The sequence below is a fragment of the Chamaea fasciata genome, unplaced genomic scaffold (assembly GCF_029207755.1).
Source record: "Chamaea fasciata isolate MVZ Bird 193981 ecotype frontalis unplaced genomic scaffold, bChaFas1.0.hap1 SCAF_2, whole genome shotgun sequence".
Lineage (NCBI taxonomy): Eukaryota > Metazoa > Chordata > Aves > Passeriformes > Sylviidae > Chamaea > Chamaea fasciata.
Genome location: NW_027094087.1, coordinates 27,802,775 through 27,870,933, shown reverse-complemented (window position 1 = coordinate 27,870,933; position 68,159 = coordinate 27,802,775). Strand labels below are relative to the sequence as shown.

Below are 68,159 nucleotides of genomic sequence, written 5' to 3'. Positions count from 1 at the left end.
CTTCCAGGGTTGAAAACCTGGGAATAAGAAACCCTACAGAGCCAAATCCTGGATGGCTTTCACACACAGTTGTCTAAATTCCAGCCCTATGGAGCAGATAACATATGGAATGAGCTGAGGAGGGGTGAGCCCCAGCACTGACTGCCTCATGTGCACATGATGCTGAGGAGGGGACAGCCCATACATGGGGGTGCAAGCCTCAGACTGGAGACACTGCTGTGCATGGGTTCTGCTGCCTAGAGTGAAGAGGTGGTGATTCCCAATGCCCCCACCCCAAAGGTGGCTCCAGATGAGTGCAGGAATGATGCAAAGTCGGTTGGTCTCCATCAATACATTCTGTTTTGTTAATGAGATCGTGTCCAAAGAATGAGAGTGTGTCCGGCATGATTGTGGAGGAGCTGGGAGCAGGACAGGGGTGTCTCCCATGGCATGGAAGGTGTGGGAGCAAAGGAGGGTTTCAGGTGAAAATACCAGCCAGTGCAGGCTGGATTCCACCGTGCTTGGAGCGTTTATGTTTGAAATGGAGCATAGATGTTCCTGTGGATTATTAACTAAACAGCAGACAAAGCATGTCTGGGGCACTCTGTGGTCAGCCACCGATAGCGGGATTGCGTCCTGGGCACCCACCCTGCTGTGTTGGAGGGCAAGAGTACCACATGCCCTTCGTTCAGCTCTGGATGCAGCTTCCAGTGTGGATCCTGAATAAACTGGTAGACCTTCAGAGCAGAGGAGGGGATGCCAATGCTCTTACTACCTGGGAGTACAAATCTCACCTTACACCATTCAAGAAGCCTTTGTGTGCCAGAGCAGAGAGACTGGATTTCTGCACCAGTACCTCAAGGCAAGGCTCTTGCTTTCATATGTGTTTCCCAGATCTAATGGCAATAAAACTGGACAGGGCTACTCCCAGAGTCTGAACAAGAAACCTGTATCCTTTCACTCTAGGTACAGAGCCTTCATCTCAGCGTTCTGGTCCTGTGATGCACAGATGACAGAGTGTGAATGACAAAGCTATTTCCCCAGGGCACTTCATTGAGCTCAGTTTGTGACTCTTGGTGCCTGAAAGCAGCGAGTAAGAATTACACTGTTCTTTGCCACTGCATATGGACCCCACCACCGCTCCAGACAGGGGCTAATCTGTTAGGAACTGCTCTCATGCATTTGCAGGATGGAAGCATGAATCCCGCTGCTGTTCCCCACACCCATCTGTGCTTCCTCCCTCTTTGTAAGTCTCCTGCAGTATGGACCTGCCACTGCTGGGACATGAGAGAGCAGATCTCATAGCCATGCCCCAAAGCATACATAGCAGCTCACCAAGGGGGACTGGGAATTTACATCCTACTTAATGGCTAGCAGCAGAGCCTGCTGCACTCCTGCTCAGAGCAGGGAGCTCTGACTAAACCCTGAATGTGACACCCTGAGCTCTGGAGTTCAGATACTACTGTGCCCAAGGAAAACCCTAGGATTTGCTTACGATAACTCCTTCTCCGTGTTCAGGATTCTTGTATACCTTAAAGCCATAGATAAACCCTATCCAAATAAAAAAGGCATCACAGAAATAAAAGAACCAAGGTGCCAGCCTTGTACAGCCGTGTGCTGTAGCTCTCTCGCATCAAGTGCAATCTGTAACCTTCTGTTACAAAATGCTGAAGTTTGACAAATTCAAATGAGGAACAATACTATTAATAAAGAGGGTCACACACCAGCACAATTCACCTAGGCAGGTGGTGTGTTCCCTACTGCCTGCAGCCTTTGCCTGGCTATATTCCTAAAAGAGATGCTACAGTTCAATCAGAAGTTATGGGCTTGGCGCAGGAAATTAAATTGGTGAAATTCTCTGGCCTGTGCTCTGCCGTAGGTCAGTCTCGATGATCAAAATGGTCCCTCTGGCCTTAAAATCTGAGAATCTCACAGCTTTCTCAATGCCTAGCTGAGATCAGCTCTGACTGGAGAGCAGTTGGATGAAGCCAAGCGCACACAAGCCGTGTTAGTGAGGAGCGGGTAGAGGCTCCTTCCATCCGGGGATGGGAAAAGAGTTGCACCCGATTCTGTCTGGCTCAGCTGGCAGATGATGATCTATCTGTATTTTTGTAACATCTAGAGCTTGACTGCTGTGATACTGTGCCTCTAGGAATGAAGCTGTCTGCTCTCAGAGCGCTTCAGCTAGTTCAGAATGCAGCAGTCTGTTTGCTCGGCGACTCAAGCTGCCGGGAATGCATCACCGTGCCCCTCTGCACCCCACATGGCCTCGCCTTTGAGCACAGAGTCCGGTTCAAGGTCTCCAAACCAGCATTCAAAGCCCAGCATGGGACAGGCCCCAGTGACCTAAGCAATCAATCACCTCTCCTTATGCAGCGATGACCTCACATGACGGATATATTCCACTGGAACAATGAAATTGCCAACCAGTTTGGGGAGAGGGGGGAGGGATGGAAGAAGGGTAAAGAGGCTCATGACCCTGAAAAATGGAACATTCACAAGAGCTGGGCCAAGATTATGAAACTTACTGCTGGCTGAAATAAAGCTCACCATTAGCAACCCCGCAGCACTGAGAGCTTCATGCAAATCCTTGCTTCACCCAGCTCCCCCACTGCAACGATTCCACTCAAAACAGTGATGAAAAAATCAAAACAAACCTGAGGAGGACCCAGCCCTCCTTACAGAGAAGGAATGCTAGGTTGGCTGTCATTTTTTAATCTCCCAGCCAGCACTAAGGGCTATGGTGACAGCTACTGATACAAGACTGATTTGGGACCACAGAACCTAGAAGCTATCTCCAAGCACTGAGCAGAGCAAGTTCAGGTACTGGCAGTGAGACCCTCCCCACTCCGCGTGACGCCCTGGGTACACCACACCTGTATTTTTCTCAGTGGCCATGAACACCCCGAAGCTCATGGTCCAAGAGGCAGAGATGCAGTCGTTCCTGGTTTGGCAGCAGGAAGCATGAGCCCCGGTGTTGGTGAAAAGGGGTTATGTATATGCCCTGCTGTATTTGGCTGGGTGGGGACAGGGAAAGGGAGGCATCCCAGAGCAGATGACCCAGGGAGACAATTCTGCTGCACTCGGAGGAGTTTTGGCAGCTGGGACTGTGAATCTGAATGCTGGTACCCTGGGGTGCAGATGCCAAGCCCAGCCAGGGGAAGAGTTCCTGCTATGCGTGGGGCTGGGGGCAGCACCTCCCAGAGCTACCTGAATTTGGGGGCTGGCAGTTGGAATGCAGTGGCTCACGTCAGGCTGCTCTACCTGATGTCTGAGGCTGAGAGTGTTGGTGGCAGCACCCAGGAGGATCCAGCAGGATCCCGGTGGGACTGACACTGCTCGCCCTGAGTCAGTGCAGGTCCTGCAGCGTTCAGTGACTTGCCGGTAGGAATTCCCGTGCCAGGCTGCCAGGGCGAGCACTTACGGGCTGGCTATGGCAATCCTAGGCTGGGGCAGAATGCAGGGCTGGAAGGGTGATGCTGCATTTGGACGTTTTCATAGCGAGGGAATGGGCGTGTGAAGCCCATCAGTGGTCCTCTGAGCTTAAGTCTCCCTGCATTTGGGAACTGTGAGTGTGGCCCCATTCCAAGCAGCACTCTAGGATGCCGGTCCCCTGCCATCTAGTGCCTGCCTGCAATACATGTCATGAGTCTGACAATCTTCTGCCTCCCAGTTTCCTACTGTTCCCGGGCATCCAAGTGCTTCAAGTGCTGAGTCTCTACATCTGAATTTCTCTGTCTTGCATGGGGCACCCTTGGCCAGGCAGGAGGTGGGACTGACCCCTCTGTTTCCTTTCTCCAGCTGCGCCAATTTGGCTGAAGTCGCCTTCCTCAGCGCAGGCTCCAGCGCTTCAGCACAACAGGTCTGTGATGGAGCCCGGAGCTGGAGGGTAAGAGGCAGCGATCCCTCGGCTGTGCCCCCTCCCTCCCGGCCCCTCGGACATCTCCTGCCCTCGACTAAAAGAGGAGGAAAAGGAGAGGGGAGGAAGGAGACAGCCGGCTAGAAGGAGACAGAGCACCTAGATCGGGAAAGGGAAAAGAAAAAGGGGGAGGAAGGACACAGGGAAGGAGACAGGGAGAGATGACTTGGAGACGGGCATGCAACCCCCCTCCCCCCCGTCCCTGCAGCCCCGTCCCCACTCTGTCCCCCAAGCCCGGGCCGAGAGGATGAACTTACCTTGCGGGGAGACGAGTGGGGCGCAGCCGGAGCGGCGGAGCAGAGGGCTGGGGGAGCACAGCTGCTGCTGCCCGTGCCTCTCATGGCCAGGACGAAGGAAGGAGAGGAGGAGGAGGAAGAGGAGGAGGAGGAGGAGGAAGGTTTGCTGAGGCTGAGCCTTGGCTGAGGGAGAGGGAGCGAGAGATGCCTTGAAATAAACAGCTGCCGAGGACTGGTCCAGCCCCTCTTTCTCTCTCTCTCTGTCTCTGTCTCTCTCGCTCGCTGCCTCCCGTTAACCCCATGGCTGCTGGCACGGGCGCGCCCGGCACCGTGGCCCCCGCTGCAGCCCGCGGGGGGCGCCGGGGCGGCCGGGCCGGGGCAGCGGCCGGGCGGGGGCAGCGCGTCCCCCCGGCCCGGAGCCCCCTGCCCCGGCGGCCGGGCGCGAAGGCTCCTCCCGCTCCCTGCCCGCCCGCGCCGCGCTCCCGCAGCCCCGCGCCCGCCGCCCGCCGGACCTGCCCCCCGCCGCCTCCCCGCCGCTGCCCGCACGGCCCGGCTCCGCTCGGCTCCGCTCCGCTCGGCTCCGCTCCCCCGTCTCGTCGGTTATTTCGGGATCTTCACAGGAAGCGATTAGGTTGCCATGGAGAGAGGTGTCTCCAAGGGACCCGTCGCTCCAGCTCGCTCCGGCGAATGCCACCCCCGGACCGGTCCGTCCTTGGGGGCGGAGGCCCCCCGGGATCCCCCTCCCTCGGGCCGCCCCCCGGGGTTCATCCCCGCCGCCCCTCGCCTTTCCGCCCCGCAGCAGTGCCCTCGGGGAGATGCCACCCCTCGGTCCCGCCCCCCGTCCCCCGTCCCCGCATCCATAATCCCCGGGTTTCGGGCCCCCGGGACCCCGTGGCCGCCGCGGTACCGGGCGGGGGGGCGGCAGACGGGCGGCCCCGGAGAGGCGCAACCCCGGCGGGGCAGGCGGCGGGGTTCGGTCGAACCTCACGGGCAGAACCCTTGGGACACATGGGTGAGGTAGGAGCGATGGGGAAGGGGGGGGGGGGGGTGGGAGGAAGGGGATCCGTCCAAGGTGTGTTTTATCCTTCCAGGGATCACTCAGGTCTTTTGAGCGTGTCCCCAAGCGCGTTTCTGCCAGGGATCGATGGGATGCGTCTGGAAATGGTAGGGATGTGACAGCAAAATTAAAGAAAGAAGCTGATGTGCCTTTGAGGGGCTGAGTGTTTCACAGGGAACATCTCCCTCCACCATCGAGAACCAAACAGAAAGCACAGACCAAATCAGAAGGGAGCAGCTGAGCAACCAACGGGCGAGAGAAGAAAGTCAATGACAGAGAGACAGTTTCCACTCCAGGGCCTGAAATATGAGGAAGCAAGAAAGTAATTTCCTCAGATCCTCAAAAACAATCAAACTTTTCATCATAAAGCGATGAGGAAAGACTGTGACTGACCCTGGGAAAAAAAAATACCAGAAAGAAATAGTTGAGACAGCACTGAGCCGTAAAGCAACCTGCCACTGCATCAGGGATGGACGCAGGTGACAAATGGACACACAGTACCGAGCCTGAGCACGGCAGGATGGCCAGAACAGGTCGTGCCAACTTTGGACAGATATCTGAAGGGTCTGAGTCTGCTCTTCACTAGGCCTCCTGCGAGCACCTGTGCTAATGAACCAGGCTACTCAGAGCTTTCCCATGCCAGGATATTTGAGTCTTGTGTGTGTATTTGTGAGCAGGTTTAGGAGAGTCAACAGGTTTTTCACGTGTTTGGGAGTGATGTCGGTGTGTGTCTGGAGGACCAGCATGGGGATGGGGTTGTGTTGAGGTTTACTGTCACTGGGAGGTCGTGGTGTGGGAGGAGGGCACTGCCTCAGGATGTCACGGCCGAGGTGTGTGTGAGATGCTGCACCACCGTGTGTCACCAGGCCAAATCCCCGGCTTTTGTCCCTTTCATGTACATGGGACTTTATGTCAGAGATTATCCAGGCTCCTGTCACACTCCAGCCTTCTCATCTCTAGCTCTCACAGGACTTGTACAAATCATCTGTGCAAACCTTGCTCAGTGATCCCTCACGCTCTCATCCCAAGAAACCCCCTCCTGTACTGGCATGGTGGAGCAGCACAAGTCAGCGTTCAGCTTGTCTCACTCTCTGCACTTCTTTTCCTGCTTTCTTACCTGGGAGCAGCAGAGGGTAGAAAGCTCTGGAAGGGGCTACATCAGGCACACAGGCTCTCTCTGACCTTTTCAAATCCTGACGAATGTGTTTAGTATAATTGGGAAGCACAAAACAGAGGAGAAATTTCAACCAGAGAAAGGTCAGCTAAAGGGTGAAAATCCAAATGACGCAAACACTGAAAATCCCCCTGAAGAGTAAAACTATAGAAGGCAGCAAAAGGAGTCAGAAATATGAGAGAGGACAAGGAGCAGAATTTTGTAGGGACCAAGGAAACCTTGGTAGATGTGCTGGGGGGAGTCAGGAAAGCCGTCAAGATGATGGGAACAGAGAGCTCAAGGGCTGATGTCACTTGTACCTCACTCTTACGTGATATAAATGGAATGGATTGTCTGGTTTCCTTTTCAAAGGAAAGCTAATGTAGAATTACATGGAAATTTGAGGGGAGAGATGGAACCAGGTGTTACTGGCTGTTATTTCTGTCTGGCAGTGATCACATACAGATCATTTGCACCCAGGAGTCCTGAGCCCAGGCAGGCCACTGTTGCTGGTTTTACTGTTGTTTCCTAAGGGAAGAGAGACCCATGTTGTTGTCTTGCTACCTGCAGAATCCTTTCTGTCTGTCTGTTAGTTGCCATGGATTTGACAAAATGGCCAGATTCTAAAAAGTAAATAAGCTCCAACAAATTGTATGAAAAACAGCATCCTGACAGAGGAAAGAGATTCTTCCAATGCCTGTGCTAGAACAGAGCCTGTAGCCATGCTGCTGGGCAAAGCCGCACAGGTGAGAGCAGTCCATCCAGCAGGCCAAAAGAATTAAGCAGAAAGTGTTAGGAAATCCGTGGTATTTTAGAAACATAACAAAAAGCCATGAGCTATGTAATGTCAGAGAGTGGTGGGGGAGCCCTGTGATGTAGACTGTAGAAGAAATTGCCCCTCACAGATGTGGCAAGCTGTGGAAAGGCCACAAGAGACCATCAAGAGACTCCCGGCTGAAGGTATGGTAGTGGAAAATACAGCGCATATAGGAAAAAAGTCCACAGAGAGCCCAGTTTCCTCTGCCCTGGTGCTTACCAAACAAGGGGTTAATAAGCTTTGGAATATCAGAGACATCCCAGAAGACTGGAAGAGAACTGTGCCCTGTGAATATTTGTAAAGAGCAAACAGAAGACCTGAAAAATTCTAGGCAAAGGAACAGAGCTGATATGAGATTCTCCAGTTAATGCCAATCAGCCTGGTTTGGAGGAAACTGATCTTGCTGCATAAACTTGTTTTGTTCTTGTCAGTCTTTGATGTGACTACAGGTTTGTTTGGGAAAGGTGATGGCTTAGATCTATCCAGGCTTCTGGAAGTGTTAATTTCCCAAAGCACGCTGATAAGAAAAAAAAGTGTTATGCAACATTAACAGAGCAGGAGGTTAAGTGAGCTGGTTAACTCCATTTAACGCCCTGTAAACACAAAGGAGGTCATCCCTGGAAGCCCACCATTGAGTGGCAGTGTTTCTTACGTGGATGCCCAGGAATGAGTCCCGGGTCAGGTATGACTCACCATTTTATTCAGTGCTTGGTGAGCAGATATAGTTCATTCTGACACAATTTACCGAGGGCACAAATATTGTTATAGTGTTAAAAATAATGAGGATAGGACCAGGACAGAGTGACCTGCCCCTTTCAATAAGGTGGTCATTCTCATAAAACTTATAAGACTGTTGAGTGCAAAATGTACAGCCACGAACAGGAAAAAAGTGCCCATGTCCCAAAAAGAAGTGCTCTGAAAAAGATGTGGGGATAGTAACAGGCAGAAAACTGAACACAGAATCAGTGGTCCAGGCTGCAGCAATGAATCTGAAGTGATCCCTGTCTGTGGAAAGACAGAAGTGAGGATGGGACGCAAGGAGACAATTAAACCTCTCTCTGTGTCTGAGTGAGTCTCATGCTGGAAAACTGTACAGTGCTTTATGCTCCATATTTTAAAAATAACTTTGAATCAAAAGTGATCTGAAGGCTGGAGATCTCAGTAATTTAAAGAGGTCAACCTGTTTAATATATCAAAAAGCAGAATGAGACATGACTTGCTTGCAGTATCACTCCTTTCCTGGAGAAAAGTCTACCAAATATTCTGGCAGAGAATAACAAGAGCCAGTCACTGGAGAGTGATTAATCACAGAAACAAACTACCTAGTGAAGTGCAAGATCCTCTCTCTTCTGGAGTCTTTGAATCACAACTGGAGGCCTGTCTGGAAGACAGTTCCTGGTCTGCAAAATCCTGAGGGCTGTGAGGGCAGATCAGAAGAAGAATTATCATACAGTTACCCTCAAGCAGCTGATACTGGGCTGACTTTAGGTGTAACCCCTGTGTGCATTAGCCCAGTACAGACTAAAGGGTTAAAAGCCTTCTGTATCATACTGGTATCCAAGAGAGTCATGCCAGCCCCCTTTGTCCTTACAGTGTTTTTGTCTCAGAGTCCGTGTTACACACAGTTGTGAAAAATCGTCTCATGAGATGTGACTCTGCTATGTTTGGAGAAGGACTGGTGAAAAAAAAAGTCTTCAGCGTTTTGACAAGTTATTTGGATTCTGTGGTGGTGAAGAAAGGAACAACCTAGAATGAGCCCGTACAGCTCTACAGCTTTAAAGTGGGACAGTGAGCACAGAGGAAAGAAGGTGGATCTATAGCACAAAGAGAATGGAGGTTTCTTTCTGTAAAGATCAGAGCAAGATCAGAAGAGAGGGATGATGCTAGGGGGTGGTTACAGCTAGGATCAGAAATCCCAAACATTCAGAAATAACAACACAGAACGTCTCCATGTCACAAGATTTATCTTAAAATTATGAAATGTCGTACAGACTTGCTTTCATCTGCACTCTTCGCCTCCTACTTTCGGCTCTTTTGGTTACATGAAAATCACATTTCACAGTTTCCCTGTGACCATAAAGATAGGTGTTTGCTTTGTGAGGAAAGCAAAAGCATGGAAGTTACTGACTCCAGGAGGCTGGAATTTAATTTCAACACCCAGCACTCCAATCTAGGGATGAGGCCAAAGTTTTGTAAGTTGTGGGGATGTTACCCATAACTTTTGCAGTCGTGAAGGCAATGACCTTCTCATTAGAAGAATGCAGGATCTGAGTAATTCAAAGGACTTTCTGGTCTTTGCCCTTGGTGCAGGATAAAAAAGGAGCAGACAAAAAACACGGGGGCCCAGCACACAGGACATAGGAACTGGGGCTGAAGTGGAGAAGGAGACAGAGAGAGCATCATGTAGCTAGGATGCTCGGGCTTCCAGGCTTTATCTAACTAATAATGAAAGGCAGCAAGCGTGTCAGAGAGTGTGAGAGAAACAGATCGATAGAGAGATAAAACTGAGATGGAAGGAGCTGGCAAGGGGGTGGGGAAGAGAGTAATAAAACACTACAAATCAGCAGGGTTACGTTTGAACCTGATTTGAATGCACCCTGCACTGGTGTAAGTGAAGACGGCAGGTGTGAGGCTATGGTGAATGACGTCTAAATACAGAAACAGAGAGGGGAAAGCAGGGAGGACATGGTGCCCTTGTCAATATTGCCCTGTAACCTGCCTTCACAGCTCTCAGCCAACCTTACCTGCCCTGCCTCTCCTTTCATCCTGCTGTATAGAGAAGCCCAAATATTGCTGGCTCTGAGAATACAGACATCATGATAGACCTTCCTGCTTCCCTGGGTCATCATGATCTTCCTGAAGAAATGCCTGTAGGGTAAAATGCGTCTTGGTCCCATTTTACCTGACTTGAGCATAGGAAATGCTCCTTACTGCTTTGCTCATTGAGGACCCAGGGTAGCTTCCAACAATGCCCTGAGCCACTGGGATTGAGGCACTTTCCTAGCGGAGCTCAGTGACTGTGCCCATGCTCAGTTATGAATGGAAGATGATCACAGAAGTTTCTTTGCTCAGCTTCACATTTTTGAGTCAAAGGAGACGGTGACATTTCAAAGCTAAGATCATCATAGCACATAAATGAAAATGTGCCCTACAAGAGCAGGACTGAGGGTTTGGGTGCCTTCCCCTCTCAGGGCACGTTTGCTTCTCTGGCCCAGCACTCAGAGCTGTCTTGCTCCTTATGCCTGGAATTAGTTTTAAGTGATGTTCACCTAATCTTCGTGGCATGATCATTCATGTTAGAAGTTCAGTTTTTCACACTGACCATCGCTGTCCACACTGTTCCCTCCTTCTGTCAGTAGCCCCAGTGAGGAGACCAAACACTAAAGGAGACTTAGGGACTGAAGAGGATTACCCTGAGAAGGAGTAGTGACAATCCATACAGTTGTACAAGTCAGCTTGGGAGACAACGATCCAACTCCCCAAGGCAGCCACGGGTTGTATTTTCTAGCTCTGAAATTGTGTTTGGAGCAGAATTGTACCCCAAAGGAGCCTTCTCCATGACTCAGCCACAGCAGCTGTGTGACAGGAACTAGAGTCAAAGCAAGAGCAGAGAGTTGTTGATACTGGCAAGTAAAACCTTAACAAACGTAGACTACCCAGATGAAGATTTCAAGATGTTACACTTATTTCAAGATGTTATGCTTACAGAAGTCTGGCTAAGCACAAGTCAGCTGCCTTTAATATGTGCTAAACTGATCCAGCTGAAGACCAAATCTCTTGCTGGCAATCACGTGCTGAAGTGCAAACTTGCCCTGATAGCTCTACCATTTTACCATGCTAAACCCCTGCTACCTGCATAGACTGTATCAGGCTCCCATCAATTTGTTGCCTCTTTTTCCTTCATGGAAAATCACTGTGGATTTCTGAAGGAGCCAGCCATGAGGAAATTGGTGATGCACTGGAAACTCTTGGCCAAACAGCTTAATATTGCTTACTGAAGTGCACATTCACTGCACTCCTCCCAGTCCCCCTCACAACTCACCTCTGCCTACCATGTGATTTATACAAGATGACAAGAGCTCTGAATGTTTGGAGGTTTTTTTCCCCAAATGACCCCCACTTTTTATTCTCTCTCACCTGGCAGAGGGAACTGTGCCCTCAACAATGACCGCATTGCTGTAACTCATACACCCACGAAGAGATACTTAAGGTGCACTAAAAACATTTCTATCCTTGTGGAGCATTTAAACTATCTTTTTATGGCCATACCCTGCCTGCATCAGGGATGCATTTCTTGACAAGTGCGATGGTTAATGATTCAGCAGATAGTAAAGTCATTTTTTTTGGTAAAAATTAATGCAGTTGAGGAGGGGAGGCATGCAGGGATTTAAGAAATGCACAGCTTAAATACATAAGTACAGTGCTTTGCAACATAAGATTTTTTACATTTACATATCCCCAAAACACTGCTCAAAATAGTGAGATCTTAATGGTGTGAAAGCAAAAATGAGAGCGATGTGTGGGCACACACAAGGTATTCCATGCACCTCTTTTAATTCTGGTGTGGTGCTTATAGAATAGACCATTGAGATGTGAAAAATACCATGCCATATAGTAGCGCATCTGTTTTCTCACCAGTTACTTCAACATTAATCATAGAATCACAGAATGGTTTGGGTTGGAAGGGACCTTAAAAATCATTTTGTTCCAACACCCCTGCCGGAGGCAGGGAGGTGCGCTATTAGACCACGTTGCTCAGAGGTCCATCAATCCTGGCCTTGAACATTTCCAGGTGTACGGATGAAGAGTAGATATTCACCAGACTGGCAAGACCCATAAATACGTGGATATTCATCTGGCATTGATTGCCTTGTGGAAAACACATCTCACTATGGCTGAACAGCTTGGGGGAGTTTTGACAGGGGATGGGTCATGAAAAATACGAGCGCAGTGAGCAGACGCTGCTGTTGAGTAGGGCGGGGCATAAAAAAAGTGCAGAATGGAGTTGAGGGCTGGCTGGCGCCTGTGACCACCAGCAGGGGCAAGGCTGGGGACCGGCCGGCGGCCGCTCTCTGCTTGGGCGGAGGCTGCCCCCCAGGCAGACCGCCGCCTGGGCTGGCCCGGAGACATGAACGCTGCCGTGGCAGGGTGACACGGGCGGCCGGGGGCGGCCGGGAATGGCCGGGGATGGCCGCAGGACGCGGCGGATGGAGCGATGCCCGCGGGACAGAGGAGGCGCCGCCGCGGCCGGCAACGCTCAGCCCTGCCAGCGGGGGGCGCCCTGGCGGCGGGACTGCGCCGCCGCGCGGCGCCCGGCCTGGCCAATGGGGAAGCGGCGGAGGCGGGACGAGCCGCCGGCTCCGCCAATAGGCGGCGGGTGCGCGTCACACGCGGAAGCGGCCGCTGTGCGCCGGCGGTGTCGGGCGGTGCGCGGGGCCGGGGCCGCGGGGGGCGAGCGAGCGCGGCCGGGCCGGGCCGGGCCCCGCCATGGCGGCCGAGGGGAAGGTGACGGGGCAGAGCCAGGAGCAGTTCCTGCTGCTGGCCAAGGCGGCCCGCGGCGCCGCGCTCGCCAGCCTGATCCACCAGGTGCTGGAGGCCCCGGGCATCTACGTGTTCGGGGAGCTGCTGGACATGCCCGCCGTCCGCGAGGTGAGACCCGCCCGGCCCCGCGGCCCCGCCGGGCCCTGCCCGCGGCCCGGCGGCGCCGCCTGACCCTGTGTCCCCGCAGCTGGCCGACAGCGAGTTCTCCCCCGTGTTCCGCCTCCTCACCATCTTCGCCTACGGCACCTACGCGGACTACCTGGGTGAGGCCGGGCGGTGGGGATCCCGCGGGGCGGGAAAGGCGCCGGAGAGCCGGGGCGCAGAGCGCCTCCCTGCCCCGACAGCCCCCCCGGGCGGGCAGGGCCGAGCCGCCGGCCCCACACACGCCCGGCTGTGCTGTGCGCCCCAGACTAGCGGGGTGCCTGGCTGTAATTAACGCTGCTCTTTGCCACCTGCCAAAGAGCATCCTGGAAAGACGTTTTTGAGGGGCCAGGGGAAGGGCTTAGGTGTCCATTGGGATGTGCAGACCCGCGTAAATAACGCATGGGACAGCTAGAAAGGCTGAGCTGAGCGTGGCGGGAAGAAAGGCTGCTCAGAAAAGGTCTTTTGAGCTGAGAATGGATGGGGGTGGCTTGGCAAGACGAAGCACCACTTGGGGGATTGGTGTGCAGACGTTTTAAGAGACGGGTGTGGTACAGATGCTTCTGTGCAGAACTGGGAAATGAGGCATAAATTCTAATATCCCATTCTTTCCCCTGACAACAGCTGAAGCAGCAAACCTTCCTCCTTTGACAGAGGCCCAGAAGAACAAATTGAGGCACCTGTCAGTCGTCACTCTGGCTGCCAAGATCAAGGTAGTGGCCCTGTTTTTCCTGAGTTCTCCTCCCACTGGGATTACCTCGTGCTAGTTACCATCATATTTCCACAGTGCATCCCGTACTCAGTGCTGTTGGAGCAGTTACAGCTGAAGAATGTCCGGCAGCTGGAGGACCTGGTGATTGAGGCTGTGTATGCAGATGTGCTGCGAGGGAGCTTGGATCAACGGAACCAGCGCCTGGAGGTGGATTACAGCATTGGGAGGGACATCCGGAGGGAGGAGCTTAGCACCATCACCCGCACATTGCAGGAGTGGTGAGGAGGAAGCCCCCAGTACTAACGCCCAGAAAAGGTTACAGGAGTGGCCGGTGGCTTCCCTGGATCCTTTGTGTGTCACTAAGGGTGGGTGGTGTTGGGAGGTGACCTCGAGCTCCTTTCCCATTCTCCAATGGAAAGTAATTTTCCAAAAATAATTTTCCAAATTCCCCTGTTTGTGTCTAGAGGGGTGATGGGGATGCAGCAGGCTCTCCACAGCACTGGCTGCTGGCAGGAGACTTCTTGAGTGTTTATCTGTAGATCTTAACCCAGCATGGCTTTGTTACCTGTCCTCCTCTCAAATAATAACATAATTCCCTGTGTTATTACAGCAGATTCCTGCCCCTGTATCTTCCCCGCCTGTCACCTCCCAATGGGTTTTTTTTTGGCTCTGTAGTTGAAATCTGCTGTCTTTCACGTTTCTCTCTATGCTGTGCCAATTCCCTGGCCTGTTGAGTTGTGTGTCTTCTCTCCAGGTGCCAGGGCTGTGAGGTTGTCCTGTCGGGCATCGAGGAGCAGGTCAGCCGGGCCAACCAGCACAAGGAGCAGCAGCTGGCCCTGAAGCAGCAGATTGAGAGTGAGGTGAGTGGGTGCAGCAGGGAGCAGCCAGTGCCCCTCGCCTTAGAACAACTAGAACCAGTACCCTGTGGTTATTAGAATTCTTGCTGAAGTGAGGCATTGCCTTTTCCCTAGGCCAGACCCCCCAGGGACTTGTGCCTGAAGAAGAGTCCTAAATCAGCTTAATACTCCTCTGCAGTGCAGGGGCCTGGACAGATGTTGGCTCTTTTCCTTGCAGCTCTTAGCTCCAGGGCTTCCTTTAGAAACAAATTAAAAAAAAAAAAAAAAAAAAAAAAGGGAAACTAGAAAACCCATAGCCAAAAAAGCCCCAGCTTTGGGAAGCCCATTAGTTCTTGCTTTGCTGCCGTTGCAGGTGGCAAACCTGAAGAAGACCATTAAAGTGACAACAGCAGCTGCTGCAGCAGCCACATCCCAAGACCCAGAGCAGCACCTCACGGAGCTCAGGGAGCCGGCCCCTGGCACCAACCAGCGCCAGGCGAGCAAGAAAACCTCCAAAGCCAAAGGGTGAGCAGTGTGGGCAGACACAGCATATGTGTGTGTGGGAACATCAGTGCACTTCTCTCTGTGCACTTAGGAAGGAAGTGAGATATGAGCCTGAGTGTCTTCTTTGAACTTCTGTTTTTCTTTCTTTTTCCCCCTGTGCCCACAGGCTCCGGGGCAGCGCGAAGATTTGGTCTAAATCAAACTAGCTGGATCTCCCTTCACGACTGGGAGGGTGAGAGGGAGAGATTTGGGGGATGGCGGGGTAGCAGGGGTCCCAAGTGTGATGCTTCTGAGCTCTTCTCTGAGATCCATCTTGCCAACTAACTCTCCTGCATGTTTGTTCTCTTTCCCTTCTTCTTTACCGGCGTTCCAGGCAGCGTCTCCCTCCTTTTCATCACAGCATTTCACACTCTGAGCTTCAGGTTGTACGCGTTGCTGTCTCCCCAACCGCTCAAGTCCCCGTCACCACGGCCACGTGTTCCTCTCTTTCTCTCTCCCTGTCTTTTGACAGGTCAGTTTCAGGAGCCATAAAGGTGTGAGTCACCTTGGCACCCCCGGGGCATCAGAGAAGCTTGAAAAGAGGGTGCTGGTGCTCAGCAGTTGTTTTGGCTCTATGAGACCCCTGGTGTACTTTGCTCCAGGACACCATCTTTGATTGATTGTTTAATCTTTGTTTTGCTAGGTGGGAGGGTAGTTTTTGAAGGGATTCTTTTAAAAAATATATAAATATATTATAAATATATATAAAACAATAAAAAATATAGATCTATGGACATATCTGTACAAACCTGTGCTCGTGTGGGTGGCGTCTCTTTGCCTCCTATGCTGATTCTGGAGGTTCCAAAATAAGCTGTGATATTAAGAGCTTCTGTCCCATTTTGGGGTGGAATATCCTTAAAATACTAGGTTCCCTTTTCAGAGGTAGTGCCACAGTATCTCTATTGGGATGAGAGAGCATAAACCAGAAATTAATCATAAATCTTACTTAAAGTGTTTCTTGCGTGGTTGATTTGCCTCTAGACCCTTCAAAAGGTGATTTTCAGATAGTCTCAGAGGAAGGTGCAGAGTCTGAGGTTAACGTCCTTATCTGTGTCAATACTTTGTGTTCTGTGATCCTGGACAGAATGGAAAGTGATGTGGGGACTTGCCTGACAGGTGAAGGTAGCAGAGTCAATGCCCACATGTGTGAGTTCTCACAGGATACATGCTGCACAAGCTGTTCTTGGGTGGTGATGGTGTCTGGTTGGAAAGAAAAATCCAAATCACTCAAAGTGACTCCTGTGAGATGCCCAGGAAAAAACGAACTCGGATTCTTCAAAGGATGCCTCCTCAAGGCTGGCTTGGAGCCGAGTCAGATGGATGTCAGTGTCACACTGCCTCTCCACGACGTGTAGCTGATGTAAATGTAAATTGACACCGTGACTCCCACCCCCGCTTGGTTCCTCGCCTTGTGCCAAGACTAAAATTTGATTCCCTGAACCTGTGTTTCTGCGTGTGAGCAAACCATGGAAAAAATAATCCAGTGAAGGAAAGCTGGGAGCTTTGTCTCTGGGGCCTTGTGGGGGTTCACTGGCTAGGGTGGGTTTTCTCCTGGGTCAGCTCCCTGTGCAGACAGGTCAGGTGAGAGTTGGAGCTGAGGCAATGTGGGTGTGAGCAAGTCTTGTGAAGGGGGTGGCGAGGGGGGGTGAGTCTGTGCCCGTTTTGCTGGTAGCAAGGTGCCATCTCAGATCTCAAACCCCACAAAATGCAGGTTTAATGCCATATCGCTGCTTTGCTAACTCTAGACTGCTGTAATACAGCACTGACTGTCAGTGGGAAAGCGCCGTCACCCGAACCCATGAACTCCTAAAACTTCCAAGCAGCTTTGTTTGTTCCTCTGTGTGTGGTCACAGGGCTGCCCATACCAGCTGGCTCTGCTGGGGACAGGGATATGCCAGCTGTTCCGGGGTGACGGCTGTCACTGGCTGGGGTCTCCCAAGGGCTCAGGCAGCCCCACACCTTCCCCCCTTCTGTTGCAAGAGGCATCAAGCACCTTGGCTGCAGTTGCCTGGCACAGAAGTGCCAAGTAGGAGAGTTTCGGTATGAAGTCGCCCAGTTGGGAGACGCAAATCTGGCTGCTGGGGCACGTGAGGGGGATAGCTGGGCCAGGGTTGTGTACACCCACCTAGAGAGATGTGAGGAATTTGCAGCCATAGGGAGCCTACCTGATGAACCCTATTCTCTCTAAGTTGTTGGGAGGGATTGTGACAAAGCTTCCAGCTTTCGTTTAAATCGCCTGAACCTTCCTCCTCCTGTGTCACATCCCCTTCATCTGTCTCTGTCAGGGAGGAGAGGCACTGCGCTCGCTGCGTTTGCGATTGTCTGCAAGAAACAATGACGTCCATGTGTATCAGATCCTCAGCTCCCTGGGAAGGGCTAGCCTGGGACCGAGGTGCCAACAGGGGAGGAGATACCTGTCAAGAACCTGCCAGATGTCTGGCACCTCACACCCTTTGAAAGATTTGCTGCTTGCAAAGCCATTGGGATGTGATGAGAAAGACTGAGGAGAATGGGCTCGGGATGGAGCTGAGCAGCCGGACAAAGCACGTGTCCTAACAGCCACTGGCTGACGTCCAGCGGGAGCTGGGCTGGAGCAGTGTCACCTCCAGGGAGAGCTGAAGTTACCAGTAATGGAGGAGGAGGATATTTGTGTCCCATAAGAACCTGCTACTGCTTAGGAAGAGCAGCTGTAACAGCTCTTTGCCCCGAGTGTCTTAGCTCCTCTCTGGTCTGTTGGGCTTTGCACTCTAACCTAACCGTGGCTATTAGACACAAAGGGTCTGTTTAAATGCCCTGAATCCACAGTTTAAATTCCGGCTGCAGATCCCAGGAGTGGAATTGGAAGCCAGCACTGAGAGTTCCAGGCAGGTTGTGTGTGATAGTGCTCCTGTGCAGTGAAGACTGGGCAGGACAGAGCAGTGCCTGAGCTCTGTGCCACGCACTGCTGTCAGCCTTGGGAGTACAAACCCTTCCCACAGGTGCCAGGAGCCAGCATGTGGACCAGCGTGCATCTGGGGGGGGGGCGGCTTGCCACTTCACCCCCAGGCTGTGCTGGGGCCCCAGACTCGGATCCTTACGGCTCAGTCACAGCTGGCACAAGTCCGGCAGTGTCCTTCTGCCGTTATTCTGTTATGTGACATCTGGCTCATCCCCATCTCCCTGGGTCAGCTCATCCCTCTGGGAGCAACATTTGCCAAGCACAGCTAGAGACAGGCCTTGCTACCCCTTCCCATTTGCTGGCTGTGTTACGGATTTTAGGAGAGTTTGGGATTAAACAGAGCTCTGAAAGTCTTCCATTTTGTTTACTTTTCAAAGGGAGCACCTTTTAAGACCTCCATTAAGAAAAGGAAAGCTGGAGGTAGCACATAAAATTACTTCAGACCTTTGGTAGGACTGAAAAATAAATGAGAGGGTTGCAGTGCAGAATGAAAGTATTGCTGCAAATTGCCTTGCTGGATGGCAAACAGAGGGCAGGAGCATAGGTTTGCCTTTGCCCTTCACCTGAAAACCACACGTTTATTTTTCACGGCTCACTTCAGCCGTGACTCTGAATTTCAGTTAGAGAAGATGTGAAGATTAATTAATTAGTTAACATTTATAAATCACTTTGAAGATGGCAAGAGTGAGGTAAGTACTGAGCATTATTATAAGTTTTCATTTTTAAATGTCTTCATGTTTAAACCCATTTTTTTTTTCTGAAGAAAAGACCCAGAAAACAGACCCTGAGTAGAGGAGAACAGAAATACCTGGACACATTAAGCCCTGCAAAGGAATCAGGTTTAGGGGGCTGTAGGAGAGAGGGTACAGAGAAATGTCCATCCCAAAATGAGGAGCAGGAGATCTGCTATCTCCAGCACAGAAAATTTAACAGCTTCTGTGTAGTGATTCATTGCAACCCCTCTTTGGGTATCTGCATGGGGCTTTCACATGTGATCAGAAAAGGGAGGAGGTAGGAGAGGACCTCAACTGCTCAACCGCTGATGTCCAACTTTTGCCAGCCGCCTCCAGCTGCCCCATGCCAAGAGGTAACCAGGGATTTGGGTTAATGATGGTAATTATTGCATTCTTGGGGCACAATTTCTTCTGGGGACCTTGCTGTTCCCCTTCTTGAAGGTTGTGAAGGTGCTGGGCAGCTGCTGCCAGCAGCTCGGCCGCTGCTGCAGTGCCCATTCATACCTGGAGAGTGGGGAGAAGTGTCACAGCCGGGCAGATGCCCTGCAGGACTTCTCCAAGGTTCTCCCCATCCGCCACTGCTCTGTACCAACGTACCTCTGGAGTCAGAGATGGTCTTTGTGTGCTCAAAAGGAGTCAACATTTTATTTACTGGGCTTGCTGAGGCTGCCCTTGCCTCTGCTCTCCAAAGGAGACCTCTGTCAGGGTGGTTTGCTTCCTGATGAATGGATGGGCTGGTGTGTAGCCAAGTGCTGTTACAGGTTACCAGGTCTCCTTTGTGCCAGTGACACAGGGTGGGGGGCCCACCTCTGGACAGCAGGTTTCCTCAGGCCTGTCTGGGGGGAGCAGGGAGGATGGCAACCCTGCCCCTGCCCAGCAGCAGAACATGGAGCCCATCACCTCCATCCTCTTATGAGCTCCTGATGCCAACTGAGGAGTGGTGCTGCAGAGGCCCTGGCTCTGCAGGATTCTGATGCAGAGCAAGGTAGAGTAGTCAGAAGAATCTCACAGTTCATGACAGCTGCTGCAAATGCATCTCTCAGATCTCTGACATACTTCTTGTCTCCTTTGTATGCCCTGGAATAGCTGCTCATTTTCCTTCTGTGACCCCTTTCCCTTTTTGTCACCCTCTCCATGGAAGCCTGTCTGTGTTCCCACCTGCAGGGCTCTTCTTTCCTCATCCCTTTTCCTAGTGTTAGTCACTGCTTAGCTGAAATACTCATAAAAACCACTTGTTTTCTCCACTGGTTCCACAGGCACCCCATCTTTTGGGTGTTCTTCTCTCATCTTCTGCGGTTTTCCAAGAGCGTCCTTCTTGGTCCAGTATGGAACTAGGCTGCACTATTGTCAGCCTCCTTTGCTGGTGGCAGGCTCTTCCACTGCCAAGGAAAGGAGTTCACTTGCAAAAATTCTTTGTGCAATGTGCAATTATATTCCTGTTGTGATGAATTCAATAGGCAGCAAAATGTCAGCTGGATTTGAGAGCTGTGACCCCTTTACAGTAACAGAAATGTTCAGAATTCCTGTAGCACTTGTGCACGTGTTAAAAACTACCCTGCACCCTCCAGTTCTGAGGACAAGTAAAGGCCCAGCCCCTTCAGATCGGGAGAAAATGTTTCTGGGGAGGCTTTGCCCGCATCTGCCTCTGAAGCATTTAGCACTGGTTTCAGGCAGTGGGAAGATGGATGATCTCTTTGGTGGGAACAAAAGCAAGGAGGTTCCTGGTGACCAAGTGTGATCTCTTACCACTGTGGTCTCACAATGCCTTGCAAAAGGTTCTCAGGTGCCAACCCCAAACTGGTTAATTTTATTGTCCCCACTAGTCCCCTTGGCAGGCTGCCCCAGAACCCAGCTCCTGTAGTGGTTAAAGTTTTTTTTAATTTCCAGCTCAAATGAATGCACAGCTAGTTTATATTCTCTTGTGCCTGTGCCAGCGTGGCTCCAACTGAAGCTGTACTTCCTCCCTGGTGTTTATTTCCCTTGAGTACAGACTTCACTTTGCTTAACTAACTAAATCAGCCCCCTCGTGCACCGTGAGCTCTCCATACTCTCTTACTTGCTCTTCAAATAGAGTGCAAAAGTGCTCTCTTACCTGCACTTCAAATTAAGCTTTCTTGGCTAGAAATGAGCACAGTTCTCTTCCACAGGTGAAGTCTGATCAGCATCTCTCACAGGCACAGTAGCACACACCTATAGCTACCAGAAATGCCTCCTGGATTGCATGTCTTCTCCTCTGGTGATCCGGAGTATTTCTTCTTTTCTGACGGTTATAATCAAAGAAGCTCCAGTTTATAGCTGAAGTCTTGATTTTAGGTTATATGCTCCCTTTCCCTTTCATTTTGTGCTACAAACTTTAGCCCTTTTGCTGCTACTGACACCTTCAAGGTCACCTACGTCCTCCTGTGTGACACCCTCATCCAATTTGGCAAAGTTGCTGGGTTTTATTTATTTACTCGAGCATTTATTCTTTTGCAATCTTTGTTCTCCTTTTCTGTCTCTAGTAAGGGATGGAAATTGTGAGGCTAGTGTCTAATCTTCCAGCTTACCTCTGGACATTACATCACCAGCAGTTGGAGACAGGTAGTGTCTGTTCTATTTTCCTTCCTTTTATTACCTTTTCCCCCCACACTAAGTTTATATTAAGTGCCCTCAGGATTTAAAAAGCCATCCAAATGTGAGGAGATAGTGGAAGTAATAATAACCAAAGTGAAGTTCCCCTATGGGAGCAGTTTTTGAAGTGTTGTCTTTAAAAAGGAAAATTCCCAGGAGGGGAAAAAAAATCCCAGTTACATTTAAGACAGGGCTGAAAAATAAAATCAAGTCCATTTTTTAGAGCGTTATGAAAAGTAAAAAAATATTGCAAATCAACCAATTTTAAGTTATACACTGGATTGAGGTCTATTTTAAATGCTTTTGTTCTTCAGCACTGGAGCCAGTGCCTGTAGGATTTTACACTCCAGCCCCATGGCAGTGCCTGTTTGTTTCCCAAACAAACCATTGTGCCCAGAGAGAGCTCTGTTTCCTGCAGCTCTTTGTGGTTCAACCCGCTTTGAAGCCCTTGTCAAGTCAAAAGGTCTCTTCCTGCCCTTCCCACCTTTCCCTTCAGTCTAGCCCTGTGCCAGTCTGTTTCCCTCTCCTATTCAGAGATTTTTGAAGCCCAAAGGTACTGGGATAATCACATCACTTGGCTTCTCGAGTGGCCAAGACCTACCTCGCCCCGTTCCTGTGCCCACTCCCCAAATTCTCTTTGGGACACCCCATGGGGTTTGGAGTGGGGAGAACTGGGAAACAGAGGTGTGCTCTACTGCTCTCAGACAAGGTCTGCATTCGTTCCCAGTTCCATCGTGAGGTCGCTGCGGGTTTTCTGCTGAGCTGAAGAGCCCTCTACTGTCAGAAGCCTCCTTCCCGTTTAGGCAACGCCAGTCTGTGCTCCAGTGAACTCAGACACAGGGGTCTTGAGTTCATGTTAACCTGTAGTGCTAGGCAGTACTTCCAGGCTTCAAGTCATCCTTGTTTCACCCTTCTTGAGTCTTTGACTTCCTTTTTAGTGTCCAGTACCCATATTTCCCACAACTGGTTCGCTAGTCTGATACACCAAATTTGATCAGAGGGATGGGCCACCTCTCCTACAAAGAAAGACTGAGAAAACTAAAGAGAATTTGGATTGTTCAGTCTGGAGAAGAAAAGGTTTTGGGGTGACCTGATTGCAGTGTTCCTGAAGGGAGCCTACAAGAAAGATGGAGAAAGACTATTTACAAGAGCATGTGGTGACAGGAGAAGGGGGATGGCTTCGAAGTGAAAGAGAGTGGTTTATGCTGGATATTGGGATGAAATTCTTTACTGTGACGATGGTGAGGCACTGGCATAGGTTGCCCAGAGAAGCTGTGGGTGCCCCATCCCTGGCAGTGTTCAAGGCCAGGTTGGATGGAGCTCTGAGCCACCTGCTCCGTGGGAGGTGTCCCTGTTCATGGCAGGGGAGCTGGAACTGGATGATCTTTAAGGTCCCCTCCAATCCAAACCATTCTGTGATCCTTCAAAGGGGTGAATTTTTACGTTTGCTTTTGGTGAACACAGGCTAATGCATCCCAGTGAAACCCATCTGCACAGAGGAAGAATTATGCAAGTACCATTCATTTCCTTGGTTGTCTTCCAATCCCAATTCCTTTTGGAGTTCTCCATCTTGAAAGAGCACAGACTACATTAATGTCCCTAGGTGAATGTCTTTCCTGCATTCAGTGCAGCCAAAAATACCTACTCTTTATAAATAAACACACCAATAGTTACTGACTGTTCAGTACATCTCATCTTTTCCCAGCATTTATTACTTTCATTGTTCTTTGGATCCTCTGAAAGCTTCATCGGCACTGCTTTAATACCTTCTTTCAGATCATTAATCAAGTTACTAATGAGCATTAGTTTCAGAACAACATCCTACTGGAAATAATTTCATATTCTACAGACTCTTTTCCCCCTCATTACTTGAAATCTATCAGTGAACTAAAATTTATATTATTGGCCCTTTTGTTGTTTTAATAATTACTGACTTATTTTACATCGGAACATAGTCTTGTGTGGCCAGATAAAATGCCTCATGCTGTTGTAACCTCCGACTCTGGGTTGCTGTAGTGCCCCTGTTAACCCAATCCACAATTTAATCAGAAATTATCGCAACTGTTGGACAGGAATGATTTCGAGAAGTGAGATCACATATTATAAACACTGGGATACATTTAGTTATTTTTAAATTTAACGCATTTTGCAGCTCTTATCTTGATGTAATGTCAGTTTACCTCGTTTACAGGTGTGGATATAATCTAATTTTTTATTTACAAGTATTGGCCCCAGGTTAACTTTCCCAGACTTCTTTCTCCTCAGTATTCTACAATTCCCCCAGTATTTTACAATACTTCAAAAAGTACAGTGAAAGATGCACAGACCTTCAGGGCTACCCACAAAAACATGTAAGGACAAAGTTCCTACTAGCCCAAATGGGTTTTATTTTCATGATATATTTTCAATTATGGAAAACTGAATATACAACAAACAAAACCACCTAAGTTTCTGGTTTATTCATGTGTAGCTGGAGCATTCTCAACTGAGGTTATATTATCTGTCTTCCTACTAGTGTTTCCAGCCTCTCTCCATCTCATTCTACCCTTCCGTCTGTCTCTGTAAAGAGTGTCAGGCCCCTCTGCCCCACTTCAGGTGCCTTACTTGCTCCTTAGGAAGATCCAGTAGTACCACTGAACTGCTCTGATTTGGTGCTTCAATTCATCCAATTTGAAGGTGACAGCTATGGGAGAAGGAGCAAGAAGGGATTTTGTCTCCCTTGGATGGATAAGGATGACTTGGAACCATGCCCTGCCCATCTGAAATAAATACTGTCTGATTTTCACGTTAAGAACATCCAACCTTCTCTTCCTCCATCTTGCTGGCACAGCTATCAGAGACATTTCAGAAATGGAAGGGTCTCATCCCAGCCTTTCGCCGGGCCCTGACACAGGAGGTAGATTGCTTTTAAGGGGAAACCATTTCACTTGAAACTGTAACTAATTGAAAACAATCAACCCCAGGTAGGTGTGTTCCTCTCTTTGGAAAAAACCCTCCTGCTTTCTGAAGTCAGAAGTTCATGTACTAAGTCAGCCTGGGACAAGCAAAGGGGTCACCCTCTCAATATACTTCCCCTACTTCCTGGTTTGGGATCTCCAAAACTCTTCCCTGGGCTCCAGTCTTAACACAAGGTTCTCCTCTCACTGAACTTCTTTTCCATATTCCTAGACCACCAGTGCCTTGCTGCCCCTGGAGAAGGCTGCACAGCAGTTAGCAAGGCTCAGGCAGGCAGGTAAATCAGCCTCCCACTGCGGAGTGGAACAGCACACAAGGGTCCTACCTAAATCCGTAAGCAGGACAGCATCCAACAGGGAGCAAAGGCTGAATCCAGATAAAAGGATTTGGGATTAGATCAAGATTAGGAAATCCATGCCCAAAGAGGAATGGATCCTCACGATCAAAGCTCAGTGTTAAACCCCACCCACCACCATGGCCACTTTCCTGTTCTCCATCTCAGACATCACCTAAAACCTGACCAGGGCCTGGCAGCTGGTTACTGCCACTATCTCCATGCTGTGAGCACCTTTCTGAGCTCAGCTGGTTCTTCACTGGATGTAAACTCCAGGTGCCACACCTTGCACTGGCTCAAGACTGCCAGAGATGAGGGCTGCTGTTGTTGCAGTCCCTTCTTTCACAGTTTGGCAACCCCAAGATGACTTCCACAAAGTCTCTCCCAGGCCCCGCTTTTTTCTGTGTAGCTCCACCTTCAGCCTTGCTCTCTTCAGGGCTTGCCATGACTATGACACCTCCAGAAAGTCACTCCACTGCCAGGGACAGCAGGCTGCTGTCTTTGAAGTCCCTTCCAAACAAAACTATTCTATGACTCCTACTGGGGTTTGCCATTGGACGAAACAGCACGGGGAAGTGGTGACAGAGCTTGCCATGAACCACGGCTCTGTTCTGCACTTCCTTGAAGGGTGGAACACATGCAAACTCTGCCCTGAGCTTCCAGAGGGTGGATGCTGCATCCTTTTTTCAGGGCAGGACAGTCAGTCGCCAGCAAGGTGTGTCTCTCTGTTAGTGCCCACATGTACAACAGAGGGATACACCGCAAGATCCCAGCACACCACTTCCAAGTGTAAGTCATGAAATGATTTCCTGCCTTCTGTTCCAAATAAAACTGATGAAAAGGTTTGTGTAAGGGTGTGTGCCAGAGCACAAAACTGGCCAAGAACTCAGGAGTTCTTTTCCCTGGTCCTATATTCCTAATGCCTCTCAATTTTCACCTAATACTGAAGAAGTTAAGAAAAGGTCATTTGTAGCGTCAGCCGTGGTTGCAGTGACACAATAAGAAAATAATGGAAGTATTCCCTGTCTGTGCAGGAATCCCAGAGGCCCAATTCAGGGCTGCACAGCTGACCAGGCAGCAAGAAAGACCAACCAATTTCCCTTGAGTGCACAGCAAAACTACAGCAATTAGAGGGCATTTTTTGCAGATGGTGAGTTCTTGGTCTTCTTTCACAATTTCCATGTTGAGCATCATCTCACTCTGTGACTACACGGGAAGGCGATTAGGCGGTTTTCGGTAAGAAAACAAAGCCATAGCATTTAACACCAAGTTTCTCCTCAGCAATTTTCCAAGGATGTGAAAGAGGTTACTTTATTCCACAGCAGGCACGATTAGGTCAGCTGAAGGTAAAGACTGATCCACCAATTCTTTACAGCTTGTTTCTTTATTCAGTAAACATCTAGTTACAAGTTTCACAAATTAAAAAAGTGGGGGAGCTGATTGAAGAGGGGTCGGGGGGCCCATAGGCTGATCCAGCTTTAGTTCTGCTCCTCCCTTCTCCAACGCACACATCCTTCTGCTTCTCCACAGATGCACCAAGGAGCAGCAGGGGAATTGAAGCCTCTGTCCCGCTGAGGGGACTGACAGGGGGTTCTAGCAGAATTCCCTCATATTCCTTTCATAGGGGACTAAACACAACTTCAGAACCAGCCCAACCCAGCACAGAAAGAGTGTAAAGGATGGAAGAGGCAAGGTGGCAGCTCCTCATGCCCAGCACTACTGGCAGAAAGAACAGAGCCAAGGGACAGCAGAGAGGGAACGGGCCATTAATGTGTTCCTTGCACATCAGTGAGATTCCCCATGCCCCACTGCAGCACCCACATGGGGTGAAAAAGAGCAATGCAGAAGATTAGTTGCTTTGTTTCAATTCTTAAGTGGGAGGGAGGTTAATACTAAATTTGAGGAGGGTCCAAGTGGTGCTTTGAAGGGGCTTCAGAGTTTCACTGTCTGTACCTGGGAGGAAAGGAAACAGAAGACATAAAAAGAGTAAGTGGTGACTAGAAAGCAAAAGACAGATAAAGACATGTTTAAACCTGATGTCTAGACATCAAAAAAAAGGGGAAAATGTCCCCTTTCAAGCAGTAGATCACATCCTAGTGAGCCCTATCCAAAGCACAGGAGAGCAGACACCAGCTCTTACTTATATTTCAAACTGGACAGACAGCAAATGGTTTCTAAGTTCTATACAATGACAATATAAACACTCCACAGATTGCAATCCTACATCTTGTCATACTATTTCAGCCATCAGTTCAAGCTGACACCACAGCTCTTTTGCTCATGACAAAGTTGACTTAAACAGCTTCCATCTTCCCATTCAGCACAACATCTTCTCAAAAGTCGCACCTTCCCCTGCTCTCCCAAAGTGGGGAAACCCCTTTGCAACTGAAGCTTCAAAATAATGTAAGATTAATGCGAAGAAAAAAAAATAACCCTGTGTCTAAGAGGCAGCCAGGCAGCGGAAGACAAGGAAGGAACTTGTTAAGACTTACAAGGGCGTGTAGGTAGATTTGGGGGTGGCCATGCTGCACCCCCCACAAGGTCTGCTCCGAGTTCACCAGTCGTACCGGCGGGACTGTCTGGAGGGAGAGTCCTCAGGGCCCTGGATGGCGAGACGAGTCCCTTCAGCCCGCCGGGCGCCGCTGCCTTCGTGACGCCGGTACTCCAGGCCCCGCTGCGGCCGGAACCGCGATGTCTCCCGCCGCCACTCGTCATCAAACGCGGCTGCGTCACCTGCAGGGAGACAGCAAGCTCGGGTGGGGATGAGCAGGTGGGGAAGCGGCGCCTGGCTTTGCTGGGAGGAGGACACGGGCACTACTCACTTTCATCCATGTTGATGTAGTCCTGCCTCTCCTCCTGGTCGCCTGTGCGATGATTCCGGGACCGCTGCATGATGTGGGCCCTCTCCCTGATGTGGTGTCCGATCGACATCTGCTCCAAGCCGCTGTCCGAGTCCCTTACGGTTCGTCTTGTCTCACGGATCTGGGGGCAGATTCCCACGTGGGATCAACATTTTCATTCCTTCTCCCAGCCCCCTAAGGCACTCTGATTCCTGCCTCCAGTATTCCAGCCAATTTGCACTGCCACCACTCCCAGGATGTCAGAGGCAATGTTATGAGGAGGGAAGAATGGATTCCCCACTGCCAGCACTTCCCATTTCCTCCCAGGGGCCCTTGGCACGGTTCAGTGAGTCACAAGAGCACAATGTGCTCCTCCAACTGCAGCTGCCTGCAAAGCCAAAGTGCTGCGGGTGGCCACCCACAAAGCCACCAAACGACGCCCACCCTGCCACAGCAAAGGCAGCAGCCTCCTCCTTACCCCGCCAGGTGCTGAACGCATCTCTGAGGTCTCCTGATAGACTTTGGGCCCATCACCCAGGTTGGAATAAGAGATGACGGTTGAGGAGGTAAACGTCTGGCAGTTAGCACCACTTGTCATATGCTCCTGCACGAAGGGATGGGGAATGGTGGAAAGAAGGGATGGGAGGGAAGAAGAGATGGCATTTAATTCTCTCTATACAGTGAAGTACAAAGAAGTTACTATAGGAAGAAAAGAATCCCCATGGATCCATTTTTCTGGAGAATACATCTTCCTGTTAAATTAATACTTATTTCTTGCTAAACAAGTCCACCCCCACACTTCCTTCCTCACCCCTCTCCTCTCCCTGCACTCAAGAAGAAGCTCTGTCACTGACTCCAGGCAATAAAGCAAAGCTTACAGCCTCTGCCACCTTGGCAGGCGTGGCTCAGTCCATCCCAAGCTGCAGAGTAAGATGAGAGGCATTAGGGGGATGGCAGAAGCACCCTCAGCACTCTCCCCAATACAGAAGGGTTCATGGAGGGTTCTTACCATGTTTCCAATCATGTCGTTCATCATCCCAAACATATCTATAAAGCCACCTGCCTGATTAAAAGGAAAACAGAACACAGGTGTAGTCAGTCTGGGAAGAGACATGAGGAAAGAACAACAAACTGTCTGCAAAAAACCTGCTGCCCAAAAAGAAAAACCTTGATTTTTTTTCACGTTCTTTCAGTAGCACAGAAAAACAAAACAAAACAAAAAAAACCACCAGAATTTGGGGTTGCTCTTCTCTCCATTCTCTCAGGTTGTATTGCCCAATGTTCTGGTAAAGGTTTTTTTTTAGTTTGCATCCAACTGCCAATGCACTGTGGTTTGTGAGCCTGGGGACTCAGCAAAGTTAGGAGAAGAAATCTCAGCATATGTACTAACAGTGATCTTAAGAAAGTTTCCACTGATTGTTTTCTTTCTGGCATAACAACAAATTTGCTTATTTTCCCCTACAAACACCTGCCTTTTCCATCCTGTAAACTTGAATGCTGCAGTAACACCCTGGGCCAGCAGGTCTCACAGGTTAATTGTGCAATATGTAAACAAAATTACAATGTCAGTTCAAACTTGCTGATTTCTCTTTTTTTTGTTTCCTCGAGTAGCCTGTTCTCGTTTCCAGCAGAGCAGTACTCACACAAAATGTTATTATACTTTGAAGTCTATGTGTTTGTAGTCTTATTAATCCTCCTCTGAGCTACAAAAATTCTGGGACGCAAAAGTCTCTTTCATTGAGGCAATTCTGCAGAGTAAGACAGCTCAAGTTGCTGGATCTGGAATAACCTATTTCCACTGTATTATTTTGGTGGAAGACCGAGATCAGCATGCCCTGAGCGTGGTGTTCTCACGTACACACAGCCATTCTCATTCCAGCCCTGCTCACCTGAAGTATTCTGCTGGCTTCTCCAGCCACTGCCACCACTGGCAAAGGAGGTGCAATAATCCCCTCTGCCTACTGATGGCCAAGTCCTTTCCTTGCAGCCTCACAGCTCCTCCATTACTGCAGCTTCTTTTCAGACATATGAGGTTATTAAGGGACTACCTGCTCTTCCCAGATATTAACTGTCCCAATTCCCATGAAATATTGTGCTATAACAGCTTTATGGCTTTTCTCTGGTCAAGGTGCAAATACAACTTCCCAATATATACAGAGACTCTCTGTTCAAAAACAGCTCACGGACAGGATTAAAACATTAGAGGGGAAACAAGGTAAAGGCCTGAAGTCATAAAGCAACTCAATGAGAGGTCCAAGAGAAACCAGATGCTTCCAGTTTCAGTTCAATTCCCTCTTCCCTATTCCATTTGCTATAAATCTAAAGCTCATCCTGGTCTCCTCAGACATTCCCATCCTCCCTACCTGGTAGGATAGCTGGCCATGCTCACAGATGGCTACATTTTAGCACTGGTTGCACACAGTGCTGATGAATCTCAGTATGGAGCCACTACTTGGAAAGCCTCTAATCTGACCCAGAAAAACAGAGAACTTACCATGCCGAGCATCCCAAAGGGTGAAACAGCTCCTGCCTGCCAGGAGAACAGAAAAACAGAACAGAGAATGACTTTGCAACGGCCAAACACTAGATCCTCATCAGAACACACTAATCCTTCACAGAAACAAAACTGGGAACACTCAGGCTCTACAAACAGATCAAGAAAGCGCCCCATGGATTCCTGGGGGTTCAACCATATCACCCCTAACAAGCCAGACATGAGGTGATGCTCCTAAATTTCTCCCCACTGTATGAATTCACATCCTTGAGACACAACACACATTCATCCCTTTCCTCCCATCCAACCTAGAAGACAGTTGCATTCAACACATTAATGTAATAGAGGTGAGGGTAGAGAGAAGGACCAGAACACCACTGCCTAAGAGGTTTATTCTGCACCCACCACCTGTGTGGAGGAGACGGGGGTGCCCAACCCAGGAAAGGTGGGAGACAGAAACTGACAGATCAGTTTGAGCAATTCCAGCCTGTGCTCAGCCCCTCTGTTACCTGCATCCTGCGGCCAGGCTGGCGAGCCCCAGGCGTGGTGCCATCCGTGATGCCGAGGAGCGGCCCGAAGCCGAAACTCCCGGACAGCATGCGGTTCATGTGCTGCCGGTGGATGGCAAAGGGATCCCTTGGGGAGAGGTGGAGAACAATGCTGAGGACAAAGGCCCATATAACCCACTCCTCCCAGCCCTGAGTTTTTCTTACACAACTGGACATCCCTTCCCAAGCTGAAAATTCAGAATCCTGAGAAGTCTGTGTTGTCTATGGTGATTCCTGGGCCTGGAAGGGACCTCTGGATCCCATCACATTTCTTGTGATAGAAGGTTTCATACCACAGAAGCCCTCTCAGGTACTAATTTCTGTCTGCTCAGAAGCAGGTTAGTGTTCTGCTTCCAGTACTGCTCTGGAGCCAAGTATGGCCAAGGCCACTCCAGAACCCCACTGGTCTAATGTCTTTTGTAGGGAGGTGCACAAAGACCTTCCTTGCTGCAAAGTGAGAGCTACACTTAATGGCATCAGGGAGTGGGAGATCCTACATACCATCCTCTCACCCCTCCATGCACATGAACACAAAACAGTGAAATGCAAGACTGCAACCTCCAGAATGGACTGCATGGCCTGACACCCCTCTGCCCCCCAGGTGTTGAGACCACATACAGCTTTTCCAGATTTGAGGGAGAAAGGGAACAATCACTGGGGTTCCTAACTGGTTTTCCCCTTTTTTGCAGCCTCCACTTTGAAGGCTGCATGCATTCACACACATTGGTGAAGCAAGAGGAGGAAAAGGAAGGTAAGGATAAACAGTCTTAGAATACAGTGGCCACAATTAAAAACTTCTGGGAAATACCATAGCTTTTTTCCTGCACATCCTTTAGTCTGCAATTATCCCTCTTGAGCATTAATGACCTCTGCAGCACAGACTATTCCAGAGATCACAGAAGTACCCACTACAAACCAATACTTTTCTGTCTCTACTGGAAATGCTTCCCATAATAAAAGCTAGACTCATACCTGCCACATTAATGAGAACACACCGTCATTCGATGACTAACTGGGACATCAAGGTCTCCTCTCCTGCTAATTTGCTCACAGCTGATAAAATTCTTGCTTACTACTGATTTCATAAGCAAAAAATGCACTATTCTCCTACATGCATAAGTTTCACCGCATTTCTAGTAGCGTCTCATTTAACATAATCAAATTCTTCCTGTATTACAGTCTATTCCTTATCCACTTTGGCAAGGGCTGCCAACTTAGTGTCACTGCCAAAATTTATCAATAGCATCCAATTTCTGTACTGAGGACGGAAACAAAAATATTCAGTGAAAGGAATCCCAGGAAGAGTTCTTGGGACCTTTGTTAGATTTCAATACTCGTGTTTCAAAACTACTCGTTGTCTTCTCTTCACTTTGTTCCTCACAACTTGTCAACTGCTTCAGCAGCCTTGTCCAGCTCCATTAATGACTTCCTGCGCAGTACAGCAACAAACACTGGACAGAGCAGCAGATTTTATCTATCTCAACTGCAACCCTATTTTGCATAAAAAAAAAAGAAAAAAAAAATCCCTGCGCAAAGAAAAAGATTAGTTATTCCAGTCCTCTCTTCCTCTCAGACAGCTGCGATGCCTTTTGGCCTACTTTATTACGCTTTCCTCCAAGACCACGCTCCAATATCGCAGGAACGAGACCGACGCGATCGCTGTTCTTGGCCGCGCTGCCCCTCCGGAGGATGTTTGTGTTTGTCCCCAGACAGCTGCGCTGCAGCGGCGCTCTCCGGGCCCGGCCGGCCTCTGCCCGCCCGGTGGGACGCGGGGGCAGCGCGCACCTCCCCGGGCACGATCCGTGCCGCAGCCCTCCCTCCTTCCCTCGCCCCCTGCCGCCGATCGCCCCGCAGGATGCCCACCCCGACTCACATGGCGAACATGGGGTCCTCCGGCTCGCCATCCCTCATCAGCCGGAACATGCTTCCCTCGCTCGGGGGCGGCCTCTGCGGAGGGGAGAGGGCGGTGAGCGCAGCCGGGGCTGAGGGCGGGGAGGGGCGGAGCGGCGGAACCCGCCCCCCCGCCAGCCCGGGCAGGTGATGGCAGCGCTCCCCCCGCCCCCGATCCCGGTCCCGGCCCGCCCGCCGCCCCCCTGCCCAGCCGCGCCCCAGCCCAGCCGCGCCTGCCGGTGTCGGCGGTCCCGGTTCGGCGCAGCCCGAGCCCCCGGGCCGCTCACGCCTCCGCGCCCATCGCGCCCCGGACCGCGCTGCCTCCGCCCCGCCCGCGCCGCGCATGCGCGCCCGCCCCGGGGGAGGACGGGCGAGGCGGGGCCGCGCGGCACAGCGCCCCCTGGCGCCCCCGCGGGCGGCGCCCCCCGCCCGCTCCTCCCGCCGGGCAGCCCGGGAGTGGGAATGGCGGGATGCGGTGATAACAGAGGGACCGCCGGGCGGGCCCCATCGCCCCGCACAGCTTCCTCACCGCGAGCAGCACGGGGGCAGGCACTGACCCCTTCTCTCTGTGGACCAGTGACAGGACTCGTGGGAATGGCATGAATCTGTGTCAGGGGAGGTCTGGGCCGGATATCAGGAATAGGTTTTTCACTTAGAGGGTAGCCGGGCACTGGGACAGTCTCCCCAGGAAAGCAGCCACAGCACCAAGCCTGACAGAGTTCAAGATGTGTTTGGACAACACTCTCAGGCACACGGTGTGACCCTTGGTAAACACTCCTGTGCAGGGCCAGGAGCTGGACTCGATGATCCTGATGGGTCCCTTCTAACTCAGAATATTCTGCGATTCTGTAGTAACCCCTGTGGCTCATGGCCAGTTGGCTCCTGGCCAGAGTCCACAGCGATGCCTGGCCACTGCAGAGGCAGCACTTATCCCAGGCTTCCTGCACGGCATGGGCACGTAGGAGGTACCTACAGAGCTGCGTGGCTGCGCTGAGCACATGGACAGCGTGTGCACGCAGTGCTCCGCCGGCAGAAGCAGAGAGGATACTTTGTAAGCCAGCTGTGGGTCATCACTGATCCAGGACAGCCAATGGCAATCACAGGCGACGTGTAGGTACTTGTGTGCACCTACAGCGGTGGGGGGGAATCTCCAAAAAGCAGGGGGATGACACCTTTGTCACCATCTCTGGGGAATGGTGGTTGCCTTCAGCTACCGCCAGCTCCGCTGGATTACAGGGAAGAGAACAGACTGACTCATCCCAGCTCTAGCTCAGGGCACGCTTCCTCAGTGGTGCTTCTGTTGACTCTTGCATCCGGCCCACCATGAGCAGGAGCCAGAGTGGACCCGTGCCAGAGGACTGGAAATAGCAGGTTGCAGGCAGTGGTTGAGAAATCAAGCTCCTGAGTTGTGGCAGGAGCAATGTCCTTGGATTTCGGAGTCTGACAGATGAAAATGACCCACTAGCATGCTTTACATGTGGAATGCATAGAGGACTTGGCAATACTTCTAGCTACAGCAGGTCTCAAAACTGCTTGGTATTGAGAAAGAAAACCTCTCACGGGAGGCCCGTGCCTGTGCACATGCAGAAGGACTCTTCAGAAGTCCCTTCTGTACACAGTAATTGCATTCTGTAACATAGTAATTGCATTCTGCAGAGGCTGAAACCAAAATGTCCAACAATAGGGGAACTGTCGACAGCACAATGGTGCAGGATCATGAGGTGGACACAAGTCCTATGGGCAGGGCACGAGCTAAGCAGGGCCAAACCTCTCAGAGGGAGGTTGTTCATAAGTGAGCTTCTGAAACAGCCTCCTGTCACCAGCTCAGAGCTCATCTGTGAGTGCTGAAGTTCACACAAAGCCCTTGTTGGCGCTGCCTCAGCCTCTCTGATGCTGCTTCTTGCAAACCTGAATCATCCTTCAGAGACCTCCAGTCTGGAAAGCTTTTCCTGTCTGGTGTGTTTTCCTTTCGCTCTGAGGCTCTCTTGGTGTTTGATTGGAGTGTGGAGTTGACCTCAGGTGTCAGGATGCAAAGGGAGGTAAAGAGCTTCTAGGGCAGAAATGTAAACATCTCTTTGGGTTTTTTTCTTTTTTTCTTTCTTCTTTTCCCCAGATCTGGGATGAAATAAATTGCTGTCCTCTTGATACCAGTGATCCTCCCACTCCTGCAATGTCCCAGAGATGGTAGGGCTCTCTCAGTTTTTCCAAATTATAAGTCAGGCATTGCTGCCTTCAAACACAGAGGGGAAAGAAACAGAAAAGAGTCTGGAACAAACACTGCTTTGCAGATCCTTTTTCTGTCCCTAATGCTGCTCCTCTGCAAGTGCAAACCAAGGGCTGAGTTTGTGAGACTGGGGGCTGACGCAGGGGCTCTCCCTGGGTATTTCTGCAGCCTTACACCTGATGGACACCTTACCAAAGGCTGCATGTCCAGGGCCATTGCCAGTCCAGCAAACCTTGAGGGAGCCTTGCTTGCAGAGAGTCATGCTGGTAGCAAACGCTGTGTGAAACCCTGGAAGGAGGAATTGGAACGGCAACCTTTCTGTGGAATGTGGACGAGGCTGCAGTTCTGAGGCATGCAGGATCTGATGCTGCAGTATTCCTAGGAGAGGTTTCTGCACAGCACTCACCACGTTATGCCCGATGTGCTCCAAGGGGATGGCCATTTGCTGGGTCACAATAACGAGCGACGTGGGGGTGTGAATGAAAAGCAAGGCTCCCATCTTGCTCTTCTCACACTCTCCATTCAGGCCGCTTCTCTTTTCACCATGAATAAAAACCATTATGTCTCTCCATTTCTTTTTTTTTTTTTTTTTTCCCTTTGAGCTGCCCAGGTTGTGCTGCGGGGAAGGCGGGGGGAGGGAGAAGAGGAGGGAGAAGGCGCTCGGCAGGCGGCCCGGAGGAGGTGAGCGAGGGCAGAGCGGAGAGCGATGAATGGCGCCGCTGCCCCGGGGCTCCATCTCGTCGCTGCCGCCGCCCGCGGCCCCCCGGCATCGCCGGCGCCCTCACGGCACAGCCGGCCCGGGACAGCAAACGGCATCACGTGGTGAAGGCAAACAAAGGGCACGGTGAGAAACCGGGCCCTGGTACCTGCTGCCGGCACCGACCGGGCATTCGGGCCAGAAAGGCAGGAACAGCTTCGTGACGCGCCCGAACGTTCAAGGGGCCCCGTGGACGCCTGGAAGACAAAGAAATCCTCGTTACCAGAAGTCAGAGCGACCCACAGCCATTTCCTCATTGGTTCCCTTCATCTGTGCCTCTTACGTAATCCTCACCCAACAACTAACTCTGACCTCAGATGAAGGGCACCCTGAGTAAAGGACAGCTCTGATTTGATCCTCAAATGTGACAATTCATATCTGGGATGCTACAGTCAGCTTGTGGTGGCTGCAGCTTGAGTTGTGTGGCAGCGATTACTTTCAGAATATTTTGCTCGTGTTAAGAGTGTGTCTGTCACACTGAGTGAGAACCACGACCTCCATCTGTGCTACGTTAGCAAAGAGAGGCTCACAAAAAATCACGATTGAAAACATCCCTCCCCTTTGCAGTCTTCTGACAGGCTGTGTCACCCCTCGTCATTCCCTTCTACTCCTCTTGCTTCCTTCTCCCTGTGTTACCTACCCTGCTCCCCAGCCCTCCTGCAGGGCTTATTTAAATACGCTGCCTCTCAGGAAGCCATTTCCCAATGCAAAGTTGGCCGGTGGTTGAATTCTTGGGTATTTCCTCTTAACTACGGTATACGGCATCGTGAAAGAAGAACAAAGCCGATTATCTGCCGGGATTTTTAATGGACACAGAACAGAAAGATGAACAGCGTGGGTTAAATATATAAATGCATTCAAACACATTCCCTCTGCACATTGAGATTTTGCTAGTTTTGCTGTAAGTGAAAGGACAGATGTTCTCCGTTTCTGGATTTATGTAAATCTAAGAAAATTTAATGCAAATACACATCCTTCTGCTCTTTTGTTATTCAGCAAACAGTTTGGAAGAGGTTTGGAACCACTTAGGAGTTAGCTGAGTAAATATAATTCTTAAAATATCCAGTTATTGTGTTTTGCTTTTGCTCAGAAAATGGCTCATAGTTACTTAGTTCAGCCTTCAAAATAAACACAGAAGTCACCATCCCCTCTGCCCCCATTAGAACACAGTGACATGACTAGCAAGGTAATAGACCAAAATGCATAAATAATTGCTTCAAGGTGCATTCACCCCACATTTTCTGGGAGCAGAAAAACAGATACCATGCATGAAAGCCCAATGGCATCTCAACCACGTGCTCACGTATGATGGCACACGCCTGCAAGCTCAATGCACGCCTCAATAGAAAGGTACCATACTTTCTACACTCACCAAAGTGAACGAATGTAACAGAAGGAAAATATCCCCTCTGTACACAAACAAGCATGTACTGCACCTAACCACACGCACACATCTACATAAACACCAACCGCAAACAGGGTATGACACCAAAATTGTGACACTGTATGGAGAAAACGACATTCCCATTGTTGTCTGGGCTACAGGCAGACACAGACAGTGTCTGTTCCGCACAATGATCTGTTATGCAACTTCTGCACCCCCCTCATTTTGTCTAAGGACATAAGTCCCCGAAAAGGATGGAATATATTCTGCTGAGTTGGCAAAGCAACTACAGACAAAGACTACAGAACATACTGAACAGGGACTGGCATCTGCAGAGCGCACAATGAGTGTACTTGCGTTTGCAACAAAGGGGAAAGCACAGATGGGAGAGAGGAGCAGAGAAAAGCTGCAGATCGATCTGGCAGGCGAAATGCAGAGTGGCACAGATTAGGTGGAGGAGCAGAAGTCACAGGGAAGAGCTAGGTGAGACAGTCAGTGGATACCCTCAGGGCTTGAGGGAAGCAGCTGCACACTAGAAGCCCATGGAATCTCACCAAAAGGAGCCAAAGGGCAAGAAGAGTCAGGATGCAGAAACAGGCAGGTCACAAGGAATGAAGAAGAGTTTCACGTTGGATTTAAGGGGAAAAGCACAGTTGATACAATCATGCAGGGCAAAATGGGACGTGAAAAACACAGGAGGGGATGTGAGATGAATTTTGTATGTAAGATACAGGATGTCATAAAGAGAAGCCAGGGAGAGAGCAATGGGAAGAGTGCTGCCAAGAACACAGCTAGGAGACAAATGCCAAGAAGCAGCAGATGAGGTAAAAATTGCAAAGGGGATGTGGTGGGGAGCGGGGAAGGGTCACTGTGAGGTTGTACACTGCAAGTGCTGGGGAGGGAAGGAGAGGTCGCTGCTGCCATGCCAGTTTGTAGTGCTGACCAAACAGCTCCATCCCACAGGTTGTTGGAAACAAGTTCTCCTTGCACAAACAGGTGTTTGTCTATTTACATCCATGGGTGCGCAGTCTGTGTCAACACAGAGCTTTGGGCACGGGAACATCTCTGAACATAATCCTTTGCTTTCTCCCCTCTAGGATGTTGTGTCAAGGCCTGTTTGTGCATTAATATGAAGATGTCTTTGCCAAGGGATATATGTCAACGTAATTTCGTGTTTTCAGTAGCTGAGTGTATAAAGGAAAAGGATAAAATCCTGGATTGGTAAGAACAGCTGTGCAATGGGCCATGCACCTTCTGACAAGCAGAAGCAGAGAGGAATAACATCTGGCTACTCTATAGATTTTAATTTTTTTTGGTCATATTTTTAGGTGTATATCTAGAAATTAAGATTTTCTTCTTGCAAAAGAGAAAGATGGAAGAGAGGTGCTTGAACCAAACCAGGGCTGGAATGCTGAGAGCAGCTAGACCTGAGAAATTGGCCAGATGGGTTTTGTGAAACAGTAGGGGAAGAAAAATTAGTGCATGCATTTTCATAATTTGGTTTATTTTGGTACTAGTCTAGATCTGTGCGTCTGAGTTACAGGACTGTTTTTTGGGGCAGGCACTTTGCACTGTGCGTAGCTGAGAAGAACGTTAATTAGTCAGATCATGAGAGAAGCAGCTGTAGCTGTGGAGGAGACGAGATGACAAGGTGGGGACCTTCTACCTCCCTGTCACACAGATTATGATTTATCCAATCTCTTTCATACTTTCCTTCAGGAGATAGGTACTCAGTGCCCTCTGTTCCACAAATACCAATGGCTTTTGCTGTTAAATGCTCAAAATGAGACACATTTGAGTAAACTCACGAGCACCAGCTCTAAATTCTGACTTTGCACAGCGGCTGAGTTTGTATCTGAAGGACAAGAAGGGCTCGTGTAGCTCAATACATTTTTCAACCAGATGGATTAATAACCTTGCCCTGTACCTGTGAGAATGACTGAGTACACATGTACATCCCTATGCGCTCATGTGCATGCTTAGTTCTGTATGTACGTAGGCCTACAAACACGTGCAGATTTATTTTCTTTTTTCTTTTGTACGAGCCTGTGACTAAGAGGGGGACAATACAAACCTTCTGGGGAGGTGAAGGGAATTTAGTCATCCCGGTCTACTCAAGCTGATAAACAACGGGCTGAAGCGCAGCTACAGGAACATCTGTTTCATTAGCAACAAATCCCTGCAGCTGCAAGTCACCACCTGCGGTTCTGCAGGAAGGACCTTCGGCTAAAGGGAGACTCGGAGTTGGGCGGTGATGCTTCCCAGCCCGGAGGGAGGCACCGGCAGAGCGTCTGCCAGAGTCCGAGTTCGAGGCGGGCGGACAGCAGGGGTCAGTGTTGCACGCCGTGCGCTGCCCGGCCGGCGGCCCGGAGCTGGAGGTCGGTCCCGGGCGAGCAGGAGCCGAGCCCGGCGGGACAATGCCCGCGCCCTCGCGCACCTTCCCGCCACCCCCACGTGCTCGCGGCCCCTCTCGCCTCGCACTGCACCAAACGGCCCCGCGCCCCCGCCCCGCCGGCGCGCCGGCCGCCGCCAGCCAATGGGAAACCTGTTGCCAGGCAGACAGCTCATTTGAATGGCCCAATCGGGTGTCCCAGCCCGAGCCCCTCCTTATATGGGGACCGGGGGATGCGATGGCTAATCCGCCCCCCCCGCCACCGCCGGCTGCCCCGCCCACTCCCTCCGCGAAGCACCGCCCACCCCCTGACTGAGGCCCCGCCCACTCCCTCCGCCGCGCGCAGAGCGCGGGAAAAGAGCCCAGCGCCGGGCGGGCAGGCGAGGGGGGGGAAGGTGGGGAGGGAAGAAGGGGAGGGGCTGGAGGAGCCCCGCCGCCGGGAGCGCTTCCAGCGGGAGGAAGGGCGGGCAGCTGGAGTGGAAAATTCCAGGCAGGAGGCCGCGTGTCGCCAGCGCTGCCCTCCCACACGGCCCCGCAGCGCCGCTTCTCGCCTCCCCCGGATTCCTCCTGGAAAGCCAGCCAGCCAGCCTGCACGGGCGGCACCCGGGACGTACTGCGGGCAGAAGGCTCGGCTCCCCTCCCGGACACTGCCCGTCGGAGCCGCAGCACCGCGGAGCGGGGCTTTCGGCTGGCCTCGACGGGGCCGTGCGGCGCCTTGCGGGGACCCGCGGTGCGCCCCCGCTGCCGGGCTGCCGCGGCTGAGCGCACATTGTTCTAGCGGCCCGTCCCTCTCTCCTCCCTCCTCCGCCTCCCGTCCCTCTCTCCTCCCTCCCCAGGTCCCTCCTTCCTCGTCACCGGCGCTGTATAAATCCCCTGCCCCAGCGGATCCCCCCACCGCGGGAGACCCTGGTACTTTGGCCCCCGGGGCGGGATCCTGCCGCCGCCTGCGGACCGCTGGGACTTTGCGCTCCCGCCGCTGACCCCTCCTCGCTCGCTCTCTCCCTCCCTCCCTCCCTCGCACGGTTACCACCGGGCTCTTCCCTTCGCAACCGGGGGGCCAGGATGTCGGAAAAACGCGTCGAAGAGGCACCGGCGGAGCTGAGCGCTAAGGTGAGACACCTCCCTCCCTACCCGCTCCCCTCTTGCATCCTCGCAACCGGCCGCGCTCCCGACGGGAGGGGAGGGAACGGGCTCGGCGGGGGAAGGGGGGGGGGCCGAAGGCTCCGTGAGGTGCCCTGGCGGCGGGGGGGCGCGCGCGGCCCCTCGCGCGCCGCCCGGCCAATGGGGGGGCGGGGGCGGGCCGGGGGGGGCCCCGAGGGCCCTCGCGCCCCCCGCCCCGCCCCCGCCCCCCATTGGCCGGGCGGTGCGAGCGCGCGCTGGGTTCGGCTCCGCTCGGAGCCGGGGGGGGGGGGGGGGGGGGGCGGGAAGCGGTGTCACGGCGGAGCAGGAGGAAAGTTGTGTGGACACAAAGCGCGGGCCCTCGGATGGCGGGGGAAGGAGGAGGGAGGGGTGGAATGGAGAGGGAGAGAGAGAGGTCCGGAAACGTCTCGATCCTACGGACAAGGTTGGGGGTTTTTTTTGCCTTTTTTTTTTTTTTTTTTTTTTTTTTTAAATAAATCGTTAAAACTCTTCCGTGCCGCTTCTGGTTTCCACATGCGTGTGCGGGCTAAAAGTAGCTCTGACGCGCGTTCGCTGCTGTTTTCCTTTGTCAGGCGGGCGGATTTAACGCCTAATATGTCTCCTCGCCCGCTATTCCGCCTCTCCTCCAAGCTTTCTTTGTTTAGGCATCCCTGTCTTTTATTGCCGCTGACCGCCGGAATGTTGTTCGTCCCCCCCCCCCCCCCCCCCCCCCACCTAATTTCATATATAGGAAAGGAAAGAAAAGAAGGAAAAACTCGAAGAGAAGGCAGTCCACAAAGAAAAGAAGAAGGAGATAGTAGAGGTGAGCCCTTCTGAGGGGCAGATTTGCCGCCTTCGGGGAGGTTTTTGTGCTCGCTGTGGGTAACGAATATGAAGGGAGTATGGGAGATTAGGAAAGAGGGCAGGCCAAGGGAGCTCCAGCATAGAGGTAAAGGGAGAGTGAGCTCCTGGATAATTGTGGAGAATGAGCCTTGAAGGACTTAGTGTATTCAGCACAGCCCATCAGGGAGAAAAAAGGTCAAAGAAGGGGATGGAGCCGAGAACAAGTGGGAGAATGTGGCACGGGAGATGTGGTCCTGCGCCCACTGAGGTACACAAGGAGCATGTGCTGGAGAAGGTGGGGGGAGGAACAGTGAGGAAATGCACAGATTGATGGAGGTCGGGAGGGATCTGGAAGCAGATGTACCATGAGCCTTGGCTAAGTCATTAGCCTGTAATCACAGAGATGCTTTGGTTGTTGGGAGGGGTGGCGGCAGCTCATCAGGATGTAGGCTCGTGGGAGACAAGGAGCTTCGTGTTGTTGGGGATGTACTGGAAGGATTGGCCTTGTGAAGGAAGGATGGTTGGGAGGAGTGTTCAGCAGGGGTGGTGGGAATAACGGTGTTGGAGTAACAGTGCACTCAATGCACACCTGAAGTGGCTGAAGCTCTGGAAATTGTGCTACTAGCAAAGAGCACGTGGAAATGCCATCCTGGCACCAGTTTCTTCTCTGACCAATTTGTTTCATTCAGGATGAGGAGAACGGAGCTGATGAGGATGATGAAGAGAATCCCGATGATGTGGATGAGGAAGAAGGTGGTGATGAGGATGAAGGTAGGGAAAATTGAAGGAATAGGAGGCTGCAGAGGAATAGAAGATTGTGGAGGGGAATTGCTTCTCTGAGCCTTCTTGACTGTGAGATTACATTCCCTTAAATGCTGCTTCAGTTTAACCCGTGATTTTCCTTTCTTGCTTGTGCTTAGAAGCAGATGAGAATGGGCAAGAACAGGATGGCCATGCAGAGAAACGATCTGCAGAGGAGGAGGAGGTGAGTGGTAGTGTGAGGATAATGGTGGGGAGAAGGAAAAAGGCTACTTGCTGTTGATCAAATCCATGTGGATGCTGCTGCTGAGAATCTCAAATTGGCCTCGAGTCTCATTGCTTCAGCAGCAGATGGGTAAACAAATCTGATGTGGCAAGGGGGTAGTAAATTACTGTATGCTCCTTGTAGGATCCAGGTCCTTCCTCCAGCAGTCATGGTGCTGAGTGAGTGAGTCAAGGTGCTGGAGGTTGTGCTTGGCGGTGACCTCTGAACTACCTCTGTCTTCTGGGCTTCAGGCCAGGAGATGGACTTGTAAGGGTGCACCCTGGGGTCTGTCTGGAGTGGTGTGAGCCTCAGCTTTGTACAGCTCCTGGAAGTAACAGCATGGGTGTGGTGTCCCTCTGAATGGAGCTGTCCACATCTTGACCATGACCAACACAACAGCTGTGTCAGGCACTCCAGGGTGCTTTAGAGGGGATTTGATTTAGGGTGAGCCTATCAGAGATTGCCATATGGAGGAAAGAGCAGCAGTTAAGAACTTCGTGGAGAAATTATGTATCTTGGGATGGTGTCTGTTGGATGGTAACTCCTTTTTTCTCCCCATGGCTGATGCAGGATGAAGTGGATCCAAAGAGACAGAAGACAGAAAATGGCTCTTCAGCTTGAGTCCTCCCCTCCCGTCTCCCCTGTTCCGTCCATCTCTCCTCCTCCATTCCAGCCTGTGCTTGCACTGCCCGTTAGCCTCTGGCTTCACACAATCTCAGATGAGGAAAGATTAGAAATGCTCTCAAACGGGGAAGACAGCAGTTCCCTTCTCACCCAAAGACCTAACCCGTCCATGACATTCCCCAGCTGAAATTATCCCAGTCCCCTGCCTCCCTTCACTGCGCCCCACTTACCAGTGCTCCTCTTCCCTCAAGAATCTCATGGTTTCCTGGGCACACAACCTCGCCAGGCGCTTCACGTGGCAAAGCACCTCCCATCCCCTTGTCACCTGCCCGCCTGTTTTTGTCACTGGTATGAGATTCTTGAGAGCTCCTGCTCCCCAGCCCTGCTGCCAGAGCTCCTCCCTTAGCCAGGAGGTGTGGGCACAGATCTCATGGTGCGTTCCCCAGTCCTAGGCCTCTCCTCATCCGCTTTCCCGCTGAACCCTGAGAGACAAAGAATATTACAAGCAAATAATGGTTCTATTAAGTGACACACGGAGACAGGATTTATTTTAAGCTTTTATTTTTTTTTCAAAGTTTACATGACAGCAAGCTGGCCCTCGTGAATTTTTCGGAAGATAAGGGTTGCTTTTATATATGAATTTCATCTGAGCTGTGTATTTTTTTAATTTGGAGGCTTTTTTAAAACCAATCAAGAGAAACAATTGGGGACCAAACTTTGATTTCCATTTTTTCCCTTCAGATTTTCTTGTGACCATTTTTTGTAAATTAAAGGCAATATAGCCACAGCGTTTTCTATGGCACAGACATCACGAGGATGATAGATATAAATATATATATTGTTTTCAACAAGCACTGTAAATAAAAGCGTTTAAAAATATTTCAAATCGCTGGCGTGGATGGCTGTGTCTTCACATCCTGCAGGGGGTCGGTGGGAGTTGGCTTGTGGGAAGAGGGGGGTGGCTTGCCCAGCAGTGGGTGGAGAGGGAGGCCAGAGGTTGATCAAAGGGCATGTTTTGGTTATTTAAGGGCCCCTTGGGGCAGCGTGTTTGGGTCCTGCTCCCCTGTCACACAGCAGCTACAGCGAGGGCATGGCACAAACACAGGACGAAGCTCCAGGGCTGTCCTGGATCTCTTGGAACTGCTGTTTGGCCTCAGCACTGGGCAGAAGGGGTTTGGAAAGGGAAACCACGAAGGGAAAGGGAAACCAAGCTGTAGCTGCTGGGTGCAGCCCGGTGTTGCTGTCACCTCACGCTGCCCCGTGGCCCCCGGCCCTGGCTGGCTCCAGGTGTGACTCACACGGCACCAGTCGCAGAGACCAGGGAGCGTTTTTGAGAGGCGAGAGCTTCAGTTCTTTGTCCCACCAGCTGCCTTGGGGAGAGCTGTCAAGCGTTTGTCTTTTTATCTGTGCAGACCTTTAAAGCTGCTGTTCGTGTTTCTTCTTTTTAAACTCGTACTTTGGCAGTCGCACAAGGAGCCACCGGGAGCTGTAAATAATACCAACTTTTGTGAGCTCGTCAGCGGCTTTGTGCTTGTCCGACTGCAGCAGCGGCTCAGACACAGGCAGCGCAAACACTTCCTTGTCTCCAGAGGGGCAAATCATCCGCTGTCTTTTTCTCCACATACCGGGGTCGGGCTGCAGGGCTGCGCGCAGGGACAAAGCTGCTGCCGAGCGCCCGCTGCCCGTGGGTGCCTCCCGGGTGGGACCACGCTGCATCTCACCCCGGCACCCATTCCTGGTGGAGCTGCCGGCAGCTGGAGCCACAGTCAGCTTGGGCGCCTTCCCCCGAGAGCCGCGTTCCAAGAGCAGGTCTCTGCTGCCTGCGAATGACTTCTAACACCCCTCCCTGCTCCCACCTTGGATCAACGGGCTGCTCCAGCCTGCGCCAACCTCGGAGCTGCGCTGTTGCAATTTGGTATTCCCAGCATTGCTCCATTAAAAAAAAAAAATTACAGATTCTAGTCTGTTCCAGATTTGGGCAAGTCCTCAGGACTTCCCCAAACTTCCTGCTCAGCAGCCAGCTTTTACTGCTCAGTACTGAAGACAAATTATCAGCGGATGATAAAATCTCTGCACAGGCAGATTACAGTTTTCATACTTCCTCCCCACCACTGCTGCAGTGCCTGGCGAGGGGTAGTGAAGAATGTGCTTGCCAATGAGAAGTTGTGGAAGCATAATTCCATCTCTGCTTCCTATGTGGATGCAACACCGGCACCACTGGCTCTATCCAGGCTGTCATCCAGACTGAAGTGGGGCAGCAGCTGATTGTTAGGCCAGCACTAGCAATGTGAGCAGCCACCCTTCCTTTCTTCCTTTCCTCTGAGGGAAATACTGCAGGACAGAGGGAAGTGACAAAGGGCTGCCAGACAGCTTCTCCATGTCTCTATGGGCCCCTTGATTCCACAGTTTCTACTATTTCTTCCATCTTACTCATTTTTATTGAACACCTTTGTCGTTGTCTGTGGATAGTTGGAAGATACAGCTAGAGATATAGAAATAGAAAAATACCTGCTTTGGGTTTTTTTTTCATGCTGGTGACCTGCAGGGCATCGTGTCTGACTTGAAGGGAGGGATACAGATAACACAGTAGAAAATCACACATTTTCTTCCTTTCCTACAGCTCTGCAAAGATTCATGCTGAATCCAGTGGTATTTTGGCTGACAGAGTAAGTTCAGCAAGCAGTTGCATAGGTTTCCAGAAAAAGTTGAGAATGCAGGGCTTTGCCCTGCACTTCATCTCAAGCCTGCCTGTGTGCTTGGTTTGTGTCCGAGCCTGCAGGTTTATTCATCTTTCAGCCTAACTCTTCTTCCACAATGAGATCAGTCGTGTCGTGCTGGTGTCAGCAAGGTAAGAACAAAGCCTGTCTTCACCAGTGATTCCTCAGAAATGATGATACTTTTTCGGGGCCTTATTGGCTTTTCTCAGCTCTAATTCTCCGCTCGTTTCATTTAATTCCTGTGACCATCTGTTAACCTCATCAGCTGGGGGCAGAACTCTCTCAGCTGTCCCTTCCTTGCTTCCTATGGAACCTGCTGCAAGCTTACAGCAGATCAGGTCCTGCCAGCCAAGCAGCGCCGGAGATTTCCTCCTTTCTCCTCCTCCTCCTCCAGGTCTGCTTGCTTTGAGGGAATTGTGGAGGTGTCGCAGTCGTGCTCTTGCAGGCTCTGCTAAACTTCTTTCTAGACTGAGAATTTCTGCTTCTGATGGCCCTTTTGTGTGGTCTGGAAAAGCAAATGCTGACACCAGTGCAGAGAGCAGGCAGAGCCACCTGTGAGGTCTTAGCTGGTTCCCTGTCCCAGCCTGGATGAGTGAGTGACCCCTCACTCCTTGGCAGGGATCACTGGACAGGTGGGCCCACCAGAGTGATGAGCAAACCTCCTGAGGGCTGTGGTTGGGAAAGGGCTGCCCAACCTATGGGGACAGCTCTGGCTGCTGCAGGTGACCAGCAACACTGCCTCGTTGGGTGAATAAAACCAGATGATGCTTCTGGTTAAACAACCTGATGTAACTCTGGAATCAGCTCTGATGTGACCAAGGGAGTTGTGCTAGGGATCCTGAGATATCCCTTTCCACCTACCCAATTTCTGTGATATATGAAGAAATAGAGGCCTGCCATGGAAAATGTGAGCTGTCTGAAGATACTTTGAAGTGCTGAGCCCAGAAATGAATGCTCTTTGTATCTTTTAGCTGTCACCTTCTCATTTCCCCTTAGGCAAATTATCCCCTCTGTCCAGCTTCTTTTGTCTTTCACACCAGTTTTAACTTATATGATACAAGACTGGAATAATCAAAACCAACACATGGGCAGAGTCGTGAACCCTCCTTCAGACCTGGAAAAAGTGAGCCCTCCAGCCACTGCTGGTCTGGGAGGAAAACCCTTCTTCTTCAGGAAAGTCCATAATCACCTTGTTGCACTAGCTTTAAAAAAACAGTGAAGACTAATTATTTCTCCTCTCCCCCACCGCTCCCCCTGGGATCAGGGGCTTCTTTAGTCCCTCTGCTTAGGAGACACATTGCTCCGCCACTTCCCATATGCCATATGGGAAACAGAAACAACTTGCCTTCCCAGCTCCTTAAGAAGCCCGTGTACTTTTCCCTCCCACCTCTCTCCCTTATTTCAAACACAGAGTCAAAGCCAGCCATGCTCATGGCTGCTCCAGTCTGTTTTCTCAGGGAAGGAGTCTGTGTTTACATGTGTGGGCTCAGGCTCAGGACATATTGCAGATGGACAGGATGTCTCATCAATGGGTGAATTTGGGGTTTCCTTCTGGGGTGAGTTGACCTCAGCTGGACCCCAGAAGTCCACCAAAGATGCTCTAATGCTCCCCTTCTCAACAGGATGGGGGACGGAAAAATACAGCAAAGGCTCATGTCAAGAAAGGTTCATGGGTCAAGATAAGGGCAGGGAGAGATCACTCACCAATTACTGTCACAGGCAAAACAGACTTGACTTGGGGAAAATTTAATTTAATTTATTAATAATCAGATCAGAACAAGATAATGAGAAAATAAAACCAAATCTTAAAACACCTTCCTCTCACCCCTCCTTTCTTCCTGGGCTCAATTTCACTCCCAATTTTCTCTACCTCCTCCCCTACATCAATGCAGGGATTTGCAGCCAGTTCATCACGAGTAGTTTCTCACACAAACCACCCCTGGAGCCCCTCCATGAGTAAAACCTTGCCATGCAAGCCCAGTACTATCTCCTGTTGAGCTTTTATGGTTTTAGGAAAGCCTGGACAGTCCACAGGGGTGAGGAAAGGCCTAAGGTCTCTAAGAGTTCGAGGGTTTCAGCCACACAACACGGCTCATGGGCCCAGCGTGGTGCCACCAAGCACAGCTTTGCTCTTGTGGGAGGCATTTCCTATTAGCCACAGAAGAAGATGCTTTCCTGTCTCAGGCTGTTCAGGAAGCCTCAGTCCCAGCTTGAAGTATCTGTGCAAAACAGCAGTTCCTCAGCTGAGCCTCACAGAGCTGGGATATCAGAGCAGACAAAGCTTCACCTTGTCAGGTGTCCCTGTGCAGGCAGGATATGGCAGGGGGCTCGGTGACTTGCTGCACATCACCCATGGAAGGGGGCAGAAGAGCACACGCCTCAGGTCTGTGCTGTGGGTGACATCTGACTGATGCTACTTGTCACCAGGGGGCTGTAGGAGCTGCACATTCTATAGACCTCCAGTGTTTTTTGAAATGACGTTTATTGTTCCCATTCTCTAACACTGCATCTCAAAAAGTCCAGGTCAGCTTTTCCAGTGTCTTATCTGGGTACAAGATGCTTTATTCTCAGTTTAGCCCCTTAAGTCACACAGTGGTGTCATGTCAGCAGGGTGCTTGGCTACATGTCCTGCAATGAAGGATCTTGTCCCTAAGTCCAAAATGTTATCAGGGCTCCCTGCATCCAAGATAGAAGATCCTGCACCCAGTAAAGGATGAAAGATGTAGCAAAAATAGCCAGTTTCCAGAGCCCTGCTTTTACCTGTGTCTGCCAATACCTCGGTGGCAGCTCAGGCAGAGTCAGGGCTTAGACTTTCTCTGGTCTTACAACAATTCACACATCATTTTAGGATGCATTTATTAGGCTGCACAATTTGTAATGAAAACTTTCAAAGCCCCTTGCCTGAAGCATCCTTTGGCAGCTTTTCTGTTGCTGCATATCCAAATGACTTGACAAAAAGGTCTTTGCTGGACAGCATTTCCCAGCATGAGCCCAGCATGACCCCAGGTAGGCTTGTCCATAAGCACACCAGGAATCCCACTGGGAAAGTTATAGCTGGTTGCTGTTTTCTTTTGGGAAGTTTCTAGGTACTGACAAATTTTTTTCCTGTGTCAGATCCAGTTTTGAAAAGAGCTGAAGCTATCAAATACAGCTCCAACAAACCTCCTGAGCTTTCAGGACAGCAGCATGGTAAATATGGACCCAGATTTGAGCTGGGAATTTGATGTTTCTTCACAAGGTAAATTTCACTGAAGATTCAGTAGGGATGTTTGGAAAAGCCAGCCTTGTAATTCAAATGAGTCAGGAGATTTTGCTCATAACTAAAGAAAATACAGACTGCTTCAGGGTCTGTGAATCCCTTTCCATAGCTATGGAAATAAGCATTCTGGTATAGCATTGCTAATGGTGTGCCATGCTGACTAGTTTCTCATTGGGGGAGGATCCTGTTCTACCTCGGTTTCTCTATGATTTAAAGGGCTTTCAGATCAAATCCTGACTTCAGATCAAATCTCCCATCTGTGGCAGGATCCCCATAGGTGCTCCCAGTATCCCCCAGGGCTGATTTTGCTTTTACTTCCAAGTGTGAAAAGCCTGCAGACGGCATTCCAGACTGCAGACAGAAAGGAAGACAGGTGTCATGGAGCTGGGATAGAGTGGTGGCACCTGTGGTGTCCCAGGTGCTGTACACCAGAACGCCTTAGTGCAGTACATGTTCTTATCACTGAGGACTCCGGGGTGACTTCCAGCAGGACCAAGTCCTTCTGCCTTAACTCGGGGCACAAAGGCTGAGCCCTAATCTCGTTTTTCAAGACCTCTGCTTGTGCTGAAAAAGAGCAGCACCCTGGGAGAACAGGCAGCACCACCAAACCTGGCCCAGACTGGTACCTCTCAGCATGGAGAGTGCGCCTTACGTTGCTTTTGCCGATCCTCTGGGACAGATTTATCTCGGGGAGAGGCATGCCTGGGCTCCCTCCAAGCACGGTTTTCCCTCCCACCAAGGGCCCCCTGGCGGCAAACCCGACGTGTCCGGGAATACACGGCTGGAAAATTGCGAGCAGACTTCGTCCCAGTGCCTCTGCACTCAAAATGCCGGGCACAGGCCAGGGTGTGAGCTGCCTCTCAGCGTGGAGCAACCAGGGATGGCTCTGATCACACCAGCGGGGAACCTGGAGAACTGAGAAGTCCCTGTGTGGTCCGTCACGGTCAGATTGGTCTTGGCTGCGTGTCCACAGGTTGATTTGAACACACACAGGTGTGTGTCTCTCTCTTCGAGGAGACGTGGTCCTTTGCCTAGACAGTCCAAGGCAAGCCCAAGGGACCTCTGCTAGAAAGGCACATATAGATTTTGGGCCCTTTCCAAGCAGTGTTCCTTCCCTTATTGGATCCCTGGGTATAGCCTTGGAGTTTTACTCTTCCACCCTTAGGAAGTAGGGGGCTGTTTTTCTCACTGTCTGCAGCCTCAGTTCTACTTGTCAGCAATAGCATTTTAAAAGTTTTCTGAACCTTCCACCCTCAGCACAGTTTCTCATCCACTCAGTTGTGCTCAGGCAGCTATCTGTAGGAACCTGCCATGGAAGTAATTTTAGTTATTCCCTATTCTAGTTACACACCCACGTTTTCTTGTCCTTCTCCTTTTAAACCAAAATTTTACATTGATCTGTCTTGGAACCCCATGAAGGACCATATTATCAGAAATTGTGCTGGAAGCAGTGAATATGTTGCCAGGGACTGTCATTCCCTGTGGCATTGAGACAGGAAGGCAAGCTTGGAAGAGCATCTCTTGGATCAGTTTCCTCATGAGAACAACTGTAAGGTGGAATCCTACCCTCAAGAACCTGGGAAGGTTTCCAGATCATCTTCTGACCCTTGAATGGCTATGCCCCTTCACTTTGAGAACTTCTGGTTTTTATTGACCCCAAGCATTTGTTTTTCACAGACCAGGAAATGCTGTTACTCCTGGCTTTTTTTTTTTTCCCTTTGAATAACTACTCTTGTGCCAGTATGACTGTAGCCTTCTTTTCCATTATTAAGGCTTCTGAACTTTACTTTGGCTCATGACTGGGCCATCTTGCCCATATTTCCTCCTCTGCACAAGCTCATCTGGTTTTACAGTTCAGACAGGGGGCACACAGAGCCCTTGGGGTTACCAGTCCTCCAGAGTGACTTTTATTTGGACTTAATAAGCAACACACAGAAGAAAATTATAGTAATTGAAAAAAAAATCATGAAAACATAGAAACCCCTGTATCTCCTTCAGGGCTGGAACAAATGAGCCCTCTGAGCACCTGTAGTTAGGGAAAAAACAGGCAGTCCCTGCCAAACTCAGGGGAAAGTCCCCACACCCACATGCCACTGCCACCTCACTTCATTTGAGTCCAAGCGCATTTTCCTTCCTTTTCCCTGTGGCTTATCTGCCTCAGCTCAGCAGTCATCCTCATCCACTGTTTTCCTCCACTGGAGTTTTCTTGCAGAGCAAGACAAGCTGGCTTTTACTTCTGAATCTTAAAAAGGGCACACACGAACTCTTGGGGAGGCCCTGCAGTCAGGGCTGTGAGTAAGGGAAAAGCCTGGAGAAATCTGAGTAGATACTGTTTTATTCTCATGATGGTGATTGTCTGGCTCAATTTCCTTAATCCTGCAGAGTCCCATATCCAAGATGATGCCATCAACCATTTTTCGTGTTAACAGTCTGCAGGTGGTGAAGAGGCCATGACAAGAGTTCTACCCGTGTCAGTGTCAGTGCCTTTCTGTAAGAAACATGCACCTCTTTTCCAGACAGATTTTGGGGGTTAATTTTGAGCCTCTGGTCATCTTTGTGTCCCTCTGCTGGAGTGGAGAGTCTGCCTCTAGCTCACATCTTCTGCTCATGGGGAAAAAAACCCCAAAGATGGATTGTGCAAGAGTCAAGGATATCCTAAGCTGCCACTCATACCAGGTCAGCATATTTGAAAGCCAGAGAAGAACTGATCCTCCACAAATAACCCAATCTGTGTTTAAACTCATTTATAGTCCTGGCCTCCATCATCCTCTAACGAGAACTATACCATCTTTGTGACATGTAAAATGAATTTCCTTTTGTTTGCAGTAAAGTTGCTGCCTGAGCTCACCGCTGTTTTCTTCAGATTAGGTAGAAGAAATCAAACACCTCAAGTTCATTCATTTCAAAGCAAGATCCCCAGGCTCTCAAGTGAGATTTTTTTTTTTTTGTACCGCTCTTCTAAATCCTTTTCCATTTTTCCACATCCTTTTTCGAAATATGGACACATTCCAATAACTTGTGCTGTAAACAGAGGTAACACAATCTGTTCGCTCTTCGAGATCCCATTTTATACAGCATGTTATCATCTATCTCCCTCCCTGGAGTCTTGTCTTCCCAGGATACTGTATTCTGTTCTGGAAGTGTGATCCACATACTTTGCTCCTCAACACAGAACCTTATGTTTGAATTCTAAGTGTGACTTTACCAGGGGTCTTAGGAGGAAGTGGCTTCCCATTAACCTTGCCAAATATATGCACCACGCCAGGAGAGACAGTCACACCTGCAGAGCTCTGAAGCCCTCCTAACCATGTTTTGGCAGTATAAGACATCCATGGGCATTTGGATGTTGAACAAATCCTGTGGCAGCCTAGCCCTGGAAGCTCACATAGTCTGAATTTCTAGGACGCTTTCATCTCATCAGCAAAGGGTCTGAAGTATTTACACAGGACACAAAAGCATTAGCTGCTTTATCTTCTACTCTCTCACATGCTGTGCAACTTAAAGAGAGTCCTTTGGTCTTTTGTGGCTTTCAGAGGAGAACCTGGCAGAGAAACCTGTTACAGTGGAGAGGACACTGCTCAGCAGCGTGTGCTCCTCCTGGAGAATGGGATCTGCTGTCTGCAAACAGCAACTTCTTAGAAACAGGAAAAAATTATAAATAGCACTCCCCCCCAAAAAAAAAAAAAAAAAAAAAAAAAAAAAAAAAAAAAAAGAGAGAGAAAATCGAACTTAAACCCATGTTTACTCCGTGTTGCTTCAACTGAACCCCAGTGACCAGCTCCTGGCAGAAATTCCTAATATTTAGTTTGCTCTCCATTTTGAGAACACAGATCTCTCCCAGCCCTCATTGTGACACAGGAGACCTTACCCCTCCTTGGGAATTTTAAAGTCCATTTATAGTTCCAACTCCTTGGCCCCAGCCTCCTTTGAGGGTGAATAAGGGTCAGCCCTTACACCAAGAAAGCCTGTTGTGTGTGTTCCAGTCATCTTCCAGCATGGTGAGAACAGAGGTATACTCCAGAGCCAGTGAAGTCTCTTTGCAGTGCTAAAGGCAAGAGCACAGCAAGCAGTGATTATCCACAATTGGAGGTGTTCAGGATTCACCTGGGACAGGCCCTGAGCAACCCAGCCTAGTCTGAGAATCACCCTGCTGGGAGCAGAGGAGTGGAGACCCAGAGGTGTCTTCCCACCTGAATCTTCCTCTGATGCTGTGATTTACAAACAAATGGGTTAATTTGGTTTTGTGGGTGCTTTTTCTTAGTGGGGCAGTAGAAGATATCTTACAGAAGTACACAGGGTGCTACCTGCCATGAGGTGCCAAGTGGAGAGGAAATTGAAAAAACAGCTCAGCTGCCAGCACCCTCTGAATTGCAGTCTGGCACAGGGTCCTGTTAACCCAGCACAGATGCTTAGTGTTGCAGAGAGGGGCAATCCCATCCTCCCTTTCATCTCTCCTGCTGCCTCTCTTTTGTCAACACTGATGAGCAGCAGAGAATTGATCCAGCTGAAAACTGAACTATAAAGGAATAAATCCATTTTGATTTACAATGAGCCCTTTCAGTTTAAAAATGCACCATCTCCTTCCCTAGCAATTTTTTGTTCAGAGCAAAGTGACTGGGGATCACCAAATCAGAGACTTTATTCTCTTCAGGACTATTCTGGAGCACTGCTGTGCTCTTCCTTGCTGTGCCATCACCCACAGCAACCTTCCCTGTGGCTGTACTCTTCTGCAAATGATTTCTCATTGCCTCACATGCTCCTTTAGTTACCCTACACTTTTTCATATCTTGCTTTCCCGCTAAGAAAGAAACAACATGTTCACTATTTACTAAGTGTTTCCCTGCAGCTTCCAGAGATCCAGTGCACCATGAGACATGGGCTCCTGTTCTCCTGCCATGATGCACCATGAAAACACTGCACATGGATCAGATCCACTTTTCAGAGCTCCTGAGGACACATGCCACTAAGCCTAGAGCCAGACCCTTCCATGCCCTGAACAACAGCATCTGAGACATGACCAAGGTGCCTCCTCTGTTTTGGAGAGACCCATGGTACTGCCCAGAGTAGGACATGGAAGGATTTGAACCCCCGGAGCAGAAGGCACATCCACAAAATCACCATATTCTGTGGTGATTTTTCTCTGAGGGGATTCTATGCTGTCAGTTGAGAGAAAAAGCAGAAATGGGGATATGAGCCTGAAATATGTGGGTCAGTCTTTCTCTCTTGGCACCAGGAGAAATATTATTGTTCCCCCAAATCTGCTGCTGGGTCTTAAGACCAGCAGACACAATCCACATCTGTTCTGGAGGTCCCACTGGCTAAAAAAAAAATCTTCAGGAAAAGCAGTTATACAGTCTCCCTGCAAAAATGTGAAGAGACTGAAAACCAAAGAAGCCACACCTAAGAAGGGGCTTTTTTTGCAATCTCTTGGGGGAATCTGGGTGCCCTGGTTTCACTACATGTCCAGCATCAGCTTCACAGCCTGTTCTGACACCACCTTGCCACCATGTGTTGAGATCCTGGGTACCTCATTGCTCTTGAGAAAAGCCACTGCAGCTCTGGGATGTTTGGGAGGCTATTGCATATTTTTTCATCGGATTAAAAGCATGAATGCTGCAATGAGAGATGAGTCAAAATGTAACCTAACCTGCTGAATGGATTTTTTGTTGTTAATCCACCTCACCCTCTCTGTTGCAAAACACAGGGGCTGTGGCATCAAAGACATCACTTAACTAGATACTGGCCAAGGTACTGATAAGCCATCACCATCTCCAGAGGTAGTTTTGGACGACTGAAGGGGATCCTGCAGCATCCCATCTTTCCTGCAGGAAGGATTTTTTGAAAGAGAATAGTTACACACTTCTCCACAGCGAATGCTGGCCAGATACAAGTTGCCAGCTGCCAAATATGTCCATGAATGCTGCAGATTCTCTTCAGTAATTAAATCACCAGGGTTTTTTTAGCAGAAATGCAGCCCACGGCTTCAGTCAGCACCCCCCAGTACTGTTCCTGACTTTCTAATTCAGGTTTCTCTGGGATATTCAGCTGTCTGCTGAGGATTGCCATACAAAGGGTGCTCGCCTTTTAGCACTGTAGAAAGAGGCTGCAGATTTGTCCAGAAGCCCCATGAAGCTCTGCATTCCTAAAGGTGTTCTTGTGGGATTCTGGGAAGCAGGCCACTGCTAGACTCTCTTCAGCACCATATCAGAGACCTGTGGTGACTCAGGCACTGCCCACCCAGCAAACCCTCTAAAAAGGGCCTTTTCAGCAAAGCCTCCCAGTCAGGCATCCAGTCTCTCTTCCTACTCCAAGGACTTTTGCAGGAGCACATTTTGGTTTCACTCAGATCTGCTGAGTGATGCAGACATTCTGCTTTCCAATCCTCTTCACCTCAGGTGAATAGGTCCCTTTGACATATGGTATACCCTGCCCCTAGGGGGATAATTTGCTGCTTCCAGACATCATGGGGGGACAAAAAAAAAAGACTGGAGCAGCCACTTCCTCCCTCAAAAAGGAAGTTTGTACCTACCCTGAATTTCATACACAGAATGCATCTCGGGTTGGTACCTTGGTAGAAACCACCATGGCCGTCTGTGTGCATCCCTCTACCCCAGGGGTGCTATTTCAATGTATTTCCCCACTGTGCACTTCACACAAAGTCTGCCAAGATGTGGGCACTGCCTCCTTCTGCTTCAGTGTCCTGCTGCCTGACCCCACTTCAGCAACACGGTGTTGGCTTGGGAACCACTGCACAGAGAGGGGCAGCTCCACTCCTTCCCCTCTGCAGCTGCCCTTAGATCCCTTTTAGCTCCCTAAACTTCCCAGTTCAGTGCCAGAAGTCTTGCAGTAAATCCCAGTCTGATCTGATCCCTGGAAATCCTGCTGCCTGTGCAGGTGCCTGTTGAGTACCAACCTGCCCAGCAGCTCTTGCTCACACCACATCCCTGCCAGACTTTCCCTTCTGCTTCCACAGGTGTGGCTGCTTTTTGTTTACCGTCCCTCGCCACGGAGTTATTAGTTATCTCCTATTAGTAAGTAACTTGTTTTTGCTTGCTGTGTTTGCTTTTGCACTGGGCAAACAGCAATCAGGACGTTTTTTACACGAGGTCCTTCTGTCGAGCACTCTATCTCAGGAACACCCAGACCAGCTGATAACCCGGGCTACAAGCCACGGTATGGTTTCTTAGATCAGCTATAGTCTACAAATAAATTATGGAGCACCTCAGAAAGTCAGCATAAAGTAGAAGATTGTGACCAGCTTCAGACTTGATGCTTCAAGGACCAAAACGTGGAAGTGGAATCTCTCAGAGCAAAACATGGTATCACAGCAATCTGGAAACACAACGAAAAAGTCCTTCAACGACACTCAATCATACTGCAGAACGGTGTTCCGAAAAATATTCCTATTTTTCCTGGGAAGGATAGTTTGCACCTGTAAGACATGCCAGGACAGACAAAAAAAGCAATGTATTAAGGCTGTGCATAAGGTGTCTGCTGTGGGTGCACCTGGAACCTGGCTGAAGCTAATGCCTGACACGGACAAAGGAGCATTTAGCCAGCTGGGCTCCTGTCTCCCTGCCCCTGGCCACTCCCTGTGGAGTTGCCTGTCATTCCCCATGGCTCTGCCAGAGTCCCACACATGCCTGCCAGCCTCTCCGCCCAGGGGACCCACACAGGCGCTTCTGAGAAGACGTTCCCATGCTGATCTTTCTCCGGTCACTGTTATCTCTGCGCCGGGGTCCTGTTCTGGGAGATGACGAAAATGCCATTCGAGGGAGTCAGCATTTAAAGTGGGTCGTTGGAGAGAAACGTCACCAAGTCTTAGCTAAAGATAGCCTGGTGCTGAGTAAAACGGCGCCTCCAAAACCTTCATTTCACAACGTGCTCACTCAGCATAATAAGCCCTCGGCCCCAAATGCCCCCCCAGTGCCAGGCAATGTCTGTCATTTTCCCGGGGTGCCCATCAGTCCCTTGGGAACGCCTCAGCAGGATGGAAACACGTCCTCTCCTTTGCTGGTCCTTACAAGAGATAAGCGTTTCCCAGAGTACACATCCCACTAAGGATGGTTTGCGGGGTGAGAGGGACAGTGCCAGGATGCCAAGGCTATGAGTGCGGGGAGGGTTGAAATGAAGGGGGAGAGCAGCAAGCTTGGTGTGTCCCCTGAAAAAAGCCAGGAGAAGGGGAGCAGAGGGTGCTGGACTGTGGAGTTGTAGTGTCTCCCCACCACAGTTCCAACTCCCTCCTCTCTCTCTCTCTCTCTCTCTCTCTCTCTCTCTCTCTCTCTCTCTCTCGTCTTCACCCACACACTCACACCATTCTTGCACTGCTGATTCAAGGGAAAGAGAGGTTGATGTTTTCTTCTTGAACTGGTCACCACAAACTGCTTTTCTTGAACAGGAGGAAAAAACCACCTCCTGACAACTGTCACAAGTTCTCCCCCATCTTCGTTCGTCTCTTCCTCTCTCATGCAATCCCCTGGGCTGTGTCACACAAGAGGGCATGAAAGGCCCCTACAGAGCAGTCCCTCAGGGGCGTGGAGGTACACAAGGTTGCACCTGTACATCAGTCCCGCTGCTCAGAGCCACGTGGGATGAAAGACCTGACAGCTGTCCCTACAGCAGAGGTCTGCTGAAGGGAAGCGTAGCACTGGCTCTCTTTTATCCTCCACCTTCACCACACAGCTGAGGAGAGCTAGAGAGCAAGCAACAATTCCTTCTACAGTCAAGATGCGGCCACTATGAGTCACCTCCCTTCCCTCAGCCTCAGAAAAAGCCCAAGCTCTTGATGGATGAGCCACCAAGGGGCTTGGGTGTCTGACACCCATCATGAAGGGCTGATAAGTCCGAAAGAGTCAGAGACAGTGGGTTGCTGGAAACTGTGAACCACAACAGTGGGGGTTCTCTGAGACAAAAAGGGGCCCCAGGATGAGGCACATGGATGGAAATGTATTACCCTGTGCAAAGGTCAGCAGCTGCATGGGGGCTAGGATGAGCCCCCTCATCACATGAGCTCGAGTGGGTTTCCCCCAGAGCTGCTGCTCCTTCCTCACACCCCTCAGAGTGCCACAGCATGCAGCGCCTCTTTTCAGTGCTTATTTTTTCTCTCTGGATGCTCCCCTCTGTCTCCTTGGACCACCTTGGCTGTGTTCCATACTAGCCCTGGACTCTAGATTGATGAGTCACATGTGTCTTGGTTGGAGCTTAGCATAGACCCTTTCCTCATGCTGCCTGTGAACTGACCAGTGAGAAAAAGCCAAGAAATCAGCACATTTGAAAGATTAAAGAAGGAAAAAAAAAAACCCAAACAAAAAAACCAAACCTATCATAATAAGAAAAACAGCAAAAGAAAGAACAGCAGAAAAAATACCAACATGTTCTCAAAAGCCCTGAAAGAATTAGAGAGAATCTGTAAGAGACGGGAAGATCAAACCAAAAAAGGTAAGAGATGAAAGAAAAACATGAAGGGTACTTGCTGGGAAGTGTCTTCTACACTTTTTCCACTGGCTATATAGAAGCGAAACTTGTAAGAAAAACAACAGCGACCCAAAGAATTTCCACTAAAAGATGCTTAGAGCAGTGTCTCAGGGCCCTGCCTCCCCTGCCCTCACGTGCCTCAGGCTCAGACTGGTTTCTTGGTCGTGACGCATCTTCTTAGTGATAGGAGGAAATTCGCTGCCCACCTGCAATATAAAGGCATTTAGGGAAATGCTTTGATCAGAGAGAGAGAGAGAGCATGGTAGCAAGCACATCCCACTGACCCCTCTGTGCTCACCCACCCACTCTAACAACCTCCTTTGCCCATGCCTCATTTTTGCTGATCTCTTCAAGCTTGAGACCTCATTAAGCACAGGCCTGAGTGAGAAGCAGCCCCTCTCCTGGATGTCACCATGAGACCAGTGTCCCTGGTGCTGTTCCTCACCTTCACTCTGCTGCCTTTCACTGGTAAGAGGGGCTGAACATACTGGGGAGGGCAGAGTAGCTCATTAATCTGAGTCTGGGTGTTACTTTGTTCCCTGGAAAGGCTGGAAGGGAGAATTTCTGCTCTTCCAGCTCCACAGAAGGTGGCCAGATATCACCTCCACAGAAGGTGGCCATATCTATATTCTAACACACCCTGGCAAAGATGGCATCCGGACCCCAGAGCGGGATAATATTGAATCCCACTCTTTGCTCAAATCTCCATCTTGTTACAGCTGGCCACATCCTACCAGGATTATCGGAGGGGAGAAGCAGGGAGCAGAAAGTGTGGGTCAGAGAGGGGAGTCCAGCTGTGCTGCCCTGCCTCTTGAGCCCCAGAAAGACGAGGGGGAGTTCAAAGCAGCTGCCTGACAAGATATCTGTGCTATGGAGACGGCATGGGGGAAGGTATGCCAAGGCCAAAAGAGATACGAGTCCTTCTGGGGGAATGTGGGGGGCGGGGGGGGGGGGGCGGGTTGGAGGCCCTTTGAGCCTCTTTTCTCCTTCCCCATATTCCCTGCTTCCCCATATTCACTCCTTCCCCATATTCCCTCCTGCCCCATATTGCCTCCTTCCTGCCCCCTCCCTTGATCTCACGTTTGCCTCTGGCATGAGCTGCTCACTTGTCCTGCTTCCAGTGTGCACCAGGAGCCACACGTGGTGCTGGAAGTTGGTGACTCGGGTCTCCAGAAGACAGCACTGTGCATGAAGCCCCGGGTGTCCCTCCAGGACTCCGCCTGGCGCAATGGCAACTTCTCCCTGCGGATCGCCCCGGTCCGCAGTGAGGATGTTGGGCTGTATGAGGCACGGGTGGAATACAAGACAGAGGTCCACAGCTGCCGCGTGGAGCTGGGGGTGATCACAGGTAGGAGAGGATGGAAAACCTGGAGAATGTTGATTTTAGGACTGGGGAGGCTGTAAAGGTGGGATAGGGTGGGGATGCCATATTTGGCAGGGCAGGTGAGAGTACAGGCAGCACCCTCTGGAAAGTGCAGTTTCCTGCTGTGTGCTCTCAGTTCTGAAGGGAGAGCTGCCTGAGGGATAAAGTTAGGACAGCACAGGCACAAAGGGCTGGTTTGGTAGCTCCCGTTTCACCTTAGCTCACGCCGCAACCCAAACCCTTCTTTTTGCAGTAACCCTCAGCCCACCCAGTCCTGTGATAGGAAATGAGCTGCTCTTGAGCTGCAACTCCAGCCACCGGGCCAGCCTTGTGGAGACATGCTGGTTCCACAATGAGCACCTGGGTCCCACCTCCAGGACCATCTGCTTCTTGTCCAGGACTCTCTCCATCCTTCATCCAGCCATGAGTGATGCTGGCTCCTGGCGCTGCCAGCTTCGGTACTCTGACAAGGAGATAATTTCTGCCACATTCAACCTGCAAATTCTAGGTGAGCTCAACCACTGTGTTGATACCCCAGCATCCCCAAGCTGATACCTTTGATGTGACTGACTAACCCCAGTGGCCCCAGCTTCCCAGCTCTCACCTTGTCCTCGCTTCCCAGGTCAGTCACCTCTCTGAGGAGCTCTTTCCACCACTGTGGCACCACTCCACACTCTCTCCTTTCCCTGGCTCAGGTTTTGATGGCCCAACCAACCCTGTGGTCTATGCAGCAGCTGGCTCTGCAGCCGATCTACCGTGCAGTCTGAGCTACCTTCCCAGTGCCTTTGGGATGAGGGTGGTGGCAGCCCACTGGAGCCACCTTGCAGGAGGACGTGTGCAAGACTGGGTCATCTCCCAGAATGTGAGCAGCAGAAGATTCCCCCTGCATCTCCCCGTGGTGGGGCCAGGCGATGCAGGGCAGTACCGCTGCACTGTCTCTGTGGGCCACAGGACAATCAGCAGGGATGTCACCTTGGCTGTGGTTACAGGTGAGAGGAGAGACTGGGAGGTGCTTCATCCCCCTGGGGTCCCTCAGTGCAGATAAACCTCCCTGCCTGTCAGTGCAATGGTCATGGGTTCCCACCCCAGGGCAGGAAACAAGATCTCTGTTCAGGGCACTGCACTGCATTGGACTCTGCTGGAATCAGGGCTTTTCCTAGGTGACCTTATTATTCCTCTTAAGAAGGAGAAAGAGAAAGAAAAGAATTTAGAGGAAGTAATAGAGATGCAATAGAAGAAGGATGGATGAGGAAGAGGTGTGGACATGCCTGTAGTCTTTCCTGAGGTTACTTTTTCCTTTGCCACAGTGACTCCAAGCATCCAAGGACCTGTTTCTGAGGGGAATCGTTTGCTGCTCATCTGCAGCCTCACACACTCCCAGGGACATGAGCGTTTCCAGTGGACTCACCTTGACTCAGCCCCCACTAAGAGCAAGCTGGCTGTGGCTTCTCCCCGTCGCTTGGAGGGCCACAGTTCCTGGCTGGTACGCACCTTGGAAATACCCCAAGTGTCACAAAAGGACACGGGCACCTGGGAATGTAGTGTGCATGGCCCAGAAGGCAGACTGGGAGCAGTGGAGTATGACCTGCAGATCACAGGTACTGTCCCCTAGGGATCTGCAAACAACCTCTTCTTCTCACCCTACTTAGCTCTCTGGTGCCCTTTCCTCTCTCAACCCCATCCTGTCCTTCTCCCCTTGGACCCTTGAGATCCCATCTTCTTGGGCTTCTAAGAGCTTCTAAGAGCTAATCCTCTCTTAGCTTTCACGAGTTCCTCATGCTGCTCCATCCAGTTCCCCACACTCTTTCCTATTTTGCCTGTTGTTTGCAGTCCCACCCTTTCCTTGGTGCAAAACCAACCATCCCTCCCTTCCTAACTGTGGTTCCTCCTCACAGGTGCCCAGGTCTCCAGCGCTCCCTCTATCTTAAGTGGGCAGGTTACTTTTGGGCTCACACTCACCCTCTTCTTCCTGCTTGCCATTTGTGTTGTGGCTCTGGCCCTACAAAAAAGGGTAAGTGTCCATCACCCCATTTCTGTTCTTTTTCCTGTACATCCACTCTTATTTGACCTTCCCCAGATTACTCCAGAGACAGCAGTGAAAGGTCCTGGGGACACAGTGGCCAGAGGAGCTATGGGGCTGGAGCAACCTGCTGACAGTGTCATGGACACACAGGGAAAGCTGTACCCTGGGCATTGGCAGGAATGGCTAACCATGGCATTCCTCTGGGGGCAGAGAGGTTTTCTTCCTCAGAGAAGGAAGAAAACCTCCAAAGGGACAATCACAGCCCAGCTCTGAAAAGCTTCATGTTTATTCCCCCAGAGATCAAGCCATGCTGTTGTGGAGGAGGGCTAATTGCCAGGCTTTTGTAGCTGTCCTCTCTGTCATTCCTTAGCTGGATGCTTTAATGTGACCATCTCCTGTTCTGTATCAATGCCTGCTGGTGCCCAGACACCAATATTGATGCGGGGCTGTTGCTTCTCACACCTCAGCTCTCAGCTTCTGGCAACTTAATGCCCTTCATTTGCTCAGCTTGTTCCAGTATCTTGTCCTCTGAAAACTCCCTTGTACCTTGCCTTTATGATCCCCAAGACCAGGCCAGGACTAATCCTTCCCCAGCATGTCACTGGAAAAAACTGTGCAAACAAGTCAGACTGTATCTCTGCAGTTTTCATATTATTGCTCTGCAAATTAATTACATGGAAAAATCGTCCTTCAGGGTTTCCTTTTGCAGACAAGGGACACTTTTTGGGAGTAGCTGTGATGCAGCTGCCTCTTACTTAGCCTCACGGACAGGGCCCACAATGACAATTCCAGTGGGGAAGGGGCTGGGCAATCAGAGCCAGATAAGTTTGGAAGAGCTTACCCTGGTGAAAGAGCTGGGAGCCTTGAAACTGCCTTGAGCTGAAGACGAGTGATGTGACAAAATTGATGAAAAGTCTTAGCAGGTCCCAGTGGCTGGAGACTGAAGGCAGGCAGCATCACAAAAGAAGCAAGGTGGAAATTTTTATAAAACCACTGTGGGTAGTGCAAGAGCAGCTCGTGTCAGGTTCTTCATCATCCATCCTTAATCAGCACTGATGGTAAAGGATAATATGAGGCAGAGATCTACAGTTTCCGTGTGACTCTCTAAAGCGTGCAAGTCCAGGGCAGGGTGATCAGAACCAACCAATTTCTGGCCCAAAACCTTGGACTGGAACCCCTTGACAGTGTACCTGTAAAGCCTCAGCTAGCAGGAAATAGGATACCTGGGTGTCCCTCTGTTTGCTTAAGCAACTCTCATCCTGCCAGGATGTTCACCACCCCAAAGCATTTCCAGATGCCCCCATGGCCCTGCCGTGCTGAGCAAGCCAGGCCCCTGTGTTGCGGCACAGGTCCTCTATCCATGTGTGTTCCTCAACCGGCTCTAGATGGCCCTGCTTTAGCAGGGGGTTTGGACTGGATCATCTCCAAAGGTCCTTCTAACCCCAGCCACCCTCTGATTCTGTGATTCTGTGATTCACACCCTTCTCTGCTGCACAGACTCCCCACTGGGCTCGTCCTCCACCAGAGTGCAGATGAGGTGCCTCGAGCAGAGATATCAACTCTTCTCTGGTTCTCTCCCTCTCTCTGCTGGCATCCTGTGAGATTGCATTTACTGTTCCTGAGCTGGTTGGAAACAGGATGCTCCCTGTGGTGTATCATGCACATCCAATGGGCTGTTGCTCATCCATTAGGAATTCCTGTTCCAATTGTCTGATCCTATCAATGTCTGATCAGTACTGTTGCATTTCATTGATCCTGTCATTCAGGTTAGTGCTCCCTTCTCCTAAAATATCTGTGTCTTGCATGATATTCTCATCCTCTTTCTTCAAAATGAGGCTCCTCAACTTTATCAGCTGCCTAACTCATTAGCACTTTCACACTCTCTGAGCCAATAATGACTGGTCTTTGAAGACTCATGCTTTTCATTTCCCTTCAGCCTGGCAGAAACCTGTCAGCAAGACCCCAGTCTCTTCCTCTTAGTTGAGATCACACCTACCATGCCATTCTCTAACTAATCTCATCCTTCTTGCTGTGCTGTCTATGTGTAGCCCTATACTGCTATCAGGAGCCCTGAGATCAACCTCTTTTTCACTGTCTAGAAAGTCACTTGTGATAGTGGTTCTGTCTTTAATTTGTTCTTAATTCATTTTGCACAAGCCTTCATGCCTTTATTACCTCTCTCCGAAATGATGTTGTAAAATCTGACTTACCATCAAACCTACCAGTGGCCTGGTCTTTGCCCAGATCAGTCTTTGCTCTCCCTTAGGCATGTCCTGTCTTTGTTATTCCTTATGTCCGTGACACCATGGAGGAAGATCATGTTGAGCTGGCTTTCCCCAGAGGAAATTGCATGTCTCAGAGAGTGTCTTCTTCCCTGGCTCTGGGAGGGAATGAGAGCCTTATGGTTGCAAGCAGTAGGACTGTCTTCCGTGCCAGGGGAAAGCCCAGACTGGTGCCATTCAGTCTCTGCCCTGTGTCTGATGCAGCCTCTTGCTTCCCTTTCAGGCGCAGACTCCTGCCTTCCCAGCGCTGGAAGGGATGTTTGCAGTCAATGTGCCAGGGAAGTCCAAGGAGGAAAACCAGAAAGGGAAGATCCAGCAAACGGAGTGCTGATGGAAGCAGGGGCATCTGGGCTAGTCTGCATGGGAGGATGAAACTGTGTGCCATGCAGAGAGAGATGGGCACCATGCAGACCTCTCAAGAGGGTCTAGGGATGGACTGAGCAATGCAGGGGACCTTGGGAGCTCTGTACCTGCAGAGGAGCTGGAAGCTGCAGCCAGGGCAAGGCAGAATCACCACTGCAGTCAGGTGGCCAGCAGCAGAGATGCTTTGGAGCTATTGGGGGTATTTGAGCCAGTAGCTACTGCCTGCTTCGGTGTCACATCTCTGTCCCTTTCTTTGCCCCTCCTTCATGGACTCTCTCTCCAGCTTTCTCTGGTGGAACACTTCAATGCAGGACATGGCTGGAATCCATCTCCCCTGCAGTCTGACAATGTTTTTTCCTCCATGCTCACTCTCTTCTCCTCTCCCTCCCCCTGCACTGCCCTGCTCACTGCCCTGCTCACTGCCCTGTTGCACATTTTGAGCATTTTAACTTATTAGAAACTTATATTCGCACTTAAAATAAATTCATGTGACAAAAACACCCACTGACCCATGTGTGTGTAGAGGATCGTGCCTATTTGATGGAGCTGGGTGTACCTCTGCCTGTGTGAAGCCATTTCTAAGGCTTTTGCTGCCTTCTCTTTCTCTTTCTCTTTCAGTTCTGTTTTACTGAAGCTGCCTGTTCATTTCTGACATTTTCACAGTGGGGAAGGGGAAATTAAATGCCACTATAGAAGGAAGACTCACAGGTTCAGTCTCTCCTTTTTGCTGTGTTCCAGGGCCTTCTTTTCTTTTTTTCTCCCATCCGACCATCCTTGTTCATTCATTCATTTATTCCTTTAGACCTTCACATTTTCTGGAAAATCTACGAATGGTATTATGGCTCTTTGTCACTCTCTTTCTGCTAAGGATGTACTTAGAGGTGTAAGTTTGAGTCTGCCAGGCCCTACCTCTCAAGGTCTTCAATGTGTTTAGGTTTCATGTAGTCAGAGAATGCTCTTCATGTCCCCTCTAAACAGCTCTGGACAGCTGTGGTACTGCTCTTGAGCAGCCATTGAATGCCACCCCAGAAGAAACACTTATTAGTAACGAGAGTCACACGTGTAATTTCTCCCATATGGATCCCCAGGTTGTGGCTGCTCCGTGTTCAGGATGAAAGATTCTCTTGACTTGAAAGAAAGTCACCACAGCCAGGCCAGCTTTTCTTTATTTCACTAGGCACATGAACAGATCTTCTTACTGTGTGGCTCTGACCTTCTCTCCCCAAAAGGTTCAGGCACTCAGGCAGTGAATGCGCTCAGGTATCTTTAAACTGCAAGTAGCAGCAACAGCACCCAAAAGCCACAACTAGCCCACTCCAGTGAGCATGTCTGGACTCCACAGCTCTTTAGCTGATCAGCTATCCATGTATTTTACTGAAAATGACACCCCTTCTCCACTGAATCCTAGAGAAGTGCAGCAGAGCTGTGAGGTAGACTTGTCTGCTTCAACCATCCCATGCAATTTCAGGCAGACCCTGGAGCAGAACCAACATAAGGCAAGACAGTCCAGCATGGTACCAGCATCTTCCTAGGCAAATGATAATGCTGCAGGTTCTTTTCAGGTGGGAGTGATCTGTCTAGCTCAATCATCTCTCTCTGCCAGATGCTTTGGAGGCAGAGAAAATGTTGGTTAACCCCCATGGGGCTGAGGGGCAATCCAATATCTATCAGGATCACATAATATTCTCTCAGTGCCTGACAGTGGTTTGCTCTCTCTTCTCACACACAATGGGGTGCTCTCTCGTCCTGTGGGTAACACTTTCAGCACTGTCTGTTACCAGCCTGGATGTTCTCATTGCTCAGATGTGTGCCTGGTCTGTCTTTAAACCTCGCTGTTTCCTTGTACTCTCTGACTTCCTCTGGCAATCAGTCCTTGGATCTGCTTATTCACTGTGTGAAAATGGCTCCTCTCTCAGTTTTGAAATGAAAACTTTCCACTTTCACTGCTTTCTTTTCTCCCATCACAAAGGCTGGGAAAAGAGAGACTCCCAAATCTATCATACCTTGGATGGTCATTATTTTACCACGTTTTATCACATATCCTTTTTTGTTATTTCCCCATCCCCTCCTGACTCATTGCCTTTCAGGTAGAAATCCCAGATTTTGGGACTTTCTCTCTGACATTTTGCACAGGCCCATCTCTCTGCATGGTCAGCTCTGCTTGGGTCCTTTGCTTTGGAAGAGGAGGCAGCAGCCCAGCAGGGGAGCAGTGCTGGTTTGCACGGAGACACAGAGCCTTTCTCTGCACTACTTCCATCCAGCTCTTCAGTGTTTTGTCTGCTCCTCTGAAAGAAGTTCAACAACTCTGAGCTCGTACCCAGCTGTGTTCACTGTGCCTGTCATGATAGGCAGATGCCTGGCGTGGTGCAGTTACAGTGAGCAAAATTCTGGAAGTATTTATGCCGTTTAGATTTTCTTTCCTAGAAACTATTCCTATACATTGGAAAATATTTCCAAATCAAGATGGCACAAGGCAAGTCGGTAGAGTTGAAGTGGAAGGACCAAGAGTCTGTGCAATAAAGCAAACAGATCTGGAAACCCGTTTCAAGTGGAGTCAATAAATAGAAACAGGAAATAAGGCAAATGACATATGATGGAAAGAGACCTGATGCTTTTCCATAAGAATGTAGCTACAGGTGCAAAACTCAGATAAATATTTTCAACATACCAGAATGTGGTGGTTTGACCCTGGCTGCTCCATCACTCCTTTCTCTAACTGGATGGGAAACAGAAAGTTTAACAAAAGGCTCGTTGGTCCAGATAAGGACAGAGAGAGATCACTCACTGATTATCATCACATCTCACCACTGGGAAATTATTTGAATTTATTACCAATCAAATCAAAGCAGGATATTGAGAAAATAAACTCAAATCTTAGAAGACCTCCATCCAACCCTCCATTCTTCCAAGGCCTAATTTCACCCCCAATTTTCTCTTTCTTCCCCACAGCAGCACAGGGGGACAGAGAATGGGAGTTGCAGTCAGTTCATCACGTGTTATCTCTGCCACTCCCTCCTCCTCAGAGGAAGGACTCCTCACACTCTCCCCTGCTCCAGTGTGGGGTCCTGTTCCTACCGCATATCCTTACTCTTCTCTCTGGCTGCAGTTGTTAATTTTTTCCCATCCCACTTAACCATATTATCCCAGAGGCTCTACCCCCATCACTGATGGGCTCAGCCTTGGCCATCAGTGTTCTGGAGCCAGCTGGCATTGGCTGTATCAGACATGGGGGAAGCTTCTGGCAGCTTCTCACAGAAACCAACTCTGCAGCTCCCCAGCTGTCTAGACCTTGCCATGAAAACTCATTGCACAGTGGATGAAAATTTAAAAAAACCCACAGGAAATCCAGTGGATTCCCTTTTAGCAGAGAGGAGAGCTTAAGGAATGCAAAGTAAGTGCTATGCATGCAAATTCCTTTGCATAGAACTCCTCCAAAAGGAATAGGAAGACAATCTTTAATCCCAAACTAATCTTTTTTTGGTAGGAAAGATCAGCATCATTAGAAAAAATCATAACTAGGTCCAGATGTTCTGCAGCCCAGACTCCTGAGGGATTTACAGTGAGAGGCTAAGTCCTAGCAAATAGCATAATCTGACAAAAGAATGACAAGAAAAATACATCTATTGTGGTCTTTGTGCATTCTGCACAGCCTCTTAAAAACAATAAAATGTTAAAACCAGATCTCAAATTATGTAGGCTACTAAGGCACACTGAGTTTTATATTTGCTTGTCATATTTATGGGAACAATATCAGCACCAATCCTGCAAAAAAAAGAATCCCATAACTTAGTTCTCTGCTTCTAGTTCTTCAACACTTTGATGAATAAACCCAAAATATGCAGTTTTACTTTGGCCTTCTAAAGGCAAAACCATCAAACCAATCTCCTTACGGGAATGCTGTTGCTGTGGGTAGTGCATCTTGCGCCTCCCACTAAGTTCCAAAGCATCTGGGACTGTCATTTCATAGTTGTGGATTCCAACAGGCTCGAGAGTTTCTCTCCTAGGTTTTCACCCCGCTGGCCTGGCAGTTCGAT

At 50.3% G+C, this 68,159-nt stretch overlaps 5 protein-coding genes across 8 annotated transcripts in view; 3 read left to right on the top strand and 2 right to left on the bottom strand.

Moving 5' to 3' along the window:
* PIANP (PILR alpha associated neural protein) overlaps positions 1–4,227 on the bottom strand; it is a 12,340-nt gene extending 8,113 nt beyond the window's left edge. The window contains exon 1 of the mRNA XM_066175446.1: positions 4,156–4,227. The gene's annotated coding sequence lies outside the window, so the exon portion shown is untranslated. The remainder of the gene's footprint in view (positions 1–4,155) is intronic.
* An 8,333-nt stretch (positions 4,228–12,560) lies between these two features.
* COPS7A (COP9 signalosome subunit 7A) lies at positions 12,561–15,682 on the top strand. Its single transcript, XM_066175445.1, has 8 exons — positions 12,561–12,810; positions 12,890–12,965; positions 13,468–13,556; positions 13,631–13,833; positions 14,310–14,415; positions 14,765–14,916; positions 15,062–15,127; positions 15,269–15,682. The coding sequence occupies exons 1-7, from the start codon at positions 12,649–12,651 to the stop codon at positions 15,099–15,101; spliced, it is 828 nt and encodes a 275-aa protein (XP_066031542.1). The 5' UTR covers positions 12,561–12,648; the 3' UTR covers positions 15,102–15,127; positions 15,269–15,682.
* Positions 15,683–25,870: 10,188 nt separating this feature from the next.
* MLF2 (myeloid leukemia factor 2) lies at positions 25,871–38,825 on the bottom strand. Of its 4 annotated transcripts, XM_066175442.1 has the most exons (11): positions 38,717–38,825; positions 35,899–36,049; positions 35,368–35,455; positions 32,261–32,334; positions 30,349–30,475; positions 29,840–29,875; positions 28,355–28,408; positions 27,824–27,949; positions 27,328–27,487; positions 26,998–27,238; positions 25,871–26,458 (listed from the first exon to the last, which is right to left on the bottom strand). In XM_066175442.1, the coding sequence occupies exons 3-10, from the start codon at positions 35,389–35,391 to the stop codon at positions 27,060–27,062; spliced, it is 780 nt and encodes a 259-aa protein (XP_066031539.1). In that variant the 5' UTR covers positions 35,392–35,455; positions 35,899–36,049; positions 38,717–38,825; the 3' UTR covers positions 25,871–26,458; positions 26,998–27,059. The 4 variants fall into 4 exon arrangements, with proteins under 4 accessions (XP_066031539.1, XP_066031538.1, XP_066031537.1 ...); XM_066175441.1 differs by lacking the exon at positions 38,717–38,825 and having other exon boundaries at positions 35,899–36,265; XM_066175440.1 differs by lacking the exons at positions 35,368–35,455; positions 35,899–36,049; positions 38,717–38,825 and adding an exon at positions 32,515–32,600.
* A 1,085-nt stretch (positions 38,826–39,910) lies between these two features.
* PTMS (parathymosin) lies at positions 39,911–42,731 on the top strand. Its single transcript, XM_066175444.1, has 5 exons — positions 39,911–40,144; positions 40,905–40,976; positions 41,686–41,767; positions 41,917–41,981; positions 42,591–42,731. The coding sequence occupies exons 1-5, from the start codon at positions 40,097–40,099 to the stop codon at positions 42,639–42,641; spliced, it is 318 nt and encodes a 105-aa protein (XP_066031541.1). The 5' UTR covers positions 39,911–40,096; the 3' UTR covers positions 42,642–42,731.
* A 15,751-nt stretch (positions 42,732–58,482) lies between these two features.
* On the top strand, positions 58,483–64,792 carry LAG3 (lymphocyte activating 3). Its single transcript, XM_066175439.1, has 8 exons — positions 58,483–58,562; positions 58,814–58,985; positions 59,216–59,442; positions 59,711–59,965; positions 60,153–60,446; positions 60,765–61,055; positions 61,353–61,468; positions 63,986–64,792. Exons 1-8 carry the CDS (start codon positions 58,508–58,510, stop codon positions 64,091–64,093), a joined length of 1,518 nt encoding a protein of 505 aa, XP_066031536.1. The 5' UTR covers positions 58,483–58,507; the 3' UTR covers positions 64,094–64,792.
* The last annotated feature ends 3,367 nt before the right edge of the window (positions 64,793–68,159 follow it).

Coding starts and splice junctions, on each gene's coding strand:
- COPS7A (XM_066175445.1), top strand. CDS start 12,649: ATGGCGGCCGAGGGGAAGGTGACGGGGCAGAGCCAGGAGCAGTTCCTG. Junction 12,966..13,467: donor CACCTACGCGGACTACCTGG/GTGAGGCCGGGC, acceptor CCCTGACAACAG/CTGAAGCAGCAAACCTTCCT. Junction 14,416..14,764: donor AGCAGCAGATTGAGAGTGAG/GTGAGTGGGTGC, acceptor CTGCCGTTGCAG/GTGGCAAACCTGAAGAAGAC.
- PTMS (XM_066175444.1), top strand. CDS start 40,097: ATGTCGGAAAAACGCGTCGAAGAGGCACCGGCGGAGCTGAGCGCTAAG. Junction 40,145..40,904: donor CGGCGGAGCTGAGCGCTAAG/GTGAGACACCTC, acceptor TTTCATATATAG/GAAAGGAAAGAAAAGAAGGA. Junction 41,768..41,916: donor AGGTGGTGATGAGGATGAAG/GTAGGGAAAATT, acceptor GCTTGTGCTTAG/AAGCAGATGAGAATGGGCAA.
- MLF2 (XM_066175442.1), bottom strand. CDS start 35,391: ATGCCCGGTCGGTGCCGGCAGCAG. Junction 29,876..30,348: donor AGCCTGGCCGCAGGATGCAG/GTAACAGAGGGG, acceptor TTCTCCTGGCAG/GCAGGAGCTGTTTCACCCTT. Junction 27,950..28,354: donor ACGACATGATTGGAAACATG/GTAAGAACCCTC, acceptor CCCTTCGTGCAG/GAGCATATGACAAGTGGTGC.
- LAG3 (XM_066175439.1), top strand. CDS start 58,508: ATGAGACCAGTGTCCCTGGTGCTGTTCCTCACCTTCACTCTGCTGCCT. Junction 59,966..60,152: donor ATTCAACCTGCAAATTCTAG/GTGAGCTCAACC, acceptor TCCCTGGCTCAG/GTTTTGATGGCCCAACCAAC. Junction 61,469..63,985: donor CTCTGGCCCTACAAAAAAGG/GTAAGTGTCCAT, acceptor CTTCCCTTTCAG/GCGCAGACTCCTGCCTTCCC.